We start from the raw sequence: 69897 nt of genomic DNA, 5'->3' as shown, positions 1-69897 counted from the left end.
CAGCAGCTTTTGCCGTTGGGCCGTCCACCTCAGAGGCGTACCGGATGCAAAAGGCACGTTCTGGCAGCGGTAACGGCCGGATGCTGAGGCGTGGCTTTGCGGGGTCTTGTTGACAAGGTTGGCGGTGATGACGACGAGACGGTGTCGTCTGCCGACGCCCATCGGATGTACCAGGATCGCGCTGATGTCGCCGCTTCCGCCCGTCACGGGCCTGAAAATGTAATGCTTGTCGAAGAGTTGAACAGGACGTGGGGATCGTTTTGCGCCCGGTGCCTGGTGGCAGTGCTCAGGATGTTTGGTCGTGTGAGTTCTGTCGTGGCCACGGAAGGTGTAAGGCTGCAATCGCTTAGTATCGCTGTCTGCCATTTAGCGCAAATTTTTGACGTTGTTGTGGGTGGCCTCGCCTCGGAACTCTTTGGCGGCGTCGTTCAGGTTGCCTTCGTCAAGACGGGACAGGAGTGGACTGACCGGCGGTGTCAGTGAGATTGTTTTCCTAGAGCGAGGCCCTGCCACGGAATGTGCGCAGTACTGAAGTGGCAGGAGCGAAACCACTTTTACCTGAGGTAGGCACATAGGCAAAGCGCAAGGTCCTTGTTTACTATCCGTACGGATCGGAACTGGCTTCAGACCATCGAAACCAGGCTCGCGATCTTGACGTACGAAAATACGTCGATCCGACCGTCAACCCAGCAGCTGATGCCCTTCCTGCCATGCCCGCGCGGCCCGAAGCGCCCACGCCGTCGCGCTTGCCAAACCGTACGGCGCCCTCCGGCCGTACAGGCGGAGTCACTGCGAGATTGATCCGCCGACAACCTCAAGATCTACACGCAGCTACGCGCCATCCACGCCACGGACCTCGCTGAATACAACCACGCTGCCAAAGGCCTTGAGGAGGTCCGCGAATATCCTGCGGGCTTCGTCTCCCAAGCCTACTTTGATGCGTACTTTCCGCGCGACTCCTTGGCGACCTGGCTCCCGCTCCAAAACAACCATGTCTCTCCCTCGAACTCCAAGATACGCCTCACCATCATCGAGAAGCTCGTCTCCCAGGCCAACGATGCCATTTGGGAGGACGTCCCCCAGCTTGGACAGCTTTTGGGGGAGTATGAACAGCTCTACCTCTCGTCGCTACGCGTGCCGGGCTGCGGGAAGTTCGTGGTAGCTCTCGCCCCAACTCGTGGATGACTGTGTGCTGACCCATGAAGCAGATACTAGCTGAAGCAAACTATCTTCACCCTTGCAACATCGTCGCCGAGATACACCGAGTCATACCCGACTATTCCAATCGATCCACAACCAGCATGAAGCGCAGACGAGTCGCGAGCGCTGAAGAAGAAGACGACTGGCCTCCTCAGTTTACGGTATGCGGTCGCCATCACGAGCTCGCTGAGTGCCAATACGTCTTGGGCGGCCCAGATGGATGGAAGGGAAACCGGGATGCGCATATCGAGCGCAAACGTACTACCGAATCCGACGTGGGTCGTGACATCGCCAAACTCTACGAGGAGAAGCCCGTTTGGCTTCGCTCTGCTTCGGCGAGAGTACGAGTACGGCTTCGAGTGGCTATGAGGGAGGGCCCCTTAGTCTCCTCGCCACAACACGGGGCAGAGTCGCTGGCCGCGCGGAAAGGTACGGGGCAGGCGCTGGCGATCGTGGAACTCTCGGGATACCGCACGAACGTCTCCATGAGGCTCTAAGAGTGGCGCGTCACTTTTCCATTCATGAGGAGGTCGTAATGAGGGCGATGGCGGTCTCCGACCGGCGTAAGGTCCACACGAGGAGCCCGAAGGAGTCCGTACGAAGAGCCCGAATCGGTGTTGCTGCTGGTTGTCCACCCCCTCAGCCGCTCTCCCTGGCTGCAATCAACACCCTGAGCCAGCTCCGCGAGCTACGTCTCCAGAATACCAAGGCGTCCGACAAGAAACGCGAGGGCCTAGAGGCGCAGGCTGCGTGGGACGCCCCAGAGGTGAGGTTGCCGGCGTACCGGAAACGCGTGGACCAGCTGCAGCCTCGTTGCAGCTGGAGTCATGGATCACCGAGAACGCCGGTCCCTGATCCACTCGTGGACAAGGTCGAGAACGTCTTGATGACTTTGCGGGACCATGAGGCATAGCTGGCGGTGGTGATCCCGGAAGCTATTGCGAGCGCTGCGGTGTTGAGGCAGCGCAGCTGGGAGCATCTTGTGCTGGCGAGTGGCACCGGCGAGAGGGACTGAGCGTGGCGCGGCTTGCGAGAGATCGGGATTAGAGTTGTCTTGGAGTACTTGCGGGAATGAATGCTATCTGACGCTTGTCACATACATGTCTGCCGGAACAACAGCTCCCTGTCAACCTTTGTCATGACATAAAGTAAACCTCTATCAGCCTGTTTGGAGACGTCTATACCCCTCCGCCATCTCCTCCTTTCCTGCGGCTTCAACTGCTCCGTGTACCTGCGGCGGTTAATGTCCTTGATGGCCTGGATGTCAACGGCGGGACCCGCGGCGGGTGCGGTACTTCAAGCCCCGGCGGCCGATGCGCAACCACCACCATCAAGCCCGGTCAGTTTCCTCCCGCCTTAACCATCAAGCCCGGTCTGTCGCCTTCCGCCTTCTTCATGATGACGAGCCCGTGCGTGGTATCCCGAGACGATGCCGGCATGGGTGCTCGGCGGCACGGTCGAAAATTCCAGCGCAGCGGTTACAGCGGCGGCGAGAGCAGACGAGAATGTCGGCTGGCGCGGTCCGGGCTGTAGAGGCAGAGGCGGAGGAACAGGAGGCTCGAGGATGTTTGTCTTTGTCTGATCGGGGAAATTCATCGTCGTCGCACGATCGGGGACCACGTCGTTGGCAGGTAGTTTGTCGACGGTGATATCAGTACGGACGGTATTTGACTCTGGAAACTAACTCGGGCTTTATCACCATTGCATTAAATGGAAGAATGTCTCTTAAAGAGGTCAACGTACGCTTCCTCTTCGCCTAGATCTCTCTCCACTACTTAAGGATCTTAGCCCAGTGATCCTTCGCCTTGGAGTGCGGCCACGATGTGAAGAATTCTATATGATCCTTCAACTGGAGCTTCTCCTCCGTATTCGAGAACAAGACGCTGTCGGTATTGTCGGCTCGTTGCTGGTCGCCGCTTTGTTAAATGGATCTACCCACTTCGCGTCGCCGAGATTGCCGGCGTTAAGTATTATGATAAGCGCTTAGTATGTCGTCTTGTTGGTGTCCTGGAGGTGCTCTAGATACATTGGACAGGGGCATCTGCGCGCATCCCAGTCGACGTGAGGAGCCATGGTGTGCGGTAGACCTTTGGGACAGGACACCTTATATGCAGCTGGCAGGAAGGAGATACTTGCAATGGGGATGGAAGACTGTCACGAGATTAGCGACAGAGATGGGTATCTGCATGACGGAGCGAGTTCTTTCCCTCCGATCACACATGCCACAAGAATGCCTGCTCCATGAAGGTATTCGACACGCATGACAGTCGTGGGGCTGGAATCTCCAAACATGCGATTAAGTGAATTGGAATACATGAACATGACCTATCCAGCAGCAGTTCCCCGCATTCCCAAGTTCGCCGGCACTCGAAAGCTGGCAGTTGCGTAAGGACCAGTCATGACGAGATGGTCCAATTGCTGCGTCACCATGTGAACATCCCCAGCGCCGCGCTTGACTACATCGCCATCAATGACGATAAGGGCATCCCATAACGCAACGAGGCCGCGCTGAGCCTCTCTGAGACGGTCCAATAGCTCCTGTCTGCCTAGTCTGTCCTCCCCTGTCTCCCCTGCCCTGGCTGCTGCACCTCACATGCCTGTTCCCAACAGAACGATTGCAGCTCCTGCCGAAGCGGTGGCACGCTGTGCATTCGACGGCCCGTAACGACGGCATTGTGTTGGATCGAATCGAGAACACTGATTCTGCCGGACTCGCGCTCCGGGATCAGGACCAACTGAACTTCCGTGACTCGAGCGACACAGCCATCCACTCGTTGAAATAAGCCGTTATCTTGTTGTCGGCACCAGGTGAATCGAGCGACACTGCCATCCAGTCGTTGAACTGGGCCTCGGTAGTCTTATTGCCGGCATCACTTGGCTTGTTTTGATTTTGTTGAGCACTAGGGAAATCGAGCGACATAGCTATCCACTCGTTAAACTAGGCCTCAGTAATCTTATTGCCGGCATCACTTGGCTTATTTTGATTTTGTTAAGCACCAGGGAAATCAAGCGACATAGCTATCCACTTGTTGAACTGGGCCTCAGTAGTCTTATTGCCGGCATCACTTGGCTTGTTTTGATTTTGTTGAGCACCAGGGAAATCGAGCGACACAGCCATCCACTCGTTGAACTGGGCCTCAGTAGTCTTATTGCCGGCATCACTTGGCTTATTTTGATTTTGTTAAGCACTAGGGAAATCAAGCAACATAGCTATCCACTTATTGAACTAGGCCTCAGTAATCTTATTGCCGGCATCACTTGGCTTGTTTTGATTTTGTTGAGCACCAGGGAAATCGAGCGATACAGCCATCCACTCGTTGAACTGGGCCTCGGTAATCTTGTTGCCGGTATCACTTGGCTTATTATAATGTTGTTGAGCATATTTGCCTCGAGCGGCAATCTTGTTGCCGGTATTGTTTGACTTGACAGCGGTGTCAAGACTCTCGCCGCTTACATCGAGCAGGTCAACATTAGCCATGTTTTCTTCCGCCTGGCGGGGGAGGCATCTTCGGCTGTGGGGTTTCTAGCGGAGAGAGAAGCGCGCCAACCGGCACAGCCTAAGAAGGAGTACGAAGCGGCGGCAAATCAGACCCGGTTGATGGCGGCGGTGGCGGTGGCGGTGGCGGCGGTGACTGCGGTCTTCCAGGAACCCGGGGAGACTGTTTGCCTGGTCATTGACCCATTCCACCGCAATCGCCAGTGTCGTAGGTCAGACGCCGGCGAGAGACATGAGCAACCCCCGCAGACTCTGACGTATGGACAGCCGACCGCCCATCATGAAGGTCGGGGGCCGGGTGAAAGCCAAAGGTAGCTTCACCAATACCACGCTTGTGAGGCTGGAGTTGCAGCGTTGGCCGAAAGGTAGACGTCGACATGCCACTCGAGGGGATGGATGGTCAGAAGGAGATAGGAGGCGTAGTGCTGGTGCAAAAATCCGTTGCGAACAGGCCACTGGACGGCGACCTCATAGACTCGTGCGGCTTGGCTGGTGCGGGCGTGGGTAGTATGCGAAGTGTCGGTTCAAAGGTTGGCGTGTAGACGCACCTGACGACCGGTTCGTTTCACTCGAGGGCTGCACCGGAGCAGGGCCTCGAACGGTCGGTCCAACGGTCGACGTAGACCAGTCGCTCGAGATAGGCAAGGCGCAAGGAGGTCTCTGGTACTGGGGAAGGCAAAAAGAGGTTCCCGTTAGTCCCCAGGACGGCACATCAGCCCTGTCATCTCCAGCTGCAAATAGCGCCTCGAGAACCTCTCGCCCTTCGCATTCTTCTGCTGTGACGAGTAACGGCGGTCGGATGTCTCCAGTCCATGACGGCATCGTCCAACCATACATCCACGGGAGGCACACAACAGTGCGCATTTCGCCTCGCTGGAGGGCGTCGTTCTTCACCGACTCGTCAATGAGGCTGCCGAGTTTGGGCACGATGCGGTGGTTCTCGAGGAATGGACAGTCGCTTTCTTCGTGGACGCAATCGAGCTTCGTCGGCAGGCTGTTGAGTTCGAGGTATTGATATGTGCGGGAGTCGAGCTTGTGGGTTGCCAAATGGGTGTCCATTGACCGGATGGCCCCGAGGCACCATGGGATCTTCTCATTATTGCTAGTACGGAAGTGGTCGAGGCTCATTTTCTCACGAACCTGTGATCACCCAGTCAGTACAAACGAAAAGCAGACCAGAGCACAAGTAGGGCGCAGCATTACCCTGGTGGTGTTGTCTCGACACATAATGTCGGCACAGAACGAGAGCAAAAGAGATTGGCAACTTCCGCGACGGGTTGTTGCCTTGCAACCTCACAGGCTCTGAAGGAGGGTTGTGAGAGGAGTTGCTGTGATTGGCCTGTAGGCAAGGTATGATGAAGTTGTGATCCAGAGGGTTGCTGCTGTTGGGCGAGAGGAAGCGGGGATGGCGGAAGAAAAGCCTTAGAGCGTGTCGACAAACGAGGGGAGAGCGTCGGCCAAGCCGTCTTCTGATTCGTGCCACGCCCTCAGCATGGAGCGAGCATAGAGCGAGTAAAGCGGTTCGTGAGATGTGAAGCATCACGGAAGGCTGCATAGACCTAGGCTCATGCAGGCCAACCGTCTGCTTGGTCCAGAAGAGCAGGCACCTGCGGAGCGGAGACCACCCCTCTAGACTGGAGTTGGGTTCGGCGAGGCGGAGAGGTGACGAGACTCCGGCGACGAGTTGCTTCCTCTGTCTCAGTTGATCGTCATGAGAGAGAGTGTCAGTGAGGTTTGGGAGGAAGGACGTAGATGTTAGAGACAGCTGGGCGGAGGATAGAGAGGACGTAAGGCGAATAGCATGCCGAGCAACCAGGAGAGAGGGCTTATAAGAGGCAGCCGTCAGTTAGGTTGCCCAACCCAGACGCCATACATTTTCGTTCGCTACTATCTGATTCTTGACAGATTCATCTTCTTATCCACAGAATTCTCAGGTTTACTGGAGGCGTAAACATCCATCTCTTCGCGTCGCTAGTCAGATGCCGGGGTTGGGGGAGGTGGGGGAGCAAGAAGCTCGCAGCGCAGCGCGGGCCCACCGGTACTACAGATTGAATTCAGCTCCAGTATTCATTCAAAATCGTTCGCTAGTCAGGGCCATGGCTGCGACGAGTCCCAGCACTGCAGAGCAAATTTGACGGTTGTATTTCTTCGATCGTCCGGTGTGAAGGGGGTAGCCGTGACAAGCCCGCCGCTTTGTCGAGCGCTCGCAAGGAAACTATATCGCGGGAGTCAGCAAGGAGAGATTGACTGGAGGTAATCGTCGAGGATCAGAGTAGTACTGACGTCTTCTAGGAGGTTGGTCGAGCGAGCTCAATCGTCGGCGAGCCTGGCTCCATGGTTCGTTGTTGATCTCCAGACGTAACGATGGGCTGCTTCGCCTCGCATGACGTTGTGTCTGTCCACATGCTTGAGGTTAGTGAAAGGTGCAGGGCAAGGTGATAGGAGATTCCTGGTTGGAGAATGACAACTGACTTGGTTGAATCGGTCAAGATGGCCTGGGCCGACCACGTCCCAACCGGCGGAAGAAGTAGCGTGTAGTGGCCGCAGCGTACCAAATCTCGGAGACTGTGACGACGAAAACCAAAAAGGCGACGATGACGAGGAAGAGCAGAATAGGTGTGTGGGGATAGGAAGGTCGTCTTGTGGCTGCCCACTACCAGATAATGATGCGCCGTTGTACAGTTGCTTTTTTCTCGTCCGGATTCCACAGTCTGGATGCTTCGCCGGTCATGGAAGTCCCGGGCCTCCTGCCTGCTGCACCAATTCACCAGATCACATGATAAGACGGACTAAGTTCTCTTCCGGCCACGGGTTTGACGCTCGTGCTGACGTAATCCATTCAGTGCACCCGCTACGCTCACTGGTGCCTTGGGCAGCGTTCAGGGCGTCCTTCAGCGCACAGGCCATCACTGTCACCCGAAGAGAGCCGGCTTCGCAAACGGGAGGTGGTTCGACCAAGCCGCTTGCCGCCACTGTCTTTGAGTGACCTTGCAGGTTAAGCAGTGGATACTGACAGCAGTCTGCCTACCTACACTTATCGGGGCAAGACTGCGGCGACTTCCTCGTTTTCCGTCAAGTATTGCTGGACCGTGAGCGAAGTGGGATTGGAGCTGGGCTGGTGCAGCTCGTGAAGGTGGAAGTAGCGTGCCTCGTCGCAGCGGTCCGGGATTGCTTTTGTGGACGGCAATGTCAAGTAGACCCTACCAGTCTCTCAGGTGGTCCAAAGAGGACGCCTGCAGACATTTTCACCCTGCGCTCAAGGTAGGCATCCAGTCAAGCTAGTCGAGTCTGGATAGTTCCTGTGAATTATGATGTCTGACTAGACACCTGCACCTCAGCGCGGACAATCCCATGCCTTTCCTTCCCCAGGTTGCAACATTTCTCTCCATTTCTAATGAATTCAAATCCTAAGAAGGCTGAATTTATCAGGCGCCCAAACCGAATGCAACTGCCAGCATGCTTGACCTTCCGCGCTCGACAAAAAGGCGAGAATACCGCAACTACCCAGAGGCCTTCGTGTAAATGAAAGGAAGGTCCTTTCCGTTCAGATGCGTCAACAACCTACGCACACCGCAGAAAGTGCTGGGCTCATCTCACTCAAAGTGTTGCAACCGACCTTAACTTCCAGATTTACGGTATACAGACCAGCTACAACGTCTTGGCCACACTTCTGACGTCTTTCTGTCTCCTCCTGTTCGCTCGGCAACATCTACGCGTCCAACATCCACGTCCAGACCGATTAATAAAGTAGCGAGAACCTAATCAGTCGAAGAGAACGCAGACGGCGACCTAAGTCCATACCCAACACCCAAGTGATTCATCGAAACACCTGCTTATCCCGACATGCGTTCCTACAAGTCCCGTCAGGACGCTATGGAGCAGTATCGCGAGTCGGTACATGAAGCAGTAGAGGCTTTCTCGCAGGCCCTCACGCTTGTACACACGGCGAACCAAGAGCCACACGTCGTCCTCGAGTTGCTTAACGAACTTGAGCGGACAGCAGAGGGCGCCTCCAACCCAATCGACATTTGCGACCTGCGACAGCTTCTGCCTCATTGGGCAGTATCCGCAGTCACGGAGGCACTTAGCGACCACCTCACGCTCCGAAACAAGCTTGGCGAAGGCTTCCTCCTCAGAGCCGCATGTTCTTGGGGCGTAACATCGCAAATCGTTCTTTTCCGGATGGGCTACGAAAAGACCCTCGACAACCACCACAGCATCTGGTTCTTTGCTGAGATGGAGGAACTTTCAAGAGATTGCAAAGACTGGAATAAGGCCATGGAAACACTCTGTGAATGCGCTCATCAGCGCCGTCTCTCTGCGGCATCTGGCCTGGGAGTCCCGGGCTTGAAAGCCAGTCACGCTGGCATCGTCCTGACGGACGTGCTTTCCGCCCGATCAATTGCTCAAGCCGCGCAGGCACAGGAAGCATAGAGAACGTGCGCGAAGAATGGGAAATACGAATGGAGACGACGTTTATCTCTTGATGTCGCCAAAGTCCGAAACAGAGTATCCCCAAAAACGCAACATCACGGATTAGTACGGGCGGACAACTTGGTATCCCCAGCCACCAGTCCAACAAAGGACGGCGAATACATGGAGAGAGATTGGGGCGTCGTTGTTGGAGGAAGAAGGCTGAGCTTCACAGTTATGGCATAAATCAAGGGACCTACCGCTAGTATGGAGTATCCTTCCCGGAGTTGTATGATAGCCCTGCACAATGCGCAGGGGACTGGTTGCTGTATCGAGGGTCGGGTGGAGGAGAAGAAGAAGCCCGCTATTGTATGACAGTCAGGTCTCGGGATTTTCATGTTACAGTTCGCGCTTCCATTGGTTTTGTATATATAGAGCGGCATCACGGCGTCTAGGTCGAATCCGCAAACCAGCAATTAATCAACCCCCATCATCCACAACTTGAGAACAAAGGTGATTGTATCACGTATATTACCAGGTACAAACAACACCCACAGATCTTATCAGGCTCTTATTATGTTGAGTGCTGGGTATGTGCACTTATATCGTGTTTTATGTGGAAAGTTATGCTCTAAGGTGTTGCTTGATACGAGTGTTTTCTTCTTTTCGTAGCTCGCGATATCCACAATTTTCCAGGTCCTTGGGTCATGCGTCAACATAACACGGGAAGACTGAAACAAACAGGAATGGCTAGAAAAAAGGCCATGGAAACAGGGTGCCCGGGCGACACGACCGGGGCGGTGGCGGCGGTAACCCGGCCTTTAGGTTTTCTCTCCAGGGGCTTCACCGACGGTTTCCGCATCCACAGTGTCGGGTAAGGTGATCGAGCAACGGATGTGACCGGACTCGGCCGTGCCTTTCAGGCGAAGCAACAGTCAAAGCTACGCGAGAGCCAGTCACTGACGTGTCTTTCGTGCGGGCACTTGGGAAGCTGGACATGACCCCGGCACCAAAGGCGGCCAGTCAGCAGCCATGGGCAATCCCAGTAAACCAACCAAGAAACGCGAGATATTACATTGTTGTACGTTGTTCGATGACACCACAGATTGTCAGATAGCAATACTAAAGAGAAGGTCTGACAATGGGAAAACCTGCCGGATATGATACCCGTCGTTTGCGTCAACGAGAGCTTTGGGCTACAAGGCAGCGAGCAAGAACTCAGCGGAGGGAGAAACACGCTGTGGGATCAACACGCTTTGTTTTCGTTGGCTCTTTTGGTCTGTGGCTACGACACTTCATTGCAGAAACGCGGGGGAACCAGGAAGATCGATCACTTGGTTCCTCTCTGATGCAACAGGGAGTACCCATTCTGAGCTTGGAGGACACGCTTGCCGATGGTAATTCCAGGCAAGTTCCCGCGCAGCACATTGGTTTTCGCCAACTCGACGGGTTCTGCCTGTGCAAGCAGGACTCCACTGGCAGTGTGCCCCCACAGCTTGGAGAGCACGCTGGCGATAACCTCTCCGGAAATTCATCACGCAGGTGGTAGACTGCGGCAGATGTTTCGCTTGACTCGGCAGTCCCATGTAGTATGCCTTGGCCAACGATCTCCATACCAGCCTCCTGTTGATGTCGAGATTGAGAAGCCGGTTGACAGAACGTCGAGGTACCATCGAATTCGAGGTTGTAGCCCAAGAGCCGTCGTACATTCGGAAGCCAACGAGGCCCGAAGTCTGGTACTGCATGCCGCAACCCAAATACGGACAGCCAGGACCAGCAGGGTTGTGGGTGCATGGGAGCTGGGCGTGGCTTGTTGTAGACGACACATTAGAAGTCGTCGTAGTCGTGGACCGCTTCGGCGAGGGCTTTGGTAGATGGCCAGCCCTTGAGCTCCAGCAGGGCGACGGTGCGGTCGTCGACTCCTTTTCGTTTGTAAGACGGTCGATCCAAATGACCTCAAAACTCCCTCGCATCCGGCGAAGGACCCGTTTTGTTGTCCGAGCCCCAGTGCCGCCGAACAATAGGCTGCTGTCCAACATGTCCTCCTCTCCATAGTTTTTTCCAATCGGCGCCTTGGTCGTCTTGGATCCCCAAGTCCCGCTCGTTGCGTCTCCCACACGCGCCCCGGTTGGTTCGGTCCTGGCTTGCTTTCCATAACACCTTGTTCCTTCGTGATCGGCGTGGTTGCCCTTTTTGCGGATGTAGTAATTGTCGGGGAGCTGAAGCGTTGGAAGGGAGAATTTCGCATATCGAAGTCCGTTCGCGGCGCGAGCGGGAAGACGCAGAGCGACAAGTCCTTTGCCCCGAAGAGCAGCGGAGCCGCCTTCATCCTGCCGCCGACGGCTGTCAAGCGACCATTGCTGGTCGAGGGCGGCGCTGAGCGAGGACTGGGTTGACTTTTGAAGACGGGGGCTGCGTGCGCGGCCGAGCGGGCGCGGCTTCGTGGAAGGTATCAACATCGAACTCGGGTCATGACTTGCTTCGTTTCTGCACGAGAACAGACGAGGTCAGCGAGAACAGGAAGTGAAGACTTTCATCGCTCGAGTGGGGATCTAGTGTGCCTGGCGACGGGTGTCTTGGTAGGCATGAATGTCGTCAAGATTGTCGAGAATAATTCGGACAGGTGGCTCGGGCGGGAGGTGGCAGCACCTTCCATATCGAGGTAGTTGGGTGCAGGGCGGCGAGAAAGAGATTGCGGGCGTGGGCTTTGGTGTCGCAGATGAGAGAAGTGATGCTGTTGTAGAATCTTGAACTTGGTGCCAAAGCCAAATGTCTGTCCCTTGTCACCCGTGCCATCCCAAAAGCGCTTTCGTTGCTGGAGTTGGAAATGGATCGAGAACAAGTTTATTGCACTCCCTTGCAGGATGTTTGTGAGTGATAGACGACCATGTTGATGGATTTTGTCATGGCCGGTGCGACATGACCGGTGCAGCTCGGTCATGATACCCCGGGTTGGGTCATGGCCTTGGAATGATGCACGGGATTACGTAATCACGCGGCCCCCTGCGCACGTCCCGACTTCCCCACGATGATTCGGGACATAACGTAAGCCCAGGGCACCACCGCCGTGGAACAAGCTGGAAATAGCGGGAGGGTAGGTGCCGCACCGCCCAAATTGTCAACCGCCACCATCGTCGCCATCAAAATTGTCCCAGACGCGATCCCGCCACGATGCAATCAACCGCCACTCCATCCACTTGGGATGTCATACGGCACCTTGTGGGACGTTGCACGCACGATGCGTAAGATTTCAAGGCTAACTTGAAGGCTTTTCCTGCAACATCTTGCTGTGCAGAACGATGCGGGTGCGATCAGTGGGATCGATGGGATCAGCACGAGTTTGGTTTTCCCGTCACTCGCGATGACCTCACTTTTTCGAGGGTCGCCATCGAGATCCAGCATGTCCAAAAAGCCCCCAATTGGCTCCTCTGCCTGCTGCCGCGCCAACGTTATGTGAAATAATAAGCTTTGGGTTGTTCTGTTCCTGGGTAGTTGGCATTATTGGTCCAATCTGCCGCAAACGGGCTCGGCGAGTCCGGGCCCAACAACCCGGACTTTGGCAGCGGACGTGGTCTCAGAACCCGCGGTGGCGGCCCCCGTCTCGAGTTCTTTGCGTCCACGACTTCAGAAATGCAAGGCGAGTCTTGGTCAATTGCAGTACCTGAGACACGAGCGACCGCGGCATCTGCGTTGACGAATCCCATCACCAGCACGCATCCTTTTTCGCGTCACGCGAGCAATCACGAGCAGTATGCCATGACCATGCGCATTGTACAGCGTCGGATCAATCTAACCTTCTGCCAATCTTGAGAAAACAAACCAGCGTTCAGCCTGGGACTGCGATTACCTCCCTGCCAGCAATGTGTCTGTTCGAATCGTAGGATGCATGCCAAAGACGCGCCGGTCCATCTCTCTACCTCTGCCGACACTCGAAGAACATGACCACCATTTCGTTATTTTCATGTGCCAGACAGGATCTGCACCCTGCGCGTGCAGCCTTCCAAACTTCCCATCGCTTTACTCGTCAACTCTGGAAAACTTGTGTGGTCCCGCTCCACGTTATCGCGACTCCTGAGGACATCATTGACCTCGGAGATTATCTCTTCGTTGCGATGAAACACCACACTCGTTGTCTCGTCAAGTCTGCTTCGTCGAGAGCGCTCGTATAAGGTGTCAGAAGTTCGAACCGCGGAATCAAGGTCGTAGAAAGGGCTTTGCAAACGCAATTTGCTTGCAATGAAATGCCCCCCTTCATGCCGAGCATACCTCCTGTCACAGCGTCGATTACCCTCAGCCAGACTCTCAGATGTCAGGTCGTCATCGCCTACTCGCTCGTTAAGATCCGGCGGCGGCTTTCCTACGCGTTCGCTAGAAATCAGCGAGTCCCACGTCGATTTCTTCTTGGCCACACCAAGATATGAGGACATGGTCCTCCACCAGAAAACGATTGGTATTTTGCGCAATGGGTCTTTAGGCGAGAACTTGCATGGCCCTGGCAAACAAGTAGACACCAGAATCTTTCGGGTCATCCATCCTCGGCGCGGCGCATGTCATTGCCCCTTTGCCTTCATAATGGGTATGTGAGTCAGGCAAGTAACGCTTTCTGACTTTGGCAAGCACCCCATCAGCAGAGAGGACTGCGGAGGTGGGCGAAGGATGATAATGCAAGGATCGGGATCTCAGAAAGCCCTCCCAATTCGATCGAGGGCACACAGTCCCTAGTCGTCACCCGACGCGAACGGGATCAAGATCTGAGTAGAAAGTCTGATTGGAGCAGAAACGCTGTTGGGGCCCTCGGACTGTTCTGGATGTCTAACGCGCCGAGCTTCCCAGAGTCGATTGGGTATATGGCAGATCCGCAGGCTAGACAGACGTGTCAAGGCAGGTATCTCTCCACCATTTCTGCACGGCATTGCCTGTAAGGATCTCCTCGGCGTATTCAACAACCTTCGTTGTCAGGCTGCCTGTTTGCTCGAGGCAAGAGGTCTTGGAAGCACTCCTTTCGAGGTGCTTGGCGCGAAGTAGATATGACTGGGACCGCAGGGGCAGCCATGTCTTGTTTACTTTCTCGTACGATCGCATGACCCTGGACCGAGTCGGACTCATTCAACAACTGCTCGCCGCCAAAGTCAAGGACGTGCTCGGAGTTGTTGAAGTCTTCCTGGCCGCTGTCGTCGTTGTTGTCTTGGGTGCCAGCGATGGCCCTTCCACCGTTGCTGTCACCGCGGATCATGTCGTTGTCCCAGCGGAAGCTCCCCTCATCAGACTGTTGATTCCCGCGGCCTGGCCAGAAATACTCGCCCGGTTTGAACTCGATGTTGGTGTTGTGGCTAAGTATTTGATGGTCTTGTCGGTCAGAAAGGATCCGTGGCCGGAACTAGCAGGGTCGAGGTAGGCCCTCAAGTTGTGAATGCTTTGTTCCTCTACCAGGGGTGAGGATGCTGCACAATGACCGGTCTCGAAATATCGGGGGAGCAAATGCAATACAACGCGCAATACAATGCAGCCACCCTTATAATCTGGTCATAGATATCTCCCTGACGATTTGGTGTGCGTTGTGTGTGTTTTGGGCATGGGTGATGCCGGTTCCTAGCAAGAAGCGTCCTCAAGGGGTGCTAGCTGTTCAGATGATGGTGGTGCTTTGGAAGAATTCGCCTGGGTGGCTGCTGATGATGCGGACGACCTTTGCGAGGGAGTTGGTGCCATTAAGACAATTGCTGACGGTGGGAGTGGAGAAGTGTCGTCGGACTGTCCACTATAGAACGTGCTTGCATTCCGGATGTTGCTGAGGGTGATGCCAGCTTTGCAACGGTTGATGTCCCTGGTGACGCGGCGATTGTTGGCAAAACTGCACAATGTGCTGGAAGCGGTCCTCTGGCCAGGGCAAGCTGAGGCAAACGCGACGAGTGCGGCAAAGGAAGCTTTTGCACCACCAGATTTATCTCGGTGGACCAGGTAGAGAAGGTGAAGCGGAGTGATCCCCCAAGTTTTGGCAGCCTTAGTTACCTCGGTAAGCGCTTGGGCATTGACGATGTTGGTACTGCAGTGGAAGTTTGCGAGACGAAAAGCCACAACTGGGTAAGGGAATTGCCGCCGTATGTCCGAAATGTCGAGAGTGTGCGGGCACTTTGTAAAGTCGAAGGAAGAAACATGTGACATTTCTTAGGATGATGTGAGATTGAGGGTTCGAACGGAAGACATCCACAGGTTGCGCGAGACGGCGGAAGATGTGGTAGACAAGCTGTCGCGGGACAGTCGCGTCTGGGGGCAGGACGATGCGGGTACTGTGTGAACGTTGCAAGTGGGTAGATGAGGTGAAGTCGGGAAGGTCGCAGTCTGGGCGATGTGGAAGTCGTCCTCACACTTGACGGTGATCATCAAGTGTGGGCGCAGGGGCAGCTTGACGATGCGGAAGGCAGGCGTTGATGACTTTCGATGGTCGGAAGCACTGGGAAGGTGCCCGGTTGTACCACGAAAAAGCCTGCCTGCCACGTCGACTGCCTCCTTTGGATGTGCAAGGGCAGACAACTTGGAATATTGTCGTACAGGGGAGGGCGCGTTCGCGTCAGTCTTCTGCCGTATTTATTGTCTCTGGTGACCGGGAAAATGGAGAGGGCGCAGACGCACCACGTCCTCTGTGTCGTCTCGGAAGTGGGGGGGCTAAATCGGCTTTGGAGGCCTCGAGGCATGGTGACCGGTACGACACGAACATTATTTCGACACTCGCGAAAGACGATGGACAACTGCAGCAGTGAGATTGATATCGAGACTGCTGCGCTTAAGGCCGCAGAAGTCGAAACCGAGATAATTTTTCGTGGTTGTCCTGCAGGACGCGGAACCAGGTTTGATCAATTAAGTCCTCGGATCAAGACACCACAACATTTCCGATATCTCACACGGGATCCTGGCGGCCCCGCGCAGAGAATAGCCAGTAAATCAACCTCGCCGGGCGTTCTGCGCGTCCTCAATCTGTGTCTGGGTTGCCGTTTCTCTCTCCCTCAATTGGATGCGCAGCCAAATCTTTCCTCTGCTCACCGCTAGGCGGCAGAAGATTGTGGCATGGGCGCGGTCTCAGTCGCGGTCGGTCCAGGTCACGAATTTCGTGAGGACTTGGAAATCTTTCACAGTTCCCGCCCGTTCCAAGCCGTCAAGGTAGTAGCTCACATAAGGCACATCTCGTGTGGACCTCACCAATTCACGTTCATTCTGTCGCGTGCGCAAAACCGCCACTTGCATCATGCGGACAAAAGCGGTAGGGTGGATCGTGGTCGCGGCCGTGGCCGTGGTGTGGGCGGTTTCGCCCGACCAGATCTTGTCGTGCATGCTTCAGTCAATTGATTCGTGCCGGTAGGCAATGAAGTTCTGGCGTATGGTGACCAGATGACGGGCTTTGCCGTGGGAGAGCTGACGGTGTTTTGGTGTTCGTGGTGACGGGACAGCCTTGGCTGGTACTTCCCGTCCCAGTGTCTGAAAACCGCCACTGCAGTGGGAGCTGTACGGACATGAGGGCGTACGGATATGGGGGCGTACGGACATGGCGGGCGCCATACGGACATAGTGGGCGCCATACGGATACAGTGAGCGCTATACGGATACGGTGGCACCTGTACCGATATGGTGCCGTACGGATACGGTGGGCGCCATACGGATACGGTGGGAAGTATACGGATTCCATCTCTCCACACGCCAACGTCGGGTCACAGTCGAGACCACCTCATCTCAACGGAAGCATCACCCAAACTGCCGGGACCTCATTCTGTCCAGTGTCGCTTCTTCTCTTTGTATGTCTCAAGCGAATGCCTCTCAATATTCTACCCACCTTATGGTTTTGGCAGTGGAATGTGTCTGAAGCTGCCAGATTCGCTCGACAAGCCCGACATTCTTCTGTCGCCCAATTGGCCTGACATGTCTACCGGGCAGGTGCGCACCATTTCACTCAACCTTCCAAGGAGTCACCCTCCTCGAAGACAAGGAAGAAGAACTTGTTTTGCCTGCATTTGCTCGCTCCCATCTCTTCTCTCCCGCGACCTCAGCACGCAAAATTGTTTTCCAAGTTCCTTTCTCTTCTCCCATTATCACAGTCGGAGCACCTCCATGATCCATTGTTCGAGGCTCGGCCCCGCGACCTCGACATTCAGGCAGCGTACCTGCCTTGCATCACCGCTTCCCCACGCACGCCTCAAAGACCTGATCGCGTCCCTCCGGCACATGCGCGCCCGACGCCACCTCTGGCCCTGTCGTTGGCATCGTGATCGACGTAAATGTTACCGGAGCAACCCCCGCTGCTTGAATCAATGCCTTGGATCTCCTGATCAAGAGCTCGGTCGCATATTCAACACCCCGCTGGACGAGCGCCGCGAAATCCCCCTGCCACGACGTCAGTACTGGCCTCCGCCCAGCGACAACCCTTTCTTTTGCCCTCCTATCCCGTTGGACATCAAAAGCTCAAGCTAATCTTTATCTTCCGTCCAGACTGTCGAATACATACGAAAGGACGAATGCCAATGTCCTCGGAACGATGGCCGCGCCCAGTTCCGGCTTCGGTAACCCGCCGCCCACGCCCAAGTCCCGCACGATTGGACGGAATGGATGACGAAAAGGTCTTCCGGTCCTAGGAAGACATCAAGAGCAAGGGAAGCACGCGACCAGAAATGCCGAACAACGTCGATAACCTTTTCTGCGTTTGGAGAATCGTCAACCACCGCCGAAATGCCGCCTCCCTGAGGCATGAATGTGGCGAGCTCAACGTACAGTCTGTTGGTCACGGGGAAGATGAGTCCGTCCAGGGAAAGGCCATCGCGGACTTCCTTGATGGCATTCCTGGCTCCATATCCAACAACCATCAAGTCTCCCACAACTCGACGCGCATGGTGCGAACAAGGAAGAAGGCTGGCAGAAAACCGAAGGCGGAGGCTTCCAACCGAGGCACCATCGTCAAACAGCAGCTTCGGCGAAGATACCAGCACGATACATCCTCCGTACTCTTAGTGGGAGAAAGCCCTTGGAAATCGAATGGCCCAGGACTACGTTACAACAGGGTGTCCGAACAGATCGAATACGTCGCCATGACGGCAGCCATGATCTTCCAGGCTGACGAGATCAGACTCGTCGATCAGCTCGACGACATGAGGCTGTCTCCCCAGAGTGCAATGGCAGAACAGTCCATTCGAGTCGGGATTCCTGGACGGGAGCTGAGAAGGCAGACGGCACGAAGCGCTGAGGAGCGCCAGCAGGCAACCAAACTTCGACGGAGTGTGAAAGTGGCCGAGAAGGCGATCATGAAGCAGTTGATCCAGCTGGAGAGGGCAAAGGGATGCATTACTGGCGTTGAGGGACAATCATGCTCCGTCGAAAGCTCCCGCGTGCGGGGGTCCAGGCAGACAAGTAGATGAATACCCAATGTTTTTGGAACATCTGTTGCAACTAGTGATTTGACAGCTATCGTCTGTTTGCTGCACCCTGACTGGGATGTCTGTTATCTGTGTTTGTGGTCGTAAGTGGAGGGATCAAATTCTCGCGTCTCCTACTTCAGGGACTTGCTGATGCCCGCACGTCCGCGAAGGGTCTGACACGGCCGGAGACGAGGGCTGCAGAGGACATGTGTAACTGATCATGTGACTCCCATCGTATATACATATGGCGCAGCGCATTTCGAAAGTAGCTGTTTCCATTCCTTGGGAATGCTTCCATACACAGTGGAGGATGTTCGTTGAGGTTGGTGAGAAAGAATTCTGGCGTGCATCCGCCAGCCGGGCGGTCACCCGACACCTTCCGTGACCATTTTCGGTGGTCACACTTGCTGTGACCATTTTCGGTGGTCACACTTGCTGTGACCATTTTCGGTGGTCACACTTGCTGTGACCATCTCTGGCGGTCACACCTGCAGTGACCGTTTCTAGTGCTCACATCTCCTGTGACCATTTTCCGAGGTCACACCTGCTGCAACCATTCTGAATATGGTTGAGCTGGAAGGTCCGACCCAGTGCGCTGTACTTACAGTGCCCAGAGAGAGGATGCATCGTTTTTAGGGCCTTAACCACTGTTCCCCGACGCACGGGCCAGGCCAGATCCCAAGAACGGTACGTGCCCCCGCCATGTGTTCCCCTAGGCACAATCGAATGTCTCGATTCGTAGCGGAGAAATGGGGACATTATTGAGGCGCACTTGAGAAGAGAATTGTTTAGGAGATATTGATTTTCTTTCTAGTACGCCGTAAGTTACTAGGGCCATCTGCCGATTCTGGCACGAGATGGAAATTAGCACTTGGCTATTGTAAATGGTGAGGTAGGCTCCCTCCCTACCACCTTTTAGGTTGGAGCTACTACCTCAGAGCTACTACCTCGGAGCTACCGCCTCGCACCTACCACCTCGCACCTACCACCTACCACCTACCACCTACCACCTACCACCTACCACCTACCACCTACCACCTACCACCTACCACCTACCATGGACCTCCCGCCTGCCACCTTTCCGGGCACGTTCCTCTATCGACCACGACCCGAACTGACAATCATTCTGTACCACACCACACCTTTTGGTTGATCTAGAACCATTGAAGTACAATTATTGCGAGCTCGACAACTCCAAGTAGCCGCATCCCGACGAAAGCTGGGCGACGCTGACATGTTGTAGCCAGAAGCCTACTTGCGCTTATGCACCTCGTCCGAAAAGAAAGCTCGAACCCCCAGCTAATCCTGGCTCCGAGTCCGATCACCCCACACCGAAAACGGCCACTTCAACCAGCCGAAGGATCAACTTGACGCCGCCAGACCCGATCACAAGACACGCCTAGCTTCTGGCAAAGGAGTTAGGGGCAGATGTCGTCCCTACGACACTCGTCAACAACATCAACTACCCGCCAAGCGCCAACACCTCTCCCAGCAGCAACAAACCCAAGGCTGGCTACCCGTCGGTCGGTCACCCGCCGTCGTCGAAAAGGACTTGATTCTGTTGTCAGCGAACCTTTTGCCTTCCACGGCGAGGACACCTCCAGGCCTCACATGCAAAGCGAACGTCGCCTAGACTCATGCAGATCGAGATGGGACCGTCCTTGGCTTCCCTGCCGGCCCCGAACATGCGGGAAGATTCCGAGGAACAGCATCATCGCCGAGACCCATTCCGTGATCACGGTCAAAACCACAGAGGGAGTTCGAAATTGAAGATCACGGTTCAATCCCTGGGTAACACTCTACTGTCTCTGCAAATCATGAGATCCGACGAACGATTCGGGCTGCCGTTGAGAATCAACTATGCTGTGGATATCGGTGCATTAGCCTTGGTCTCACAAAGACACCGCAGCCAGCCACGGGGGCTGCTACCATTCGATAAAGTGCGACTTGGATCCTTTGTTCCCGAGGGCAAGTGAAACGTTTCTGAAGACCCCCATGGGTCTCTCAAGGACCAGAGACGTCAAAAGGCCCTTGATCCTTTGGTATACTTGAAGAGCCTCATCAGCGGAGAAAAACACGCGGTCTGGTAGGCCTACACCGCTGGCTGCCGAACAACCTGACTGGCTGCGTTCCAAGCAGTACCTAACCCCATGGGCAGCCGTCCCCGTCACCAAACATTCCACTACGGGGCCTCGTCTGCGTTTCTGCTTGGGATTGCCTACAGTGGCGACAAGACTGCCTTGGCAAAAGCGGCTGGCCGGTTCGGGTTGGTCTGAAAGTCCAAGGGATACGGCTGAACTGGGAAAAACACGACTGATATGGTTCTGGAAGACATCGGTTGACGGAACGAAGGATTGAACCGACGATTTGGGGAGTATTGACTTCGTCAAGGGCGAAACCGCGACGACCAGCGAGTTTGGAAAGGATCGGAGCATTGGGCAAGCTTGGCCAAGGGAATAACGCGCCGCAGCCGGGCAACTCGACAGACTCTGCAGAGTGCACAGAACACAAACGGTTGATCATAACCTATGTGGCGTGCATGCATGTGCCTCTCTGGGAAGAGTTCGCATTCGTGCTGGGCCGGTTCATGAGTTATCATCCCCTTATCTCTACGTTTCCCAACTCGTGCGCCCTCATGAAACATGGTTGTTCGCCTGTGACGGCTGGTGTGCGAGGGGCTCTCTGGCCTCGGACTCCGGAAGAAGGAGGGGGGTTCGGCCGCCGGCGACGCATTCGAGTTGAAGAATCCCAAGCCGGTGCGCGGTCACGTGTCTTCCCTCTTCCATTCCCTCTCGCCTGTCAATCCAGCCATACCACAGCACGGGGCATAATTCCTTCACGTTCCCATAACAAACACCGCCGATGCAGCTGGTTTCAGCTAGACAAGACGTTCTGAAGACAAAGTTGTAATCCACAGCGGGAGGTTGGGTCGTCGAATGTTCTTTTCAGATAAATGCAGTAAACAGGTTCCTGTCTTTACCTATCTTTCGGGTGGAAGACGTCGCAGAAATTGTCCTCAGTCTTTTATCAAGCTTTCTCGTTGACTTACACAAATACCCGTGAGTGTGCGGAAGATTCTGCCTCATCACTACTCAACTGCACCACCAAACTCGAGATGCCGATTAACCGCACGTTCATCACTGCCTTCGCGCTCTGCCTGGTACCTCTCTTCGACTGGAGCTCCTCAACAACTAACCCAGCCTTGAGCAGTCCTCTCCCCACGGGTGTCTCCCCATACGATGAAATACTCGGTGGATATCGAGATCATGCATCCGCACAAGCGGAACGTTTCCTGCAGAAGGATATTCACACAGTTCACAATAAATATATGACTCTCCATGAGTTCCTGAACGTGTCCCCGTGTGCTGGCAAGTCGGAAATGGTGCAGACGCCTCGAAATGTACAGAAAAAGGGCAAGGCTGCCAGCAACACGTGCGCACCGGCTGCTTGCCTCTGCCCGGGGCACTACCGGGACCAACTCAAGAAGCTGGCCCTCACATACCGCATCATGTTATTTCTGCCGAGGCAGGGGAAAGGAGCAGATACGAAGCCGAGATCCATTTTGCCCTCGTGCACCTCGCCATTCTCGATGAGGGGAACTGGGCCAGAGGGATGAGAATGCCGGCGGTGATCAGGGCTGGAGAAACCCAACGCGGGGCTGGGTTATTGAGTCTGAGACCGACAAGAAGCATCGGATCAGTAGAAACAAGGCTGCGAAGACGACTGAAACGCAAGATGAGGCTGGTCAGAGCCTTAGACTGCTATGCGTCGACTGGATTGTATTCGACTGAGGCGGTTGGTGGTAGATGGCCGTGAGCGAAGATGTCGTAGGGAGACTGGCATGGTTCTTGCATTGGGTGGACGGTTTGGGTAGACATGGCGCCTCACATTCGAGAAGCCATTATCAAACACTTGAAATTGCTCTTGAACTTGGCAGGAGACGGCCACATGTCGCCTCTGATTGACCCCGAGATGCCTCCGACCGATCAAGATATTGCAGCACAGGTGTGGATCTGATAAACACGCCCATCAACCCCCGAGAACAATTCGACTCCCGCGTGGCGACACAAGTTTGAACCTAGCACGATGAACATCGATCCAAACATCGCAAAACAGAAGAAGACTCCAAAAACAGGCCGAACGACTCCGTCAACTTCTTCAACTCCCACGTACCCATTCAAGTCCGCCCACCAGACATCAACCGAGAGTTTCGCCACGAGATCATAGCTACTCGCCACCGCGACGTATGGTTTGTTGACACGGAGCAGAAAGCTCGAGAGGATGAAGACACATAATAGCAGTGTTCACCGCAAGGGGGCGAATCGCTATCGCCTGGCCAACGTCGGCACAACGTTGTTGCGGCGGAAACGAGCATGACCGGGACTCCAGCCGCGGTCATGGGCCGCATCATATCGTCCAAGCCGCTTGAACACCAGCAACTTCGCCGCATCGCTCCGCCAAATCAGGTTTCCAGTAGGGTTTTGTCTTCCCATAATCTCTTCGAGGACACGTCGATGATGTTGACCAGAATGATAAGGGTGGCTGTATTGTATTGCGGGGCATGTTGCATTTATCCTCAAGGTCCCTTGCAGCAAAGAGCTCAGGCTTTCGACTTGCTGTAAGAGCACGCGAACGAACTGAAGCTCCATGTCAATAAGACTGTGTATATCAACGCCCAAACGTAGCAGTTGAGACTTGGGGTCGTGTTTGATTAGAGCGTAACAGACGAAAGTATTTATGGATACCAGGAGAACCAGGCCTGTATGTCGACAGTGCGCACGCGGTGAGAGTCAAGCTTCGAGACGATGATGGGACACGTTTCTTGCGGTGACGGACTCGAACCTTTGGGATCCTTCCTTGAGGCTTTATAACCCTTACTTTCCTCAATAGGATGGAACCAAATACATTTGCGTCGATCCCAATTGAGCACATCAATCCCTGCATACACCCAACCTGGCAAACTCACGTAGACATCCCATATTACCAGCATTCTATATACCTAAATATTTTCCACAATCAATATTTGATTTGGGCACATACTGCGCAAATAGTGAGGGCTCAATGCCAAGCAGCTCAAGAGTCTCTGTGCCTCCGACTTCAGCACGGCAAGCATATAAGAGACGTCTTCCGATCAAGCATTGTCATCGGACGACAACCAAACATCGTCATCACATAAGAAACCATTCAACATGTCCACCAAGCTTTCCTCTTAAGCCCTAAGCCCTGCGGACCGTGACAGGATTTCATCCTGGATTTAAGCTACGTTTGCCGTCTTGCACTGTTCATTGCAAGGGGTCAACGTCCCAGCCCCGGTTCTCCTGAGACTGAAAGTCAAAACGTTTTTTGTGGAAGCGCGACATGCCAAGTGGCTGGGACTCCGTGGAACAGTCATTCCGACAGCCGGACATAAGGGCGAAGCAAAAGCGTTGAGAGACAAGTACTCGAATCATTAAAAGACTTAGGGCAGCTTTGGAGCGTTGGGCGACTTTTTCAAGGCCTGCGGAGATCGCGGATCCCCCATAAAACGGTGTATCCGGGACCACTTCCAAGAGATAACTAGAACCGGCGAATTTACTAGCTCCAGGGACGGTCTGTCTTCTATGATGTTGGGTGTGTTACTAGCAGGTTTGCCGTTGCGATAACAAGAGTAGCAAATCGTAAATAACAGGCAGGGTGAGCGGACGCGAGCGCTAGTAAGCAGGTTCTTTTCGAGGTTTAAATCCCTCAACAATTGAGTTGTCCGAATGTCAAATCCTTCGAAGGCTGAGTTGTCTAAATGTCGAATCCTTCCAAAGTAGACTTCTTCAAACGTTAAATTCAAAGCTTAACTATTTCAAATGTCAAATAAAAAGCTCAAATGCTTCAAACGTCAAACTCGAGTGTTGAATTTCTTGAATGTTAAATTCATCGAGCTTTGTACCAGTCATGGTCACTGGTTTCCGTGTGAGATGCCCTCCTTGGTGTTACTTACAACTGTGAGTTGCTTCAGGCAGCTACTTGTGACCTCTCCATTTGGGCAGTCTAATAATTACCTTTGTTTCAGTTCGTAGAGACGAACTCTTTGGAAACATTTTATTCCTGCAGATGACGCTTCTTGAGAAAGGGAACGAGCAAGAGACGCTCCGCCCCGCCCTTAAACAAATGCCGCTGTTTCAAGTTAAACGCGTTTCGATTTGCGGCAACGAAACGATAACAATAAATCCCTATTGCTCGGTGACCAGAAAGAATAACCGGTGGTTGGGTCCAACAATGCTCCCAGGGTGGCCACGAGGCTTGGCCACGAGGTTCTAGGCTAAGTATGACGCTGAGTCTTCTTCTAGGGCATGTTAAATTTTGCTCTCACCTCAAGTCTGCATGTTTCGAAGTACAACTCGAAAGAATTAACATATCACATGCCCATCAGTCACCAAAACATCGTCACTTAAGCTAGCATTTAGATTTACTACTTTTAAAAGCGGACATAAGCCATTAAAATGAATAGCGTTCTTTCAAGCCCTCTACACGGAGCGATCATCCGCTTCCATAGCTCTAGCATTCTCGACCTCACACTTAGTATAATTATTCCCACACACTCAAACTGTTTATAGTATACATCGTTTCAAACCGGACAGCAAATATAAGCGGAGAGCCTTCGATAAAATTCTACAAAGAGGGAGAAGATATAGAGCTGATATTAAGAGACCATCGTCACCAACAGAAAGCCAACAGGTAACACCTTTAGTAGTACACATATAAACACACCACAAAGCCAAGTACTCAACACACTTCAACTACAAGAAGGCAAAAAGCAGCAAGTCCCCGATCATCAAGACTTAAATCAACAGAAAGGAGTTCAGTAGACCTCCACCGCGGACATCATATGCCCTACAAGACACCATTCTGATAATAAGATCAGCTACAGGACTAGTAATAATTGCCGGGTTCGGAAGTTTATACAGCACGTTACTCTTCACACAACAAATCTTTTAGACGACCAGCAGACAAGACCAAGCTCTCCTTCAAAGATGCCATGTTCTTCAGCAGCGCGGCCACCATAAGATATAATCAAGATAAGAAGTACAAATCCACATTATACCTAAGTCTCACCGCTTCTCACCGCTTCTCCTCAGGCACAAGTGCTTCTTTCCAACCCAAGTTTACGCCACAGACGTCTAGCATATAATGAAAACTTTACCATCTTCATTAGGCTTGCGATTGCATTGGGGATATATGTTCGTGCGGAGAGTTTCCATCATCTCGCTGATTATCAAGGTGCGGGGAGCTTCGCGCCAAGTTTCGATCCCAATCTAAGCGCCAGTAGAGGATTCCACAGCAGTCACATACCCCTCCCCGTCATCAGCACTCACAGTATGCCCCAGTTTTAACAATCTAAAGGTCGTCTTTAGCGTCGCAGAGCGTACCAACTATCATAGTCTCACATTATCTATAATCTAACCAAACGTGCCGACCAATATACAGGTTTCAGCCGCTGTCAAACACCTCAACAAAACATATTGATCTGCCAAGTCGACTGCAAAAGACAGTTTCGGAGGAACACTAGATACTAAATAAGTTCGTCATAAAGCTTCAAAATATAACTAAGGTTTAACCATATGCCTTTGATACGGAACACTGTCAAAGCCTGTGGGACCTTTTAGGATGAGGATGAGAAGGCGGATAAGCTTAGTTTAACATCAAAGTCGGTTCGGGAGGGAATGCTCATGAAACAGATAACCGCACCGACATCGCAAGGTGTTCGGAACGACGAATGTGGGCTGAGAGATGATATGAACGAGATGAACGTGAGCATCAGAACTGAAAACGACTGTTTAAAGATGGATCAAGTCGTGCTAGACCGTCTGGGCAGATACGTAGCGGTTCCGAGTTTAACATACAGAATGCCTATAAGGTCGCCAAGAATACATACTCCCACTTCTCTTAAGCATGCGTCGGATTTCAAAAGATATACACATAGGGACGTTCGCTCATGTGACGGATTAGACGATCTTAGTAAAGCGTGCGATTGAAAGAACAATCAAGGATCTACAAAAGCTCCTAATGAGGTTGCTTCTAGGTGAGACCCTTGGACATACATATTGGCAACTGGGCTGCAAGCTTCCTTTCTGGGTACTCAAATAAAGAGCTACAGAGGAGTACCCAGTAGAGTTGCACAAATATAGACAGGCATAAAACGAAGATCGTTACATGTTGACTCGGCGCCATTTTCGTTGATCTTGATCTGTCGCTTTCACCAGACTTCAATTTGCCTTCCATCAACGTGCATCCAGATCTTAGGTATTCATTTCACTATCCGGACAGGTCCCTGGGAAGGAGGGTTGTCTCTTTAGATCCCCTCAGAACACTCACTGTCGGGCACACTTGGCAGAAACCATCATGGTCGTCGTCCCTTTCTGACGACGATTCGTGACATGGCTGGCGAACACCATATTCGAATTCTGTCGTCACTTCAGCAAAAGGTTAGTCTACATCAAAGTCTTTTCCTCTAGAAATTAGGAGAGCTATACACGTAGTCATAAGGTCCAGGGCCAAAGTCAACGGCATCATGTTCAATACACGCGTTGTTTCAGGCGTGAGGAAATTAGCGGCAGCTTGCATCAACCCCGGAACCAGTGTGAAGAGCTTTGCATACAGTCTTTGTTTGCCAAAAGCCTGGAGCTTCCCACTTGCACTTCACTGAATTAGACTTGACTTTGTGACATATTCGAATGAAGCGTCCAACAAGCTAGGATAATCATTACCCCAACTTCATATATAAGTAAAGAGCACCTAAGTGTCCTATTTTCACTTATAAATATAATAGACTAACCTTAAAACTAAAGCTGTTTTCACTTTCAAAGTTAGGCCTAGTAACATATAGTGGATTCGTCATAGGAATCGCCATATCAATGCTTCCAAGTGTTAGGAATTCCCTTGAAAAGGCAGGCAGGCCTAGGTTTAATAGAGAAACCCTAACCCTTAATAGAAAAATGTTTCTATCTGCATCACTATCTAGTGCTAGAAATAGTCTAAGGTATATAAGTAAAGCGCATTTATATACTATATAACTAGTATTCTAACCTAATATAGTAATAAAATTAGTATTATAATTAATACTATATATAAATAGGTTACTTTTTAATTTAACCTAAAAGTAAATTATTAAAATTTAAATTTTAAATATATAATTTACCTAAAAAGTAGTTAGAAATAGCTTTATTTATTTAGGTTTTTATACTCTATTTAATAGAGTTATAAGGTAGTAGAGCCTAATTAAATTCTTTCTCTTTTATCCCTCTTCCTTAAGCTTCTTTACCTATTACCTCCTCTAAGATAGCATCTATCACCTTAAGAATAGGAGATTCCCATTAATCAACATTAAGAAATCAGAAGCGGGTATAAGGGATAAACGCTAATAACCACAAGGGCAAAGAAAGACTAATAGTTCTAGCCTATTTAAATAAGTATATTCCCTAAAGCTGATTCCTCAAAGTAATAAACACACCCTATATCGATTAAATAGACGTGCACGTGTTGAAAAAAGAGAATTTCCAAGTGAGAACCTCCCGGGGCAGGTTCCATGATTAGAATGCGCTGAACAAATATTACTGGTATAAAGATTTCACTCCTTAGATCCAACTTAGGCGTAGTAGAAACAATATGTTCGGGAACTCGAATTTACCAGACTTCCTGCGCTTCAGAACTGTAGATCTCACCATAATCCTAAAGTGAAGAGAGGAAATTTCACCTCAACGCCATATTGAATGTCAATGTGCATGTTTAAAGGCTTTAAATTCTGTGATCAGACTCGAGCTTAACGTACATAACGTGACGATGATTTCATCTCCACAATGCCCATACTCCGCTACATTACCAGCCAGGGCCGCACCTACTAAAGCCAGCCGCATGCCCACACCATCGCCAGCCTCGCGGACTGATCGTCACAGAAGAGGCGCGTTATTGAGTACGTACAGGCAGAATTACACAACATAGACCGCATCAGCCGCAAGTCGGCAATACCAGGCCGCCGTGTACTACGAATAGGTAATGAAACCTGAGCTCGCAGCTGAACCGGTCGTCACGAAGCTACTTGGGTGCTAGGCATGCGGGGTTGGGGGCGGGGGGTCCGAGGTCCAGCCGCCGGCTACTCACAAGCATCCACACTTCTGATCCATGACGATGCGAGTGACAAACCTTCGTCATGGGAATGATTTTATTCTCTTGAGTCCTTCTCTAAGGTCACAATAGGTCGTGACCGGGAAGGCGCTTCAGCTGGACCTATGACGGGGCCTCGTCATCAACATCTTAGGACAGGTGTTGAACGAGGTTACAAGTCGACAAGTCCGACCTCCAGACCCTGTATCGTAAGCGGGAGTATACGATATTAGTGGTGGTGCTCGTAGTGCAGAGCGATTGATTGGCAGTTGCTTAAGCTGCATAAGTTGGACTTGGATCGTGTCGTTAACCCGGAGTAATAGAGGCCTTGGACGCTGTAGGGTCGTCGAGGTGATATGTATGAACAGGAACGGCGTCATGAACGCGGTGTTTATCTGTGAGAGATAGAGCTTAAGGATAGGAATAAGCTAGCAATATAGAACAACCTCCAACTCATAGTTCATTTCACAAGGCTATAAAATAATAACGCTGAAGGACACGCAGATAGGCGAGCACTTTATATTGAACATAATCGCGTCCATAATAAACTCAGCGGCATAATTATATCTACTTTAACCACACATTACGAGATCTAGTTGCAGGTCATAAAGATGAACTCCTTTGCGTCCTACTTCGATAGAAACTTATGATTTAGACTTTAGAAGAAGCTCTGGTTCTTAGACATAATCGCGCCCAAACCTAAGCTAATTCATAAAACCACGCGATTTCCCAAATAATTTAATTAATATCTTTAATAACTCTAAAGAATATAAACGCAGGTGGTCTCTAAGGCCGGGCTATTATCAATAGTAGGGCATAACCTCGAGCTCAAAAGAATGCTTGTGAATCTCAGAATTCTCTCGAACGTCACGATTTGCTCTGACTGCAAGGCGTTCAACATCTCTTGGAACTGTCCGGTAGCAGATCCAAACCCCACTGTCGTGTTGGTCAAGTACCGGACTATATAGCATAATGCATTCAGTCTTGCTGTGAAGATTAATAATAACAATAAGGGGCCGATAACGGCGAGGCTTTCGAAGAAGTAAAAGACCTAGATCAACATCCCGGCCCGCTCCATCTCCCTGTCGGTGTTTCCTGGTATTCAGAAAACTGGTGGCAATTCTCAAACTCGAATTTATTTAGTGTGCATGAGCGGCTCCTCTCCTATAGACTCATAGAACTTAATATCTCATGTCGCCTGGCTTATCCTTCGGGCTTCAGAGTGACATGGCGGTCGGTTTATTGCTGATCGTCAACTCGTGGATCACGTCGTATCTGAACCCACAGCCGTAGACCGGGGCGTAATCCCTCATGAGCGTGCCAACGTCCACCTAGAAGTAGTACACACTAAATGAGAATGCCACCGAGACTTTCAGGGTTTACTGGTGGATCCTGGATTCTATTATATCACCGGAGTGGCTAGAGAATGGCTCTCATTCTATGGTTTTGAGGTGCTATCTTGATTTCCTCTCGCCAGACCGAGTTGTCGGCATCGCCGAAGGCTTTTTCAAACCTATTCATGGAGATCATCTTCAATTCAAGATTGAGATAGGAAGCGAATATATTATCATCATCCACGGGACCGAGAGCCTGGATTACATGGCCTCGAGGGACCCAGTCAGCCCGGTGGCTTCATTGCGTCTCCGCCACATGTGACGGGTCCTGGTCTTACTGGACCCCTTCCCAGAAGCTTTCTCAAGCAGAAGTCGCTTCTCTCGTCTTACAATGTGGCGAAACGAGGCATGACTCAGGAACTTATCGCGCTCGCTCGTGTGCTAGGCCAAGGGGCCGTCCGCCGAGATGTAGCGGCCTTACTACGAGAAGAAACAAAGATGACACCTCGCAGCGGAACTCATACCATACTAGTAATGGTATTCTGATTAGCTTGAATGAGTCGCGAAACTGTCCAACAGCCTGAGAAACACCGCGACAGGGGTGGAAGCTTGATTGGCTGGCAACATGTGAGAGAGTCAACGACCACCCGGCATAATGCATGATCTGGAATAATTGTCAAAGACCACTGATAAGAGACAGACTTGAAGGTACATTGCTGTCTGAACCAGCAGTTTAAATTCATAAGGACTCGATCAAGTGCCGACAGAGTTAGTATTTTGGCGTACTCATTTCGTAGGAGGAGGGTGGTTGCAAAAGCTCCCACAAGAGTGGGAGCTTTCTTGCGGTTGGGAAATGAGTCAGTCCGAGTCTTCCGTAGGGAATAACGTTTCTCCAACCATCAGCAAGAGGTTTTCAGGTCTTGGAAGTGTAGAAATCGTTCCCCCTCAAGTGGGAGTTTTCCACGGGAAAAAGCTCCCACAAGAGTGGGAGCTTTCTACCCAGACAGCCGAGGATCACTACCACCCAACTTCAAGTTCTCAAGTTCAGGCTTGGAGCAGATTCAGGGTCTCAAAGCACTTAGATTGTACGTTCTAAAGCTACAATGCGCCATAGATACTATTTTCCCACAGCGGGGGATATCACTCAGACACTTGCCCGGAATTATTTACACATAGGCGCGTGTCTTCACTACTTTCTTTGGCCAAACTACATGTACGCTGCCTTAGAAGCAGGTGGATCGTCCATCAAAGTCTTTCACTACAACAAATAGAGCCATCAATTTGCTTGTCATCCGGAGATAGTGGCATTCTAAGTCCAAGACGGCAATTCTCGCCAGCCAGTCCCCAGAAAAACACTCTCGCCGGTACAATCTAGCCCAAGCAGGCGATACGTAAACAGAGGCGACTTACTATCCCCGTTTCCTTCGCATTCTGCAAATGTCTGCATGCATTTGTAATGACCGGCAATTGGTTACTCAAGCACTAAGACCTTGACCTCTATAGCTTCGTAGCAGAAGGTAGACCACGAAGCAATGCCGCTGTGCTTTATTTGCTTCCCCATGGTCTTCATCTTCATGGTTTTCGTTTGAAAGTATTTGACATGCCAATAGTCCCAGCGTTACCCGAAAAAACCTCATCGATGATGGCGTCACTTCCTTCCGTCGCCGCCGTCAGGAAGCTCAACGCTCACGGCGGCCAAAGGCAGGGCATCTGGAGACTCAGGGTGGTCTGGAAAGCGAGAAAACATCTGCGGGGCAGCGGGATTGCCTCCAGTCAGCCCCAAACTTGCATCTCCAGTTGCCCTCTCAACTACGAAGACCTGTTCCCATTATGTAGGACGAGGACGAACTGAGGCGCCAACTGCTCTGAAGCCCAGTTTATTCAATTTGAATTGAGCAACCAATCCCTCATCACATAAGATCTGTAGCTATTCTTCGAAACTGAGACTCCAGTCCAGAGGGCTCAGCTCAAATTTCACTCTTGGTACAAGGCTGACCTTCGCTTCGTTATTTACACTCAATGACAGAGTATCATGTGATGAAACCTGATACTTCCAAGATTCACACACACACACGACCGAAAACATAGACCTCAAGCCGGTAAATCACGGATTCCGGCTCACCGAGGCCACGTCCGCCAAATCCCGGTTAACGGCCAAGTAATAGCGTTTGTCTTCATTTCTCTATTGCTGGGAAACCCAATGGAAGACAACACGGTCGTGGTCATTAGTATATTTGGTGACAAATGTATAGCCCGTAAAGGTAATAGTTGTTAGATTTGAGTTGATCCTGAAAGAATGGTGTCCGGAATCAAAATTGAGACGCCGATTGAAGCTGAGAACAAAAGCGCAGCAGCGAGCTTTCACTTACATTGTTGGCGGCCGGATTGGCTTTTCAGGTGTTGACGGAGCTCTCTAAGCCTGTGAAAGCCACGGGCATGACATGGGTCGTACGACAGGTGAGAGTCAAATTCAAAACATCAAGCCAAACTGGTTGGTCGAGGGGGCGTTTAGGAAAGGTCTTTTGACAAGACAGATCATAATGCGCAGTCATATCCCTGCCGCCGTCCAAAGGGCATCGCCCAGAGCGTTTTCACGTCGCAGAAATCTCTTAATTACATATCTACACTTACAGTCAAGATAAACAGTTTCCCAGAAGACTAGCTGTATCAAAAAAGAGTGAAAGATGAGTGCTGTAAATTAACTCTAATAACAGTTTGACCCAATGTACCAAGATACTCCAAATCGGAAAGGTGAAGGCGGCTCCTCGAGATGTGTCGCCCCAGGTAGGCAACTTCATCGACAGGGTTGTGCAAAGGGAGGCAATCACGCATATTCTCAAATATCGTCAGCTGCCTCAAAGGTGCAGTAGCAGTTCTTCACTACGAGACTACAACAGCGGCAGCCCTCGATCCTCGGAAGAGCCAATCCCACGTCGCTGTGGAAGGTCACCACACCAACTCTCAAATATCCAACTCCCGCCGAAGCAGGGAGCTGCGGGAATACTCAAACTACCTCAGCATATCTCGTGCTGACAATATCTCTTCAACGAGCATCGCGCGAGCCATATTCCTCTATCCTCACCTTAAAAACCCCAACTTACGCCTCATGCTGTTCGACTGGCGTCGACGCGGCTGGCGATTACACTCTGTGCCTTCCTCTCCGGAGGCGCTAGGCAAGCTAATCTCCCCTCACTTTCTGCGCAGCGCTGACAATCTTGCCTGGAAGGCGGCTTTTCGGTGACAACAATAGCCCACTCGTGCAATCTTCGTTCTCAGACTGCTGCTTCTAAAACGAATCTCATTTCCGAACACTTTGCCCATGGTTACATGAACTCTACAATCAACAGCAGGCAAGCAACCAAGTTGATAATCGCCTGCAAGACGTACAAACTCCAGCAGCTTCCTTGCATAGTATTTCTTAGATGATGCGAGTGTCAACATACATACCACATAAAGGTCGTGCACACAGCGCCATCCCCGCGCCGCCAGATCGGGCTGTTTTGACGCCTGCCCATACCAAGCGTTCAAAGAAGCAAATCCCTTAGAACTTACCGTCAATTTCGAGGTTCAGAGTTAAGAAACTTTGCCGCCAGGAACTCCGTTCGTATGTGGTTGGTTAAAACACTGCAGACCCAACGAAAATTCTTATTGCTGCTACAAGCCTCTCTAAAGCCTTTAACTATCGCAGTAGCAGTGTAAATCTCAACTTTACACGTTCCCTAGGGAAACCAATTTCAAGACTATTTGCCAGGTAATAAAGCTTCCTTCATGTCCGGGTATCTCCCGAGATGCGCCGGCGCCATCAATGCCTAGGAATTGTGAACCACGGCCACCAAGCATAGGGCGCGCTCTGATGTCCTCGCCCGGCGCTTCGTCTTGGTGATAATAGGAAGAGCGCTTACCGGAAAGAACTCAAAGCAGGACAGAGTGAGTGAGCGCATACATCTACCAGCCTCCAGGCCTAGCTCTAGAAGCTGCTACTACTGTGGGAGTGTCTAAACTCAGAGTCAACAAGCGAAGCCCTACTTAGAGAAAGGTTCTCCATTAACAAAGCGCCTCTTTACTCCGAACCTCCCACTTCCATTGCTAAAGGACTAAAACAGCCTCAACTAAAAATGCTCGTCTCCCCCTCCCAGTTCGAGTTATGCTTGAGTATTACTTCAGCTGAGGCAGAACCATCCCAGCAAAGTGCGTATCTGTGGATGTGCTGCCGCAGTCGCCGCGATAGAGACCGCTAAGTCTGGGTGATTATGGCATCGAACAAAGGTCAGTGGTGTCGATCGCGCTGACTTGCTGCCCTTGTACAGCAGACACAAGAAAGACCCATCTTCTGAGCTGACACTTGAGATCGGCCTGTCACAGAAGCAGAAGACTATCAATGAACACGTTGCATCCTCCGAACTTTCAGGTCCGCCGAGGTCTCTGGGGCGACGTCTCCCGCGCAGTACATGTACCATGCCGCAGGTCTGATCTCTCTAGTTAATGATTCGTTTGGAATGTCTGCGACCCTAGAGACTGTTCCAGAGATAGAGACAACGTTAACATTAGGCTCAGCTTGCTAAAGGTTGGGAATCGTTCATCACAAGTGACAGCCAGCAATATTGAAAAGCAGCACAGTTATATATCATGTTTTATATTAGATCAAAGCCACAGAATCATACGAGAACTCTATCACCTACATGTTTACTTCCAGAAAAGAACTTTTCTTCAGTACACTTAAAGAGCTTCAGCCTAGACCTTGAAACCCAAGGGCAAAAATTTTGTCGAGGCGGAACCTCTTGACTCGCATATATGTCGCTACCCGCGCTTGCAGAACGTCTTAAGGCAGACTCAAGACTTTCGGCGCGACTAATAGCAGTGAGAAGAGGTCCGCCAGCAATGTCATGAATCTGAGATGGTCTATTAACGAGCGCCATTAACAACTCCAAGGGCATATTAGGATGATAAGGTTTATAATATAGGATATATCCAACCGGCTGGTGAATACTTAGGGTTCTAGAGATATTACCAGGGGACCCAACCTTCTCTCCCGTAATAACTAGTAAAGCAGCACCAACGAAGATGGAAAACAGGACATACGGGCTATTGACTCGTTTATAACGTAGAACCTTAGTTCCTCGTCTTAAAGCGCAAGATATTAAGAAGTCTAAATGGGAAATAAGTTATAAATCTTATATATAGGTATAGTAAAAGGGCAGAACACAGGAATCAAGAGGTCAATACTAGTATAAAGATAAGAACAAGCCATCAGGGCTCGGTACAAACATAGTTAATCTAAGGCAAAAGACTGAAAAGCGCTAAACCGCAATTTAGAACTCAAATTCTATCAAATTCAACTCAATCTCAATTTCATCAATTTCGAATCGTTCTAGATTTCATTGACTTCATTGTAATCTAAGATTTATCCACTTCAACTCAATTTAAATATCCAAGACATCTGTCACCAGAAGTATTAAATTGGGAGGTAATCAAATACTATCGGCAAGAGAACGACGCTTTAAAGGTTAGAAGCAGATGTGGTCGTTAATTAATAGGCCCCTAGGTTTAGAACGGTAAACTAAGGTTAGAACCATCAAGAGAACAGATAGGCTGAGAACCACAGAATCACAGTTATACGTATAGTAAATTTGATTACTATTAGACTAGAGAGGACCGAGAATAAACTAACGGCCTATAAGCTCCAGGTTCTTGGCTGGTTTCCAAAGCACTAACAACTACATATCCAAAGATCGAATATCCTGCAACTCTACAATTGCCCGACCGAAGACTACCTCATATATCTTGAAGCATTTGATTCGGTTTCCACGACAACCGTCGTCGGTAAGTGGAAATGTAAGCCTGCATTTCTGGCTGTGAATACAGCAATGGCAACGAAGCCGTCAAAAGCACAATAACCTTTGAGGCTTACCTTAAATCTTTTATATCAATTATAAGATATAAGTGAATCCGTTCAATCTTAGTCCCATATCAACTAGACAACGGCACATACTGTTTCTAAGATTTACCATCGCACTTGCAAACTTTGCCTTGACCTCTTAGATATTGTCGGACAGCCAACATTGACCGTCGAATCGAAGAGGTTGGGCCCGGCAACTCCAGAATGGCCAAGAACCCGGCCCCGGTACCGTTCTTGAATGATATGAATAGATCGAATGATGAAATCTCTGAAACTTATTGCTCCTGTCGACAAGCCTTTTCGCACGATCCCCCAAGCCTCCTGCCTCCGACTTTTGCGGCAGCGGCGACAGAAGTTCGGAGTTCAAACTTGCGATCACCTGAAGCGTCGCTCCATTGCCGGTCATGCGTCTGGATGTGATTTGAGTCTAAGGGCCTCGACGCTTGAATCGAGGCCCATGGACCTGCATCGTGGAGCATACACTAATCTGGATATCTTCGCAGGGCGTCTTTTCACTCAAACGTCGCCTTCACGAACCACTTTGTATTTAAGGAGAGATGAGGAGAAAACGCTTTGCTTCGCGTATAAAGTACGCTAACGATATAGCTGTTGTTAACATTCATAATGGGGTGATACGAGTTAGATGCTCTTGGCTCTTATATGGAGCCATTAGCACACGGGAGACCGCCGAGGAGATATTCATTAACGAAAGGTAATAGTCAAACGGCAGCAGTAGGGTCAGCAACAACGTCTGGAATTACGCAGTGAAACATCAGGCTCAAAGTTATTACGAGGTCTAGCAGTCGTTTTTAGACGAATGAGACGGGGTTCCCAATGCTCATAGCGATGTGAGGTTCTTTCAGATGATGTTCCCGAGGCCGAGGCGCCCACGATTTCATCTCTGGTGAAATACGGGACTGGATATGCATGATCACATAACTGCTTGTATTCCCAGGCAATTTTGTTTTTAAGAAGCCAGAATGGCAGAACTTTATCCCCACATACGTTCCAAAGACCGGTCTCATTTTCAATCGAAGGTATAATACCGATGTCTCCTCTCACACATCCGCACAACAGCCATACCACAACAACTCTACTAACCTGATAATCGGAAGGTTCTGGAAATTTTGTGGACGGTGCTTCCTGGCATATGATGCTGCATGGCGCTGTGATACGCCGTTGGACATGAGACGCCTGACTGAGGGGTTCCCCGAGAAAATGAGCTGTGAGTACATACTTCATGAGAGTGTTTGTGACTCACAGACTGGGGCGTCGTATGAGATTCAACAAGGAAGCCCTGAACCAGTTCGTAATGACTCTTCAACATGCATCGAAACATGTATTTTGTAACGAGATCCCACATACCAGCGACCGCCATGATTCTAGACTTTCGAAAGCCCCCGTGAAGACCCTGCCATGAATCATCCCAGGGCGAATCGAATTCGATACAACAGTGATGGATGACAGGCCACGGCATCGATCCAGTCTTGGAAGATGCTGCCGTCGCCGTGCCAGATCAACCAGGAAACATACGGAAGACCGCCGGGAAGAAGAGTTCCAAAGCTGAATGTCTTAAGTATGTCTGGCTGTGTTTTTGTCGTCTCGCGTTTTTGTTATTTCTGTCCATGGGTAGGTGTTCCACGAGAGCGTTTTGGCAATGATTGCAAGATCATTGCAACTGTTCATGATGGTCATGGAAGCAACAGGGTGTTGACTTACCGAAATGTCCCGGCACCATGGCTAGCTAGGGCGGCTGTGGTGGCCACGCCCGCCCGCTCGAGATAGGACTGGATGTTGACGCGAGGCTTCCACCGTAGATGAACGTTCCTGGCTCTGAGGTGTTTCATCGAGGTCTGCGCGTCATTCTCCGCAGCGCCTAGCCGGTGAAGGAGATGACCGGAACACCGGAGGTTCCGATGCGCGAAGACGACGGCGACGCAGTTTTATCTCGTCATGTCAGATCTCATCCGTGCAACAAAATGGTTTTGTCCCGGCAGTCCTCTGAATGAAGACGGAGAGAAAGAATTGTTATCATACTTGTTGAGGTGCCGATGTCGTTGGTGATAGTGACATAGAGGTGAACAGTTGAAGTCCATCGGCAAAGGAGGACGGGACAGGAATAGGATCAGCAGAGCTATAGGAGGAAGTCTCCCCTCTTCAGGAAGCTTCACAGCAGAAGAGATACCAACAGTTCTATAGTCTTGCTTACAGGGCCGCTGAGCAGATTCTCTCACTAGGTGACTATTCACCATCATTTGCTTCACTCAGCATCCAGTTTAGATCTAATGATAAGCGATTCCGGCCACAGCGTAGATATCATAAACGGAGCTTTAACATTATCTAGCAAAAAGGAGGAGTTTTAATTCATGTGCGGGGAGATACTAAATCAGGTGGTGATCAGAAAATATCGACTCAACTGCAATGAGTCACAAGATATCATCTTCTCTAGCCTCTTGCTATTTAGCAATGTCCACAGTGAAGCACGCCTAAACAAGGGAATAATTAGATAGCCTGTAATTCTTTATTAGTTGAGACTTTACTAAACACCTATCGCCTTTATCCGAAAAGCCCTGATGATTGCAAACGTACACAATTCATAACCTTAATGTGACCGATTGCGTGCCGCGAGACCCCCTCAGATATAGAGACTCCGAGCGTCGTGTCAATAAAGACAGTGGGACTTTGTTTAATTCTTCAAGATCTGTGGACAACTTGATGTTGAACGACAGCTGTCATAGCTTATTGCTATCCATATCTTAACAAAATGCCTTTGACTCCAGAGTCCCATATTAATTTTCCGGATTTCTTCGCTCTACCGCGGGGAATCTCTATCACCCTGCGTTCTCTGTTGATCCTAATGCCTACGGCTGGTAGGTTAGGAGTTATTACTTGGATGATGCTTTTCGTTTGAACGGCTGCTTAGAAAAGTTCCCCGGATGGTATCGTACTTAGCGGGCTAGACATCTTTCCAACTCAACAGAAAGTCTTCAATAAGAATGCATTTCATCCGAGTTCTAGGCAAGTTTAAAGATCCGGCATTCCGTGTGCGTCGCAGGATTTCACTCAACTCGACCGCATGGAAGACCTGAGGGGTAGAAATGATGTCAAGCTGCTGCTGCAGAACGTGGGGGCTCCAAGACGCCATCAGGAACGCAGTTGGGGTTGGGTGCAATGACCAAGTGTGAGATTAAGATAGGATTCGGTTGAACAAGGAAGAACGGCCGAGACATAGAGATTATCTACATTACGTTGTGCGTACGCGAGCCCATCTTCAAATACTTACACTCCACACCTCACCATCCGTTAACAAACGTAAATCTCGAAGCCACCCAGGGTTTCTAAATGTGGAAACGTTATATAAAGGCAGTTAGTGAACTCTCGCGTAGCCATCGCAGAAAAGAGTGCGTGAGATGCAACACGGTGTAGTCGCAGAGGTTGCACCGATGGGATCTCAACAATTGATTTAGGATTGAGTTAAATAGCGAGAAGTGTAGAGACTTTATTGAGGATATCAAAAGCGATAAAGCAACGGCCACGGCAGCTACAACAGATAAAGTCGAGGTCTTAGGCCTTTAAAACCCGTGCCATATCTAGGCTGGGCCACGATACGGTCTTAAGTTGATAAAGATATATAACTGAAGGTTAACGGTCATGCTATTATGATTGATTTGCTGCTTGAGACCTAGACCAAACCACGGTACGGTCATAAAAGGTTAAAGGCTCATAACCGCAAGATGCCGGTCATAATATTATGATTGATTTGCTACTTGAGATCTGGACTAGGCTACGATATGGTATTGAGGTCAAAGGTTCATGACTGAAAGACGACGGTCATGCCGTTCTGATTCATTGTGGCTCAAGAGAGTCAATGACAAAAGACAATCTTCCCAAAAAAAAAAAAAACCGTCTATGTAACTCAGAGTTCCAAAGCAGAAGACATGCGTACCAGAGACTGCAGACGCTGAAAGCCTTCCGCGAAACTACTGGAGCGGCTCCGCACGTACGGCAAGGGCCATCCGTACCCCCACTTAGGACTTTTTGACCAATGACCGAAGTGCATTTCTTAGCGTTCCCTCGGCGAGCCAATAGTAGAATGGGCCCCTCAGCGTACGGACCGTGCACGTCCGTACGCTTGGCGATTTAATCCGTACGGACAACTCTCGCTCTGGATACATAGCTTTCCAGGTATTTAGACATTTGTGAGGTGTTGGTAGACACTGGTTATGTGTTATTATGTGTTATTGAAGTGTATTACCCCCTACGTACGTAAGTGGCTGGGTCATCAAGGCAGAAAGGAAACTACGGGTGACACGGAGCCGGCGTTCAACACTGTCCGACTGCCGAGACAGCGTGGTGAGCCTCGAACACAAACACAGTTGTCCCATTGAATACTGGGTATCGCATCATTAATATGGTGTTATGCGAAATTTAGTTTTTCAAGGTGTTGCATGATACGGGTTTTTAGTTTCGTAAGTCGTCTCACTTCTTTTGGTGTTGCATGATACGAGTTTTTTTTTCTCAACTCGCGATGACCTCACTTTTTTTCCAATCAAGGCCGAGAATCTTCCCAGAGCCAGCGGGGTCAGTGTCATCTGGTGGCCAGTGCTTCGGGGCACAGGTGATCCAATGGTTCCAGCGGGGCTGTGAACAGTCCCGTCGCGGGCACTGTAATTACAGCGCTCCCTTGGGGGATCCACAGTACACCTGAGCACAGTGCCCAGCCGGCTGATGCACGCCCAGCGCCCGGGAAAAATTCCAGTGCTGTGCAGCCGGCCGCCACAGTGCAGGCCAGCCTCGTCCGACAAAACCTTGGAAATGCACTTCCCAACCTTCAAACTCAGCCTCGTCTGATATGGGCTGTGCAATTCCTTCCCAAGGTATCATCAAGTCCATCAACGCAGCTATTACCTCGAACCCAATCATTGCCGACCTCTCCAGATATGGTTGTGTATGCCGACGGTCATCGTGTGACATCGGTCTTAACACACATAAACAGCAGAATTGATTTCGTCATGACAACTTGCTGAGCCGAATTCACCAGATTCGACCAGTTTTTGACCTTGCTTCTCCAGAATCAATATTGTGCGGGGTTGTGCGCCGTGGTGACGTGACAAGAAGACGACCGTAGAGTACATGAGATGTGACGACCGCCAAGCTGCGGTCCCAGCGGCTCCCTCTCCATCACCATACAGCAGTAGACATGTTCAGATGTAGGCCAGACCACGAAACAATGGCAAGAGAGGGGGGAGTTTGCCACGAATTCATGCTTAAATGGGTGTCCTTGCTCATAAGTAATCATCATTCCCATCCCGGCCTATTTGCTCCCAAACCCATCACCCGTTGCCTTTGCCAGGCTCGCCACGAACACCTTTCCTGCACCCAAGCAAATGATAACAGGATGCACCCTGATCTGACAGGATCAACATCTTTGCATTCAGTTGCGACTCGGCCGGGCCGTCATATTCTGTCCTTCCAGCCGTCGTTCTATTTCCTGGGCCTTATGTCTTACATATCTCGGGTAAGCAGTTCGATGGCCTCTGCCGTTGTGTACAAGGTTGCGAATAGAGAGTCGAGGGTCTGAATCGAAGCGTCGTTTGGGTATGCGGCTCGATCGGTTGCTGTGGCGGGTCCGTTTGCGGCGAGGACCCTGCACACAGAGATGAGGTAGCGGCGCTGCGCTTCGGGGTTCAGGTCGCTGAAGTCAACCGGGAAGGGCGGGAATGGGGACAGTTGAGACGGTTGATGCTGCTCGGAGCTTCGTTGGAGGGTCATGGGTGACGACTCGCTGGGGGTGGCGAGGAGGTTGTTTGCCACGAGGGTGGTGGCCAAGAGGTTATAGTCGATCGCGGACGACGAGGATTCTTCAGTATCGACAGCGATGGAGCTTCCAAGGTGTTCTGTAATATTTGATGTTAACGACGGTGTGTTTGGTCGTGAACGGATAGTTGTGGATATATGGTTGCGATGGAAGGGTGATGGCATCGTACCTGGCTCTTCGCGGCGCCGTTTCTGGCCGCCTGATGGTGTTGACGATGACATCTTGCCTCGTCGGGAGGGACGCACGGATATGGACCAAGCCGTGTACAATTGAGCGATAACCAGCGTGTGTATATCAGTCCGGCAGCTTTGCGAGAACCGGGACTGGTTGCGCGAATGTTGTTTGGTGAAGTTTGATAGTGGGCGCGAAGGTGGAGGTATAGGTGAAGTTGGCGAGTTGGATGGGGCGAGTTGGATGGCAGGGGCGCAGATCACATTGATGTCTTGAGCAGGAAGAAGAAGCGAGGGAAAGAAGCACATGTGAAGGGGTCTTTCTAAATTTGAATGGGTGCAGCCGTGATTATGACGTCTCCGTGAAGTGGCGGAGGGCACAGGTGCGGTACCGACACAACAGGGGAAAGCGCCATATACCGCTCGTACATTCCCTCGGGCCACTTCATCTGTTGCGGCAGGAAGGAATTGGAAATGACTGCTTGCTGATGTTTGACTCGGACAGGCACTCTATCTCTCCTGCCTTCGCAATCACCGCCACCGCTACATGACACCTCACGATGCACCGGTCGCCCCGTCAACTTCATCCATCCCCAAACAACACCACGCCCACAGCCATCACCAGATGAATTCCTCACAGTTCGTAACAGCCCGCACATTTGCAGGTGACATTGCCTTACACCTTTCGACATTACATTGGCAGCACGGGTGGGCCAATCTCGTCGCACCCGCCGTCAGCTCAATTGGTGGGCTCCTCACAGAAGTTGATGTTCGGCACTGCGACGCAACCGTACCGCATGCATCACGGGAAACCCAAGCCAGACCCAGTCGCTGGGTTTCTGCTGGGTTTTCTCACTTAGCCCGTGCCTGGCAATGACGCGATGTTGAATTCTTCTTTCCTCGTGTGCACAAGTCTGAGCCCGTGATTCTTTCCACCTTCCCTGCGACGCCATTAGCTGGCTCCCCGCTGCAGGTGCAGTCATCAGTGCAGACCTTGGCCTTTATATGCAGACCACGATGCAGGCGCTTGCTCATCCTTCTTGCTCCTCTTCCTACCTCAGTGTGCAGGTACCGGGTAGTTCCTGGGTTGATTCTGGGTAGTTGTTGGGTAGGTCCTGGCTATTGATCGAACTCCCATGATAGACGTTGTGAAGTAGTGTGTCTCGGTTCTCCCCTGCGGGCATGCTTTTGATCCATGTCGTCAGCAAACTGGTACCAACGTCTTCGCTCGGTCTGCTGCGCGGTGCTTGAATTTGTCGTCGGTCCTTGAACCAGTCTTCTTCTTTCGGTTGTCCGTTCTCTCCCCCACTATCCAGTACAATGGCCTCCTCTTCCTTTCATTCCGCGCGAGGCTCCCCGGAGGCTATCGAGGATCCTCGAGTCACCCTCCGCCGCAAGCCCGAGATCGACTCAAAGCTTCGTATAATAGCCCAGGCCCTAGACAACAATGAAGCCTCGGCTACCACGGTCAGACAGGTATGGGACCAGCTTCATGATAGCTGGTGGAAGGTTGCGAGCGACATCAACCGCCGAGGATTTCACCAAGGCCGACGATACCACATTCTCGATTTCCCCTCCTTCATCACTGAGGCTGTGCCTCACGACCGCCTTGATATCCTCCTCCGACTTGTCTTCGCCGCCGACTTCAACACCGCTAAGCTGAAGCCCGAAGGGGCTAATCGCCTGAAGAATGCCGCCCTCGCTCTCGAGCTCGTCGACCCCATCTTCCTGTTTCTCTGGTTGGGCCCGGCTATCTGCGCTGCCACCAACTCTCTCAAGGCGATTTCCAGCCTCAAGAAGTCCCGGTCTCACGAGCCCGTTGACGCTGCTGCCATCACCGATGCCATCCGCCAACAGATGGTCGGCCGCCACATGCTTTCTGCTTCACCAGAGGATATGGCTCCCATGCCCTCTGTCGCCGACGTCACCAACGCTGTAGACCGTAAGTGCGAAGTCGATATAGCCTGTGGTTTACTTATTTTCCTTGGTCGTATGTAACTAACATTCTCGTGATTAGAGCTCCGAAAAGCCGCACCAGCCAAGGCCGTCAGGCCAGCTGCTCAAGCTTCTCGGGCTGGAAGGAAGCGGAAGGCTGATGACGAAGAGGACGATGAATCCGTCGCGTCCGTCCGCCGACAGTCCAAACGACGCCGGGTCTCTTCCGAAGAGCTGAGCGAGCTCGCCCGCGACGCCTACGACGAGCAAATGGCTGACAAAGAGCCAAGCTTCCTATCTTCGTTCATGACTAGTGGCTTTGTTGCCCCTGACCGCCCAGGCGGCGACAACCTTGGGAGCCCACCCCCTTTAAGGAATGATGACGAGACCGCCTTGGCCAACGACGACAACCTGCAGCAGCTGCTCAATCTGTGTGCCATGCTTGTTTCGGCCCCCCTCCTCACCGCTGAGTCTGGTCTTCCGCTGAGCATGAGATTGATGCTGGAGAATACGAAGAACGCCGCTCGAAGCGCGCTTCTGCTTGCCCGCGATGAGAATGTTGTTGAGGAGATGGAAGAGAGGATGAAGAGCCGTGAGTCTCTTGGTGTGGAGTCGGAGAGTGATGACGTCTGAATGGGTAGTTGATTGTTTGCGGGCCTTTTGTTTCGAGTTATGGTAGCATATGGGGTGTTTTACGGAGCCTGGAGCTCCTCTACCTTCGAGAGCCTCTTAGTGTTGAAACGTGAGCGGCACCATTGTGCTTGAATGCTTCTCCTCAATGCGTAGTGACCGGATTGCAAAACGAACAGCTGGATTATCAATACCCCTCTGCCGACAATGACAGTTGTTTTGTACTCAGAAAACCATCACATTCAAACACAGCTGAGAAGCGTTGCAGTAAAGACTACAAGAAGGTGTCACGACATCGATGTGAACTGTTCCCAGTGAGTACCGCTTGAAAGGAGACGGGATCCGAGAAGAAGTAGACTTACATGGTATTCAAAGTAAGCCTTTCGTAAGACGTGAATCAACCACGGAAGGCATTTAGGTCTCCCCTCATCCTCACCCGTCAACATATTGATGACTGTGGGCGTTTTCTGACATCCTAGCAGAATAGTGACGTCTTACACTCTGTGCTGACAACTCTGTTGGTAATAGGGTTGGGAGAACGGTTCTTGAGATTGATCACCACCCTCGCCGAACCGTATCGTGCACCTATTCCAGATAATTATTACAAGATCAACAATACTGGAAACTATTACGTCAGAAACCAGTCAGCTCTAGAAGCAAGGTCCCTATTCTCATCCTCGCTAAGCTAATTGTGGTATATTATATCTATCTCCCTGCGCGTCCAGCCCAACCCACATCACAAAGCACTCAAGTCCGAGAATGCGAGCACGGCGTGGGGATTGCAGTGATGGCAACCATAAATCCTGTTTCTCAGAAACTAAATTATAGAAGGGGGTCTGCAACATTTCACAAGGGGTTATATCTTTTAAGAGGCCAGCTGAGAATTCAAGGGGAAGGCTACATTTTAAAAATTGCAAATCTTGTTTTAGTGCAGAGAATATCACGTCCAACAGACTTTAAGTCCCAGACTTCTAGCAGCCAATCTTGTTTGCTAGTTGGTCCTTATTCATCTTACCAGAAGGCTTATTTCAGTACGAAACGTAGATGCGTTTAACTAAAACCGGTTTAGCTACAGGATCATCATTTATTTCAGTGCCAACACGACTTAATGTCAGATAGTGAAGCGTCCTTAGTCCTTCAGACATCAATAAAGGCAAACACAGTTCGATAAGCTCACTGAAGGTCATTGGTCCGGCATCAGCAACAGGAAGTGTTCTCACGTATCTATACAAAGACAACACCACAAGATCGCCTTTCTTTGGTGTAAAACGGTGTTCGATTCCCCATGGCATACCTGCAGCCCATAGATGCAGTATAGGATTTCTGCGAGGAACCTCTGGCCGGTGGATTTCATTGACTACATTGCAGCCCACGAATCGCTTCTTGAGGATGCTGCTTATCCTAGGCGGCGACACCAGAGCAGGCCTCTTGTTTCCAGCTTCTGCCACATTGTCACCAATTATAGGAGGTATTCAGATGTACCGGGCGGGCTATTGAAAACCCGACTGTTTCTATCAGCCGCCGTTAGGTTGTGCACCGCACTTTGGAGTCGATGTCGGCGCTCATCTTGCCCCTGACATCATCTCGGCCGTTTGTACAACTCTGTCAGCTATACCTCACCGGATGGAATTCACTTTACCATCTTCAAGCGCGACACGGCTTGGGACTCCTCCTAGCCCAGCGGTTTTGCAATGGTGTTGGACATTCCAGCGACCTTGAATTTAATCCCACTAGCACCCTGGCTTCCCTCAACGAGTACTACCATCAGCAAAAGAATAATGGTCTATAAGACGAAGAGAGTGCCTTTGAAATCGATGCGTTTGTCTCTTCTTCTGACCTGCTGGGAATATATTGGGAACATAATCTCAGTGTAGAGTCGTGACGTTTGCCTTGGAGGGTGGAAGCAGTGACATCTGCTATTAATATAACACTACTTATCTTCTTAATTATTATCCCACTATATTAGACGTCCTTATGGATTTATGTCAGTTATGTCTTGCCGGACTTGGACTTACAAACTGGTAAACTTGTTTTGGCGGCCTCATTTGAGGCTCTTATACGCTGAGTCCTAGAACGCTGCTGCTTGATATTCTGTCTGTGGCGGTTCGGTCCTCGTTCTTGACATAAGGCACCTCTGGGCTTGATATCTCCTTTCGTTGTGAATGATTAAGACCGGTGAGCGGAGGTATATTTGCTTTGTTGGACGCTGAATGTGTTGGAACGCTCTGGAGAACTCTTGCAGCATTATAGCTTTACTGAAATGGTTACTCTCTCATTTTAGTCAGTGAGACGTCTTGACTTAGGTCTTAGAGAGGGGTTGATGCGTCCGTGGGGTAGGATGAGGTGAGGATTTCTGCTTTTTAGACCACGTCTGGATTTGAGATTGTCGACGTATATGTTAGTTCACCTTCTGCAACGTATAAGATAACGGTCTCTAGCACAGTGACTCTAATAAATGCAATACGCCGCGCAATATAATATAGCTACCTTATAATCTAGTTATAGATATCTTATTATACCTAATAAGTATATATTTAATATTTAATATTCTAAAAGAATAAAACTCTATCTTAATAAGCTTTATAATATATATAATAATATATAAATAGCTTTACTCTTAAGGTTAAAGGGAGTAAGACCTTAATAAGGAATACTAATTTATAAGAGACTATCCCTTTTATTAAGATTATATTATAACCTTTATCTTTTTATTCCCTCTTTTATTTATTTAAAATATCTTTTTCTTATATCCTTAGCTTTATATTAATTAATATTAATATCTTTATTAATATAATTATAAACTCTAATTATTATTTTTAACCCCTTAATAATATTAAGAATAACTATTTTTTTTATTTAAAGTATATTAAAAGACTTTTAAAATATATTATATTAAAAATATTATAATAAATATTATTCTATTAAATAAATAAATAATTTAGAAATATTATATTATTTATATAATACTATAAGGGTATTTAGACTAACTTATAGCTTAAGTAGTATTTAAAATAGAGAATAAGCTATTAATAATACTCTATATATTATAATATAGTAAGCTATATAATAACTTTAGGCTTAGTAGAGTAGCCTTATAGCTTAAGGGGTATTAAGTTAGGGGTAATAATAAGGTAAGGAGTATAAGCTTAGACTAATAAGAGAGTATATATAGGGTAGCGCTTAATTATAAAGTATATTAAATTATATACTAAATATATAGACGCCCTATAGGGTATAAAACTTCTCTTATAAAAAGCTTTAATATATTAATAGAATGCTTTAATACCCTATAGGGTAAAAGAAACTTTTATTACTTATAAAATACTTTAAATTACCTATTAATAAATATATAAATACCTTATAGGGTATAATAAGTTCTCTTATAAAAAGCTTTAATATATTTATAATATACTTTAATACCCTATAGAGTAAAAGAAACTTCTATTACTTATAGAAAGCTTTAAAGTACTTAATATATATATTATTACTTTATAAAGTATAAAAACTTCTTTTATAAAAAGCTTTAATATACTTATATATATTAATACTCTATAGGGTATAAAAAACTTTACTTATTTATAGAATACTTTATAGTACTTATAAAATACTTTAAATTACTTATAATATACTTTAAATAGCTTAATAAATATATAGATACCCTATAGGGTATAGAAACCTTAAAACTTATAAGGTATTTTAAAGCTTATAAGGGACTCTAAAATCTATAAAAATAGTAGATACCCTATAGGTTATAAAAAACTTTAATTACTTATAGAATACTTTAAATTACTAGTTAAATATTAAAAACCTTAAATAGCTTATAAAGTACTTTAAGTTAACTAATAAATATATAGTTAATATAAATAAACTAACGTAGTTGATAAGCGAGTGGATTAGATAAGCGAGTGGATTAGCCGACTGCGTGAAACTATCTTCTAACTTCTATATTACGTTACACTATAACTAAATATATTATTATAGAGTAATAAAGGTTAGATAAACTTAGCAATCTAAGCTATTAAAAAGATACTAACTCTTAGTATTTAAGCTATATCTTATATCTACTTAGTACCCTTTTTAACCTTACGCTATTATTTAGAGGGAAAGGGATTATAACGTAATACTATACCTAAGTTATAAAATTTAACTATACTTAAAGAAGAGAAGCTAGTTAAATATATTCTTAACTTAGATTCCTAATTATTTCCTCTCTATATTAATAGTATAGAAGATATAGCTAATTAACTACTTACTAACTATAATATACCCCCTATTAGGAAGCGTTAGGGTTTAAACTTTATTAAGTAATAACTATAGCTCTAGATACGCTTTTTTTATAAGTATAACTATAAGAGGGCTTAATATAAAGACCTAAATATAATAAATATATAGTTTTAGCTTATAGTAAATATAATTATAAAATATAGCATTATAGACTTAGATATCTATAACTTTAATAAGATTAGGTTTATAATAGGCTAGATTATATTTAGAATAGTTATAATAAGCGCTAAGAGGCGTTTAAATATAAAAATAATATAGCTTAGTAATTATAAATAGGTTATAGTTATTTAGGCTATTAGTTTATTAAGCTATAGCGTTCTACTATATATTATTATTTTAGGGTAATATTACCTCTCTACTTAGTATATAGAAATAGGTCTCCTATATAACTAGGTTATTATAACGTCTTAAAATGGATAGATAATAAATAAAAGAGGCTTAAATTAGCTCTAGTACTTTAATTAGTATATAAAACTATATATAAGTAGTAGATATTGCCTCCTTATTATTAATAAGTATAAAAGTTACTATACTACTAACTTTAAGATATATTATAAGGAAAATAATATTATTATACTTTATATATTAGCCTATTCCTCTTATTTACTTTAGCCCTTAAATATTAGGTATTTTAGACTACTAAAGAAGGTATATAGTTAATAAATTGAGGATAAGATATACTAGGGTAATACCTATATTATAAAGGAAGACTTCTTCCCTACGTTTTATAAGGCTTTTATATAAGCCCTTATAGTTAAAAATATTTAGGGAGGTTTTAGAGGGGCTAGGCTTATCCCTCTTAGTATAAAAAGTATACTATTAAAGCTTAATATTAAGTTATATACTTTAATACCTCTAGGGTCCCTCTTAATAATACCCCCTATATAGACTTCTTAGACGCTAAATAACCTAATAGAAGTATCTTCTTAGTCTAAACTTATTAAGAGGAGAATTTCCTATTATTAAAATAGCTTACTAACTTTAATTATTAAAGCTATAGAGTATCTATTAAAGGGGGTATATAGATTTATATACTAGATTGCTTTATTAAGGTCTAAGGTCTAGATCCTTTAAGAGGAGAATAACCTACTTAGTAGACGCTAGAGGGCTAAGAAAATATATTTTAGATAAGGAGGAAGTCTCACTATAGCTAAGGTAGAGGACCTTTAATTATAGAGAGAGGCTATAGCTTAGATTGAGGAGGAAACGCATTAGAGTAGTAGTTGCTAACTAAGGATAGAGATAGGCTAATAGCGATATAGCGTCTATAGGAATACTAGTTATAATATATAAATATATTAATTTGCTAAAGAAATATCTAAAGAAGAAGATCTTAACTAGTTTATATTAAATTAATTTGTTTAATATTAGTTATTAGTTATAAATTTACTATAGTTGCTATTAGCTAATCTACTTACTTATCTAATCTACTTACTTATTAACTATGTTACCCTTTTAGCTTATTTAGTATCTAATAATTAATAAAGATTAATATAGAATACTCTAATCTACTAGCTAAATATATAAATATTCTATAGGGTATAAAAACTTTAAATTACTTATAAAGTACTCTATATTAGCTAATAAATATATAAGCTATATAAAGGAATTAACTCTTTTAGATTATTTAATACTTAATAATCTATAAAGAATAATATAAATTAGAAATTAAGTATTATATAGTAATATTAATAACCTTTAGTTTACTTTTATTATTAGTAAAGCTTAATAATATTAATATCTACCTCTATAGTATATACTACTTAGCTAAATAGACTAAAGATTATAATATTAATAAAAATATATAAAGTAATTAAATATAAATGATATTAATTATAACTTTAACTAATTCATATATTAATCTAAAGAACTTTAATATACTATAAATTATATTAGTATTAGTAATATATAGGCTAAATATATTATATAGATATCTAAGTTAATATAGCTTTCTATATAATCCTACTAATAGATCTTAAACTATATATAACGTAGTTAATAAGCGAGGCGATCAGACAAGCGAGGCAATCACCCAACCATAACCACAGCATATTTCCAACTAATATATAATACCTATAAAGTTAATTAAATTAAAACTAATTGAGGTCCTCTTCTTTAGATATTTCTTTAGCAAATTGATATATTTGTGTATTATGATTGCTGTTCCTATAGACGCTATATTGCTATTGGCCTATCTCTATCCTTAGTTGGTGACTACTACTCTAGCGTGTTTCCTCCTCAATCTGAGCTGTAGCCTCTCTCTATGATTGAAGATCCTCTACCTTAGCTATAGTAAGACTTCCTCTTTATTTAAGGTGTGTTTTCTTAGCCCTCTAGCATCTACTAAGTAGGTTATTCTCCTCTTAAAGGATTTAGACCTTAGACCTTAATAAAGTAATCTAGTATATAAATCTATATGCCCCCTTTAATAGATACTCTATAGCTTTAATAATTAAAGTTAGTAAGCTATTTTAATAGTGGGAGATTCTCCTCTTAATAAGTTTAGATTGAGAAGATGCTTTTATTAGGTTATTTAGCGTCTAAGAAGTCTATATAGGGGGTATTATTAGGAGGGACCCTAGAGGTATTAAAGTATATAACTTAATATTAAGCTTTAATAGTATACTTTCTATATTAAGAGGGATAAGTCTAGCCCCTCTAAAACCTCCCTAGATGTTTTTAACTATAAGGGCTTATATAAAAGCCTTATAAAATATAGAGAAAAAGTCTTCCTTTATAATATAGGTATTACCCTAGTATATCTTATCTTTAATTTATTAACTATATGCCTTCTTTAGTAGTCTAAAATACTTAACGTCTAAGGGCTAAAGTAAGTAAGAGGAATAGGCTAGTATATAAAGTGTAATAATATTATTTTCCTTATAATATATCTTAAAGTTAGTAGTATAGTAACTTTTATACTTATTAATAATAAGGAGGTAATATCTACTACTTATATATAGTTTTATATACTAATTAAAGTACTAGAGCTAATTTAGGCCTCTTTTATTTATTATCTATCTGTTTTTAGATATTATGATAACCTAGTTGTGTGGGAGACCTGTTTCTGTATACCAGGTGGAGAGTGTTACGGCCAGCTAACTGATAGTGGGTTTATATTAGCAGTAAGTTAGGGATTAAGAACTATAAATAGTATTAAGTCGTTCTATAGGGCTATTTAAGTAATTATAGGTCTTTAAAGGTCTTAGTAATTAGTTAAGGCCTTAATAAGAGTTATAGAGTAGTTATTACTTAGGTATAGCTAAAAGTACTAGTAAGGGTAGTTATAAAGTTAATTACTAAAGAGCTATAGAAGTCTATCCTTAAGCTAGACTTAAGTCTATCCTATATATAAGTCCTAGATACTTCTCTTCCTATATAGACCGCAATCTAAGAGTTGGTCCTCCTTAAGGACCGCCCTTAGTATATCGGTCCTAATCCTTATCCTAGTCCTAGGACTACTTATTAAAAGTTAGTCCTACTTATTATTACGTGACTTATACTATAGTTCTTCTATTCCGGGCGAGCCCCTTATATTCCCGTGATCCTATATATAAAGGTAACGTTCTAACTGCCTAGTATCCTTATGGGGCGTTCTTTATTAGTTATACCTAATAGGTTATAATATTTATTAATAGTAATAAGGCTATAATATATATAGAGAGATAAGTTATAAAATTATAAAAAGGGTAATAATTATAATATAATTATTACTATAGAATAAATAGGTAAAAAGGGAATAATTCTAGCTATTTAGGCTAATTATTATATTATTTAAAAAAGAGATAATTTTAGCTACTTTAGCTAGTTATTATATTATTTAAAAAAGAGATAATTTTAGCTACTTTAGCTAGTTATTATATTATTTAAAAAAGAGATAATTTTAGCTACTTTAGCTAGTTATTATATTATTTATATATTATATATTTTAGCCCCTTTTTAGCCCTTTTAGTACTAAAAAGAAAAGACTACTAGTATAGGTTTAGCTAGTAGAATTAAGTAGTATAAGTAGGTAGTATAAGGCCTAGCCTCTACCCCTACTATACTACTGCTATTATGCGTATGCCTACTAGGCTAAAACTTCTCTTCCTATATACTTAGTATCTTATTACTAATAAAGCCCTACGTTACGTATATATAACCCCTTGTGATACTAATAGATAGTTATAATAAGCAAAAGTTTGCAATGCTCTATTGAACGGGAGTTTCTGCTGATGGAATGCATGTTTGAGCTTCCGAGTGAACGGCTGGAATCCCGGCCCCACATCGGCGCCGATCCGGTAGTCCCATTGCCCAATGCTATAATAGTCACGGTCAAACCTACTGCTGATTAATTACCGCTCAGCTAATCAGGGATATCATCGGGTTTTACAATGTACAAAGGGCAAACGCTCGTTGGGATCCGACTTGCCTGTTTCGTGCAGCATTATCAGATGTGATTGGTCCAGACCAGGGCCGGGGTCTTTCACAGCGGAAGACCATTTGAAGTCGGACCCCTTTGCCTCCCATGAGTCTATGACACGAGATGATGCTTCCAAACAACGACAGTTTTGATCTGGACACATGGTGTGGTTGCTGTTCATGGCCAACACGACTCTGACAACTCTGAAGAGCGGAGGAGAGACCTCCGCATGACAAGGAATGCGCCATCGACTCTCCTAGACCAGCGTGCGAGCACGAGGATCGTGCGCCATCACTGTTTCTACGAGTCAACCAACGCGAACTCCCACCAGTGGTACAGTCAGAAATCCAGCCAAAACTTCTAGCCGTTTACCAAGCGTTGGATCCCGTTCGGGAAATTCTGTTGCCTAATCGAGGCTGTTGATGCTAAACGTTTTTTGAGAAGCTTGTCATGCTTTGGACGCTAGCTAGGGCGGCTCTAGGGAATGGCCGCTGCGCCTTTTCTCAACGTTTATCATCGATATTCGGCAGTTGCATGGCATCGTACCTTATGAGAGTTGGATGAAATGATAGGATGTGGCGTTACGTGAGCCTGATAGATTACTTCAACGAACTTGATTCTTGAGACAAAATCGGATAAATGCTATGTGCTGAGCGCCGTGCTACGGACTACCCCCTGCTCGTAACGCCGTCAGGTAATGCCAGCCATGATTGTCTAATATGCCATCTGATTTCCCTTTCCAAACGCCCAAGTTGTGATTATGATGCAGAGAGGTTCCACCTGTCCAAATGGGGAATCAAGTATCCGTAATTTCACCTCTTGAAGTAGTAAAACATGTCGTCAACATCGCCACCAACCGCGGCTTCAGAACGCATGTCAGAAGAACTTGTGGGCCACTCCCAATGAGGTCCCAAGTTTGCGCCTCCTATGTTCGAATCTCCCATATCGAGATCTACAAACATCTGCCTGTTATCCGTAAACCAGCCCCCAGGGGCCGTGTTGTTGAAGTTCATCATATCCGCCAACGCAAGATCGGCAGCAGGTGCGCCGAAGACGGCGGGGGCGGGATCCATGGTGCTGGAGAACATCGTGCTCGACGAATTCCACTCGTGTGCTCTCTCGTCAGGGCTGCTGTATGCCGGAAAGGGCATGGTGTGGGTGTCGTCCGACGAAGAGGAGAGCGAAGGAAGCATCGGCGTGGGCATCGGGCTGATGAAGGAGGACCGCGCGGAGTTTACGGCCGTCGGGGCTCCGGAGAGGTACTCCGCAGGGGGACTGTGTGACAAGAATGAGTTGCGGCGCGAGATGGAGTGTGTTGTCGAGGAGGCGGAGGAGCGCGGCCGGGGAGGCATTGGGCTGAGGCTGAGGAGCCGATTGCCGCTACCGGAAATGCTCGTGGTGCCACCGAAAGCTCGCATGACTGCTTTGAGGTGCTTCTTGATGATACGGATCTGGCTTCCAGCTGGCGTGAAGTCTGAGGCGGCGATGTCCACCAGACGAGAAGCCAGGGCTTCGAGCTGACCTTCGTGATGAGAAACTGATTGGCCAGCTTGCTTCAGTGAGTAAATGAAGGAAAGACCACGTGCGCAGGTGTCTAATGAAAAACAGAAGACATCGGGGACGGGGTTTTGATGCTGCGTCGGCGTGTTTTGCTCGCCAACTTGAAGCATGATGGCGATGAGGTTCTGGGCGGAAGCCATAAAGCGTTCAAGGGTCTCGTCGGTCATGATCATCAGCTCCGGGAATGGTGAGGCATCAGCTATTGGTGGAGGGAAAGTGAGGTGAATGGCCATGGCATGGTAGACAGCGAGGACCAAGGAACGCGAAGGAACTGGCGCAAAGTTGTGGTTCAGCACGTGGATGCTCTCCATCAACACTTGGTAGAGCTCGTGGCGAGCTCCTCCTGAATCTGCAGGACAGCCACCCTGAAGAGACAAGGTTGACGTCTCCCATAAGCTAGTGCTCGACTCTTTCGAATCAGAATCGAAGGGGTGCAAGGCGACGATGTATGCTGTGATGGAGGCTATGTGAGCCAGAGGCCACATGTCCTTGATCATCCTCTTCTGTTTCTGCAACGTCGAGAAGTTGTCTGAAACCTCATCGAGGCGCATCAAGGCCGAAGTGGTTTCGTCAGTCGGGAGGAAGATGGAAGTCGGGCTTGCAGGTAGTGATTGTGAGAAACAAACGCCAGTCTGGAGAGAGGTCCATAATGTAAGCGAGTATGTGGTCCAGTAAAGATACGCTGCGATTTCCTTTTCTACCTCGCAGACGTCAATGCCATTAATACGGCTCGTCGCCAGAGGTGCGTCCGACGTCTCGACGAAGTCCTTGATCTCGGTTGATATACGGCTGCAGAGGCTGATGTAACAAGTCGCACGACGGATTTCTCTTTGACTCAGAGCGTTCCATCCCAGGAGCATGAGGATCTGCGCTGTTGATATACCGGGAAGAGAGATGCCATCCCCGGGCATGCCTGGTTGAGAAGTGGCGTTCGGCGACGGGCGATGGCAGAGTTGGGAAGCCGCCCAGGCCATGAGGACGCGCGCCCTGGCCACGGAAGCATCGTCTCCTAGGTATGAAGAGGCATCGGCAAGAATGACTGCTAGCAGGATCTCGTCGTGCGTTCCATCTCTGAGCTCTCGTAGGAGCAACGTCTTCGAGACAAGGAACGACAGCGGATGGATGCTGTACCAGACATCTACCAGCTGTCCGATTTGCCGCGTTCCGTATTCTGTCAGAGGACTTGTTTCGGCCGGTACGGTGTCGAACATTGTTGTTGTGTTTTCGCTTGCCAGCCCACTCGAGAAGAAGCTATCACTGCGTTGCTCCATATATGTCGAGCCTAGGCTACCAAACCTGTCTGCAACAAGGCCGACTAAGTCATGAGTAACAAGATGAAGTATACTCGTGTGCTGTTGGTGGACACTTGTTAGTTTACACGGTTCAAAAAGTACTCAGACAGCTTACCATAAGGCCATGATGGCCGGGCCTGGAGCTGGTACCCTCAACGCGGTCTTGAACACTGGATCTTGAACGAGGCTTTGAGACCTCTCCCAAAGTCTTTTGAAATATCTCGTTCAGCTCAGTAGCGACATCCTTCAGATCCATCATGGCGACGGGCGCATGCCCATCTGTGAAGGCGTACTCCTCTGGGAACGGTGTTGAACGCGACGAGCCACCGGTTGAAGATCGCTGCCGCTGCATGATTGGTATGGCGATGTTTCCGTCAGCAGTGCTGTTTCTCCGGCTGACATCCTGTGAGTTCGTGCGGGACTTGGACGGACGGGAGTCCCAGTCGTAGACGCAGTCGACGTTTTGCTTGCGACAGGCGTCACAGATGGTCCCGTTGGAGCATTTGATCTTTCGGGCTCGGCAGAAGGCGCAGCTCTTTCGGAGCGGGTGTCGAGAAGGGAGAGACATGGTAGGATTCGTCTGACGTGGTTTGGTTCTGAGTAGGATGTGTTATTTGCTCTTCGGCTGGCGCATGTAACGGTGTAAGTCGACGTCCTGAGATGGACAGGCAAAGTGTGCGCATGTAATACGATGAGAGGGCAATCATGAAGTAGATTTACGTTTTCGTCTGATTATAATGACAGATGAAGTTTGGTGATCCCAAAAACGCTTGTGTTGCTGGTGATTATGGAAATATTATATCTCACTCGAGCAAGTGAAGAAGAACTAACCCATCGTGGTGAACTCAGTCCGAAGTCATCACACTGTGCCCAAGAGGCTCTAGCGGCTCTAGTGATAGGGAGTAGGGGCGTGGCTGCATCTCAGGAATCAAGCGTGTATAACGAAATATCGCGTCAGCAGCCCATCAGACTGATGCAAATGGTGTGCCTATTCCGTGCATCTCATCCGTCTTGATCTAGGGGGGCTGGCCGGCAGCACTATCCGACATGCGATACAAACGCGCGCCTGCGCCGCCTTCGAGTTATGCTAAGCTGAGCGTCTAATCGTGTTTGCATGGTTACAGGAAGATACGTCAGCCCTAGATGGAAGACATGACTTCTTTGAAGCAGCGTGTATCTCACGGTACATTGGCGGCCGCTAGCGCAGCTTAAGCGGTTAGGAATCCCGTTTTCCCCACGCGGAAGACGAGAAAAGATCAGTGATGAGACGGGCCGAGGCTGTGTCAAACGACTTGGCCAGGCACCCGTTTAACGATTAGGAGTGGACCGGCAATTGATCGCTGCCGAAGTTGTGAATGGACAGACGGTCTGTGTCTTCCGTAGCAATGAGATCCGGCAAGTCAAATCAGCTGCTTGAATGACACAGCCCAATCAAGTCGGCTTCGTTTTCAATTCAATTGCTCGCGAACGCCTTTTGATAGTGTCTAAGTAGCTTCATCATGGACAAATCGAATCTTGTGTTGATCCGGGGATGCAGCCTAGATGTGGATATACGGGCCGCGACACGGCGCCGATGGGCCCGCTTCACCGGCCGGGAGTGCTCCGGACCTCAACGTAGTGTCACGGGCGTTCCACGACTGCCTCCCGAGTACCTCGTGAGTAAGACGAGTAAAATTGATCTTCATTCGTATGAATTGAAGCTATAGTCTTGTCTTCTTAGCACCCTCCCGTCAACTCCGGCCAAGCTCGTCTCGAAATTTTGACCTTTAAGCCGTCCTATGTCCGTTAGCAACGCCTTACGAGAAGCGAAAAGAGAACCGTAAAGAGTGAGGCAAAAGGGAAAATATCTTACCTCAGGGCAGACTAATCCAAAATGTTGAAGACGAAGGCTGTCAGCGTTGATCTTCTGAGGCTGTTCGAGAGACGTCCAAGAGATATCGTAGCACCGGAACAGTGTCATCAATGCATTCGTCGTCACGGCCATCTCCATCTTCTCCCAATGGATCTTAGACTCGTTCGCAAAGAAGTCAGTGTTCCTCCCACCAACGTCGACGAGCTTGTTTTCGGCATTGAGCCACCTCCCCGGCATCCAGGAGTCAGAAGGCGGGTACTTCTGGAATCGGCACTGGAGTTCAGGCATGCTGGATACCATGGATCTGATGCCTTGGATGTTCCCCTGACAACTCTGAAAGTTCGTAAAGTACCGCCGTGTCTCCTTGATACAAGCCTGCAGAAGAGTCGAGTCGCTCTGGCCGCTTCGAGCGTCTCTCTTGACGGCGTTCATCATGTCCGGGTTCCGCAGGAGCTGTACGATGACCCAGGATATTGTGGCAGTCACAGAACTCTGAGCAGCGAGCATGATATCCGCGTTATGAGATGGAAAATAGTGCTTCAGAGAAGCCGTGCTCTCATCGTTCAGTAGATGGGTGACGTAGTCCGGCAAGTCGGTCTGCAGAGGACCGCCAGCGACGGCAGCAGCATCCCTGCGCATGAGCTTCTCGGTGAAGATGCATTGCAAGCGCTCCCGCGCCAGACGCGCCCTTCTTGCTTTGTTGTCCCAGTGGAAAAGGCAGAGGGCGGGATGCCACGGGTTGGCGCTTTCCGAATCGATCGTATGCAGGAGACGGCGGAGTTCGTCGCTGAGCTGGTAAAAGTCGTCGCCCAGAAGAGCTCTGACAGAAGCCTTGTGCACCAGTTCGGAGATTCCCTCGAACAGCTCGACGTCCTTCTGGGTGGTCCACTCCAGCGCGCATCGATGTGTTTCCTCCACGGCGCACTGAGCCGCGTGGTCTCTCGTAGAGGCGAGGTTGATGTACCTTCTGAGAGGTGCGATGAAGATGTCCTCGTTTTCAGTCCAGTTGTGGTCGGAGGTCTTGTTGAAGAAGCCGGTCTGGTGAGTATTCACAACAAGTCAGATCCGTTCCAGAGTGTCTCAAACTAGGTTGAGGTGGCTTTCAGGGGCAACTCACCATTCCACGCCCAAAAGATAACGCTGTCTCGGACATGTCTGGGAAAGTCTTGTTGAGGAAACTGCTTTGAATCAAAACATTGTCGATTGTTTGGGCCGGGGAGGTGAAGATCTCCCGGCATTGCTCTCGCACCTTGCGGACGAGAGAGGCAGCGGTATGATCGCGGTCGTCGGTGGAGAAGCCCTTTCCAATAGGTTTCTGCGCCGGGACCCGGTCGTAGTATAACCTTAGCAGCAGAAGAACTGCCACGATGAGGAAAAGAATTATCATCATGGTTCTCGCTCGGTCATAAGATGAGAATAAAGCTTGCAAACGATAGAGTCTGGCCGGCGACGGAGAAGTGAGTAAGGGTTGATATTATCCAGCGGGCTCTTTGGACATTTATAATAGAGCCTCAGACATGAGATACTAGAAGCGGAAGTCCGAGAACGCTGATTGAGATAGTTGTGTCTTGGCAATGTTGAGAATTATTTCAGGAAGAATCGGTATGTGAGCCAAAACATCATCCTCCGGGTAGATGTTGGTAGATGTGGGGAACTTCTGAGACTTTGAAGGGGAAACAAACAAATGCCTGCAAAAACTCCGATTGCTTGACCCCCATGGAGACCATGCTACACGTGATCGAAAACTTGGAATGCGGTGGCGTGAGGGTGTTGGGGCAAAGGGAGGCCTCGACCTCTTTGATCTGGGGAAGATAACCAAAATAGTTTGTTCATACATGCCGCGCACATTTATACTCTTAAGTCGAAAAACAGAACGTGGAAGGCGTTTCTAGGTCTCATGTTGGGCTGTGATGTTTTTATTCTGTCAGCGGCATAATCTGAAGTCAGACTTGGGTTCTGAGGGCGATTTTCCCGCCAAGCGGAAAGTTAGAAGGCGTGGTTAATTCCACGAGAAACAAGAGAAATCCGTGCTACTGAATAACAGCCTTCAACTTCGGATGCTAATGATATCCCCTCACATGACTTGGGTTGAGATCAGACGGAAGAAACTTCCGCCTCGTTTTTGCGCGGGGTTAGGCGAAGACACGACATCATGACCACTTCAGACTGAAATTTCATCGTCATATTTCCCTCTTCAATTCGTTTTAATTTGTATGTGCGTGTCCTGAGAATAGTTACAGCAGCAGGAGGCACTCGAACATACCCCTTTCTTACTCTACTCCGCTCAATATGGCTGGCATTCTCGACCGATCGGCTCCCAGGCCAGATGAACTAGATGGCATGGGGAGTCTTCTGAAGTAAGTGGAATATCCAAGCCAAGGGAAAATTCAATTGCTTCTCGCTTGGGTTGAGCGGGTTCCTGGGTTCAGCAGCTATGCTATTATGGCAGGGAGATTGGCCAATGGCTCAATTTGATGGTGAACGATCCAATCGCGAAGTCCTCATCACTTACTACCATAGCCAATGAGCCTTGATGAGACGTAGATGCGTGGTATCACTCATGTCCTCTCTGATATAACCGCAAAGCAAAGCGCTCAAAAGACCCTTACGCAGTCCAAGCCGTCAAGATGCCCAAGACCCCCAGACCCAGCTCGACGGAACGCGCATCACTAACCGTCGCACAGACAACCCCAGACCATAATCTGGCTCAAGTCCTCCACGCAGTCCTTCGCGATCCACAAGTCCCTCCTCCTCGAGTCCTCAAAGTACTTCCGGCGCTGCCTCGAGGGCCCCTACGCCGAGTCCGCCTCCAACACGATCGACCTCGACGACGTCGGCCCCGCGACCCTCGGCACCTACGTCAAGCTCTGCTACTTCACCCGCCTGACCGCCCAGCGCGTCAAGCGCCGCGCCGCCGACACCGAGGACTTCTACGAGGTCTCCCCCTTCAGCATCAAGCCCTGCGACATGAACACTCCCTACGACCTCACGGAGCTCGTCGGCATGTGGGCCCTGACCGACCGCCTCTTCGACGACCTGCTGCGCGGCAAGGTCGAGACGGCCATCCGGGAGGCGCTGGACGTCGGGTCCAGGAAGCTCGCCGACCCGCACTGCGCGGAGTGGTGGGTCCTCAACTTCGCCGACGGGTACGTCGCGCTCGACGGGCTGCCGAGGCGGGACGAGGACGTCGGGGCGCTGGTGGCGAGGCTCCGGGACGCGTTCGTCGAGAACTGCTCGGCGGCCATGTGGATGCGGCTCGCGGAGTCGCTGCCGGGGGAGTTCGTGGTGTTCATCTCGATCGCGTTCCAGGCCAAGATGGCGGCGTTGGTGGCGAACGAGGCGGCGATCGCGAGGGTCAACCAGGCGAGTTTGTGTTATGAGTGTAAGACGAGGGTCCAGGCGGCGTTGAAGCGGTAGACGGGCGTTTTGCGAGATGTGCCGGTGCAAGTGGATTGATCTTCGTGAACTTCATTACTCTATTTTGACTCGTGTACCAAGTTACACAGATGTACAACGCCTTCTCATGTATAGTCTTTCGCAGAGATTCGGTCTTCCTCTTCCTCCTCATGCCTTCTCGTCAACCTTGGCCCGGCTGACGTCCGGGTACACGTCGAACCGCCTCTGCGTGTTGATCGGGATATTCCTCCTCGCCTCCTCGATCTTGGCACCGTCCAGCTGCACCGTGACCGTCGTCTCCTTCTCCTCCGCCTCGACCATCACGTTGGCCATCGGGTCGATCACCAAGCTGTGTCCCCACGCGTGGTAGGTCGCCTTCGTGTCCCTCGCCGGGCTGCACATGGCGACGTAGATCTGGTTGTCCACGGCGCGGCCCTGGCCCAGCAGCCGCCAGTGCATCGGCCCCGTCGTGAGGTTGAAGGCGCCGGGGTACACGAGCGCGAAGCAGCCCCTGCGCGCGGCGATCATGGCGAGCTCCGGGAAGCGGATGTCGTAGCAGATGGCGACGGAGATGCGGCCGTACTCGGGCAGGTCGACGACGGTGACGGCGTCGCCGGGGCTGAGGACCTCGGACTCGCGGAAGGTGATCTTGCCGGGGATGTCGATGTCGAAGAGGTGGACCTTGCGGTGGCTCGCGAGGAGGTCGCCCTTGGGGGAGAAGACGAGGCTCGTGTTGTAGAACTTGCCCGTGTCGGCGTCGAGCTCCGGGATGGAGCCGCCGACGAGGTAGGCGCCGCTCTCGGAGGCCATGGCCGACAGCGCGTGGTAGGAGGGGGACTGGTCCCTGGTCGGGGGCGAGGGGAGGAGGGTCTCGGCGTACTTTGGGAAGTAGTCGCATCCGTAGGGGGAGTTGAAGCACTCGGGGAGGACGACGATTTTCGCGCCGGCGTTGGCGGCCTCGAGGACCTTGGTGCGCGCGTTGGCGAGGTTCGCGGTCTTGTCGGCGCCCGAGGCGAGCTGGATGCAGGCCAGCTTGACGGGCTGCTTGAGCACCGGGGAGGATGCGGCGGCGGAGGTGGCCATTTTGCGGAAGGGAACGAAGCGCTGGGAGGAGGGTTTGAAGGCGGTTGTTGTTAAGGTGCGGAGGGTTCGGAGGGCGAGGCGCATTGTTAAGAGGACGCGACGCCGGGTGGACGGAGGAGTGACGTTGGGAGGGGACACGGCGGGATTGGGGGATGGTGGGGGGATTGGGGGGGACGAGTGGTGGGGCGATAACGGCGGGGTAGCTACGGTGCGGCGTCGGCATCGGAGCTCATCCCTGCGGAGGCGGGCCGGTGCAGCACCGTGCGAAGACTGTTGTGTTGGTGGGGTTTGTATGGGGAATCCTACAGTGTGAATTGGACGAGACAATTGTCCGATGCGTCGGGAAATGCTGTGATCGGGACGGCTCCGATGTATCGGCCTTTGCAGTCCCGGCCGACGATAACATGTCCGAAGCTTTCCGTGGATATGGTACAGGGCGCGAACTACATATTGGACTTCTTCCCCGGCCGCAATTCATCGAGAGACCCAGGACGCCGACGATCTGATCACTACAAAGTCAGGTCGTTTCTGGCCTTTTACTAACCAAATAGCGGACACTGGCATCATTCAAAACCCGCCGGTGGTATGAGCATCACCATACTGACAATTAGAAGGGAAGTATGGCTTCATCAGTGCCGTTCTTCTCATCAATGCCACCTTATACAAACCGTCCCTCCAGGAACATGGCAAAAGCAAGGCGAGCACATCCGATAAAAACGTAGTCACGCGACCAAGACCACCACCACCCACCATCTTATTCCCGCAACTCAATCGCAACATCGCTCACCCACCAGGCTTTACGGTGGTAAGACGTTTATGCCGGACGCACTCAGCCGCTTCATGCGACGTTGCGTCGCCCGGCGGCAGGGAGCCGAACGCATCAACTCGCTCGAAATCCGGGCTGGGCCTCCCCCCCCCCCCTCCTTCGGCAAAATTACCGACAGGCAAGTGACCCCCTCCAAGGCGCGTCTATTCATGTTCGTCCCGTTGAGGGAGCGGACGGTGAAACGTTCGTGTAAGCTTATATACTTGGATACACCGTATCCGAAACCATGACAACTCTGCATTGATACCACGTTCGCCGTCGGGGAGCAGCATCGAAATCATGGAGCAACCCCGCCCCTCCCCGGGGAATATTATTAATACTAGGTTATTTGGAGAGAGATGACATAGACAGGCAGGCCGTGTGGTCCCGTCTCGTCGGGTCGTGGAGCACACTTTTAAACATCGTAAAGTTAGCCTGATGGTGGTGTCAATGCAAAGCCACAACACATGAGACACGCCATGGCACACACGCGGGAGAGAGAAAAGACTCTGGTCGCCAAGGCAAACTGGCTTGTAAATGCTTTTTTGAAATGTTTTGTCCAAATTTCCTTTCGAGTTTAGATGCTTGCTTCGTACGTAGTCTTGCCGTTTCTTCCCCCTCGGCATTGTAGTCCACACACACATCTCTTTTTTTCTTGTTCCAAACATCAGGACAAAGCTTGAAACAGGGCATTAGGTATCAATCCATCGCACGCAAAACAGAATCAGCTCAACCTCTCCCATGCTTTCGTTTCGTCTCATATGAACCACCCTTCGCAACCTGCTCCATCTTTCTGCCGCGCCTCATCCGCCGTCGACCCTCAAAGCAAGGGCCGTATCCAGACCCCGACTCTCTATCCGCCTCGGCCGCGCGCCATCAGGCAGATTGGTACTGATATTCAAGAAGAAGCTGAATGACCACCAGCCGTAATTTGCGAGACTCTGTTCGGACAAACGCCTGCATATGAACAATAGATAACCAGAAAATAGACAAAGGAAGCGGAAGTAATATACATCCAATTCGGTGGTTGGAGTCTCGTGCGGACTCGTTCAGAGCCTGTGACGCTGTAACTGGGCGGTACGCTCGCAATGGTTTGAGTAAATATGCCGAATGTCGTCAGTGGACGGCGCCGCCGCGCGGACTGGGGCGGGATTGAGGCCAGAGAGGCCGCGGGTATCGATTAGAATAGGCATTGTCCGATGCCAATTGATTTAGAGTTGTTGTGGAGTGGGGCCAGTTAAAGGCCAAATTATTGCAGTTCCGACCTTATAGTATCAGCTGCTTGAGGTTGCGTTGGATGATCATATCCTGGACGGAGCCCATGGTGATCTTCAGCAAATTCGTGTCGGTCGCGTTCGTAAAGTGGCCATAGATTTCCTTCTCGGTGTTTCGGTTCAACGCGCGGAACTTGTCCAAAAAGTACTTGCTGGCGGCTTTCCAGTCGTCGGCAGGCCCATGGTAATCGGTGAAGCCGTGTGATGTGATGGGGTTGTTGGGGAGTTTCTCCTTGAAAAGATCCATCTTGTTGAGGAACAGAATCAAAGCCGATTTGGTGAACCAGTGCGAGTTGGCGATTGACTCCCACAGCATGAGAGCCTCGTTCATTTGGTTCTGGCAGGTTTAGTTAGCAAATCTTCAAGGCTGCGCATCCAGGGCACACATACGCCATCCTTGTCTTCAACCAAGCACTGGTCGTATCCAGAAATGGCGACGAGGAAGAGCAGGCAGTTCACGTTCTCGAAGCAGTGAATCCACTTCTTTCGTTCTGAGCGCTGACCGCCAACGTCAAACATGCGGTATGTCAGTTGGCCAAGGTCGAAAACAGTTTCGGTGATACCCGTCGTTCGCAACCTCGAGCGCAGCAAATCCTGGTCTGTCGGTACGTAGGAGTCGCTCCAGATGCGGTCCAAATCATCGCAAAAGCTGGCGCGGTCAGCAACGGGCTGCGGCAGAAGTCAAAGGCGCGGGTATCTTACTATGCCAAGTTGTCGTGGAGGGCAAACTCATTGCCCTTGGCAATGGCTTGCTTAACGCCGCCATCGACCCAAAGCTCCTTGACTGGTTGCAGGTAATCACGCGGCATAGGATCGGAAGCGTTGATTTCGTGTTCCACAAGGATGTGCGCCATGTGTTTCTGTTAGAGACAAGATGTGTTAGCCGGAGCGTTTCCACGTCACATGCGACCGTCGGTGCGGCATATGCGAAGTGCAATGCGCGCAATTGACGTCGGGGTATTGCTTGCCTCGTTTTCGGGGTTGCTGAACTCGATCTGCATCTCGGTCATGGCATCTTGGATCAGGCGGAAGGATTGTACGATGTTGTTGAAGACGACGGGCTTCCACTCGAGCTTTTCGTTTTTGCTGAAACCTTGGGCGTAGATCAACTTCATCTGCTTGAGGACGGTCGACTTTCCAGATTCTCCGGCACCTGTCGAGCGGAGACGAGTCAGTGGACTGAGGGTGAGGGCATCACGGGTTCGGCAGAGGCGGCGACATACCCAGCAACAGAAGCTTGACCTCTTTGGACATGCGCTTCTCGTCCTGACGGATCAGGCGGTCCAGGTCGCGCGAGCGGGCAGCGCTGCCATCGTCCTTCGATCGACCCCCGAAACACATCGTGTACCAATTCGACTCAATTTTGGCGAGACGACGGAGCGGAAGTCGGCGGATTGGAGTAATCGAGGAACTAGAAGGAATGCCGGCCTTCTAGTACAAAGAAAAGTCGAAAAGGGACGCGCGAATCAGTCGAAACGGACCAGTAAGGATACGTGGGTTGATTGCCGAGGGCGGAATCGAGGTAGAGAAGGACTGTGGGCGACAGTCGGAGAAGATATGGGCTGGGGATATTCGCGTCGGAGAGCAGAGGTTTTGTTGTGTCCGAGGACGGTCGTTGTCAGGAAGATCAGACGAGGAGAAGCAAACCCAAGGTTGGCCGGGCCAGGCACAGGCTTGAGGGTGGTTGGACGACTCGACTCAACTCGACTCGCAAGAAGAGGTTTGTTGGATGTAGGCTCTGGGTTGAAATGGCGGTAGTCACTTGGAGGAGGGCGAAACCAAGGTTGACTTGACTTGACTTGACTGCGGGTGCAGATGCAGGTGTGTGCGAGAAGCCCAGCGTCGGGGGTGGGCGAGGAATGGGCGGGCGAAGCTTTTGGAGGTTTTAGAAGTCCCACGGCCAGTTTAGAAAAAGACGCTAAAAGTCTTTGGGGTTGTTGGTAGTGGACGCCCTGTGGGCTGCGGGTTCAGGTTGGCTAATGTTAATCCTGCAGCAGGACCAGCAGCAGCTCGCTGGACTTGATTTTTTTTTTCCTTCCTTCTGTTCTGTTTCTGCGCTGCCGGGCGAGGCCAATGGCGTGTCAGAGGAAACGCTAAAAGTGCTAGCGTGAGCGAGTGAGAAAGGAAAAAGCTAGAAGGTAATGATGAGGTGAGGACTATGGAGCAACAAGAAGAGACTGAAGAACAGACGGACGAGACGGGACGCTCGACTCGAAATGGCAGGATAGAGAACTTTGTGAGGGTTGGACGGGGGTGAAAAAGAGTCCAAGAGGGAAAAAAAGGGACGGGAGAGAAAACGTGAGAGAGAGAGAGAGAGAGAGAGGCAGAGGAGGATGAGAGTATTCAAACCATGACAGGCACGAGGGAAACCTCGGCGGATGTACGTACCGCCTTTGGATAAAGACTCACTTATGGTAGGTTGAGATGCTGTACAGAGTACTCGGTACTGCGCGAGGTAATGGATAATGGCAAAATGGAAAGCAAACAAGGTGCAAGAACGGGTGCCTTCCCTACCTTGCCCGTCCAAGCTACAGCAGCTTGACTCCTGGTGATAAAAAGGAGCAGGGTATGTTATGAAATGGAATAGTAAGGATACGCTGGCCAGGTACAAAAATCCCAGGTTCTCACCGGAAAACAACAACAGCAGTGCCGTGAGCCCACAGCGCTGTGGATGTGGACATGGACAGCTTCGATGGAACATCAGCACAGCAGAAGAGGTACGTACCGTCAGTCTCCTGGCTCGCAGAAGACAGAAGGCAGGAGCACTGGGCCAAAAGTCAACATTGCACCTGCTTCAGCACCCACAGTGGGAGTGGGGCCGCCCCTGACGTACCCGGGTCGTACCGATTTCTGATTCGCCGCTCTACCCCGGCCTGCATGTGCCGCAGAAATGCACCGCAGAGGACTTGGCAGGTACTTTCTACTGCAGTGGTGGACACCAAGGTTTCTCTGCGACTTCCTTGCACTTGCATTAGCAAACAAGCCACTTCCACTTCCCCGTCCTCCTCACCACCACCACCGTCGCCTACCGCAGCGCACCGCACTACACCCTCAATCCCATTCTGTTGTTTGCTACCCATTCGAGAGAGAGAACAATCAATATTCCTTCCAAATCACGTCCCATCTTGGGTCATCAAGATACTCGAATCGCAATAGATACCGATCTGTCACATTGTCTCAGCACCTACCTTCCTTACCTTACCTTACACAATCTGATGTATGCCTACCTAGGTACAGAGTCAGACGTCACAGAAACTGATATGCCGCCTCAGTCGCCCGTCGACCAAGCCAACCAACAAAGACAAACATTCCAGCTATCAATGCGACCCTGGCAAACCTGACCTGCCATTCTGCCATTGAGTCGTCTCCTTACTGGATTGGGTACTATTACCTCACGACGGAAGAAAGAAAGGGGGCAACAACTACGGATGGGATGGGATGCAGATGCTTCCTCTCGTTTCCAGACTGGTCAACAGCTTGCTTCTACGTTGGAAACGTGCTTTGCAGAAAGCCCACTCCAACATCGTTCGACGCACATTCTCCTATATGCGCTGTGCTGGGCCCGAGTACCAGCAAAGGGGTTGCGACCTGCAAACTGCCATGCCACATGGAGAACCGTCAGCGTGGCATGCCGCATGCCGAACAAGCAAGCAAGCAAGCAACCAGCCATCTACGACGCAGTAATACGCAGTACGCAGTACGCAATACGCACTCAAAAAGCAAAAGCAAGAGCAGCCCAGCAAACCAGACGGCACGCCCATGGTTACAGCGACCAATCTCGACTCAGTCAGATCAAACCCGTCCAATCCGCCGCCGCGTCCTGTCTCATGAACTTCAACTTACCTCGACATGCTTCAAACTCTAAAGATTAAAAGTCTTCAGCCTTCGCTCGAAAACACAACCACTTCCCGCCCTCAACCACGGCTTCCCGTCATGTCCACCGTCTGTCGAATTGTCCAACGACGCCCGTCGCGGACAATTTCGGTACTGTTATGCACTCTGTGTGCCGCGTCGACTGCTTCCAAAGGACCGACAACAATTCTGTCACTATATCACAGGCGCGGGAGCCACTCCGATGGACCCTTGCGTGACACAAGATCGCTGCCAGACAACCCCAATCGGGCCCGTACGCCGGAAACGCCTCGTGCCCTTTTCTTGGCCACAGCTCCTCAGCACCCGCAGTCTAGCACTCTAGCTCGCCTCCCATTCTGCGCCCATATCGCTTGCGGAACGATACGCTGGTCGACGACTACGCTTCTTCGTTGTTTCTAGCCTAGTGCTGAACGCCCAGCAGCCACCGAGTATCGAGCTGCTTCGTCTGCCCTACGCCCCCAACAGCTTCGTCAGCTTCTTTCCGCTTTCGTTTTCTGCTGTTTGCTCGATGCAGTGGCAGCCATGCAAAAAGAAAGACTACCATCCCATATGCAATGCACAACCATGATGCTGGTTTTCGTTTCGACCAGCGGGGACCCTGGCCGAACGCGTCCGCCCTCGGGAAGGCATGTCGCCCCTGATTCATGCAATTGCAACGGCGACAACAAAGCACGACTCTGCCGCCGGATGGAAAGCTACCCAACATTCATTCAGATCATCATCGTGCAGAGGATAATAAATGCTGAAATTGCGGGCCACCCAGGGCGCCTGCAGCATCGGCGGATGAGTCCCGCAGAAACGAGCACTCTGGCAAGCCGGGGTCACCCCATAAGTTCTTTACCATCGGGGCATGGCCCGGCAGGGGGGGCAAGAGTCGTGGCTCGCCTGGTTCGACAGGGGACCCGTTTGTGGACGGGACTGCACAACTCGTGGCATTTTGGGCGAGGATCCGCGGGCGGGCATCGACGGCCTAGATCAGCGCACGTTTCCAGAACGACGACAGCTTGCTCAAAAAGTCTTCATTGGGCAACGCGCCGATGTTGACCTTCCGGAGAGCCAGCTGGACCTGCCTGAGATGGAGGGGACGTCCCAGGTCACCACCACCAGTCGGGGACTTTTTTCAAGCAACCGCCCGCGCCCGAGCCTCAACTCAACGGCGGCCGCAATGGTGGACATTGAACATTCGATTATTCGAGACCGGGCGTTCTGGAGAAGCTTTTGGAGCGTCGCTCGGACCGTGTGGCCAGGCCAAGCGACCTGGGGAAGAAAAAACAGGCGAGGTCTTACTTGTCTTTTCCAGTCTTCAAAGGCAGAAGTATCGTCAGTGACAAAGATTTCAGCCCGTGTCGCCCGGAGATTCATCCCGACCAGCGATTACTAAGACGATGGGCCCATCGCACTGGTTGGGCGGCTCTGTTGAAGAATGAGTCCCGCCATCTGCCGCCGGATGCGGCTCGAGATATCTGGACCAAAACGGTGGAAGGGAAATCGGGCTCTGGAGCCCAGAAACATTGATGAGAAACCAACAAAGGACCCACGCAGGCGGAGCGGCTGAGGAAGCGGATGATATGGGAAACAGTGGAAATGGTCTTCAGCTTGGTCCAACATCAGCCTAGATCCGGCGGTGTGGTATGATGACGATGGCAAACCGCAAGATGATA

The 69897-nt window shown here is 49.7% G+C and overlaps 13 protein-coding genes across 13 annotated transcripts in view; 5 read left to right on the top strand and 8 right to left on the bottom strand.

Moving 5' to 3' along the window:
- Positions 1 to 480, bottom strand: part of CkaCkLH20_01994 (uncharacterized protein) — a gene marked incomplete at both ends in the record, with an annotated part of 2559 nt that extends 2079 nt beyond the window's left edge. The window contains 2 exons of the mRNA XM_038884713.1: positions 58 to 336; positions 385 to 480. Coding sequence (XP_038750413.1) covers positions 58 to 336; positions 385 to 480 — 375 coding nt within the window. The remainder of the gene's footprint in view (positions 1 to 57; positions 337 to 384) is intronic.
- A 216-nt stretch (positions 481 to 696) lies between these two features.
- On the top strand, positions 697 to 2113 carry CkaCkLH20_01993 (uncharacterized protein; the record flags this gene model as incomplete). The annotated part of the gene is made up of 4 exons (XM_038884712.1): positions 697 to 756; positions 820 to 1155; positions 1209 to 1629; positions 1701 to 2113. The coding sequence occupies 4 exons, from the start codon at positions 697 to 699 to the stop codon at positions 2111 to 2113; spliced, it is 1230 nt and encodes a 409-aa protein (XP_038750412.1).
- A 2313-nt stretch (positions 2114 to 4426) lies between these two features.
- Positions 4427 to 5824, bottom strand: CkaCkLH20_01992 (uncharacterized protein; the record flags this gene model as incomplete). The annotated part of the gene is made up of 3 exons (XM_038884711.1): positions 4427 to 4723; positions 4792 to 4859; positions 5245 to 5824. The coding sequence occupies 3 exons, from the start codon at positions 5822 to 5824 to the stop codon at positions 4427 to 4429; spliced, it is 945 nt and encodes a 314-aa protein (XP_038750411.1).
- Positions 5825 to 8539: 2715 nt separating this feature from the next.
- CkaCkLH20_01991 (uncharacterized protein) lies at positions 8540 to 9130 on the top strand (the record flags this gene model as incomplete). Its single annotated transcript, XM_038884710.1, has 1 exon — positions 8540 to 9130. One exon carries the CDS (start codon positions 8540 to 8542, stop codon positions 9128 to 9130), a length of 591 nt encoding a protein of 196 aa, XP_038750410.1.
- Positions 9131 to 10936: 1806 nt separating this feature from the next.
- CkaCkLH20_01990 (uncharacterized protein) lies at positions 10937 to 14342 on the bottom strand (the record flags this gene model as incomplete). The annotated part of the gene is made up of 3 exons (XM_038884709.1): positions 10937 to 11031; positions 11073 to 11547; positions 14184 to 14342. The coding sequence occupies 3 exons, from the start codon at positions 14340 to 14342 to the stop codon at positions 10937 to 10939; spliced, it is 729 nt and encodes a 242-aa protein (XP_038750409.1).
- Positions 14343 to 17760: 3418 nt separating this feature from the next.
- On the top strand, positions 17761 to 18501 carry CkaCkLH20_01989 (uncharacterized protein; the record flags this gene model as incomplete). The annotated part of the gene is made up of 1 exon (XM_038884708.1): positions 17761 to 18501. The coding sequence occupies one exon, from the start codon at positions 17761 to 17763 to the stop codon at positions 18499 to 18501; it is 741 nt and encodes a 246-aa protein (XP_038750408.1).
- A 22866-nt stretch (positions 18502 to 41367) lies between these two features.
- CkaCkLH20_01988 (uncharacterized protein) lies at positions 41368 to 41901 on the bottom strand (the record flags this gene model as incomplete). The annotated part of the gene is made up of 2 exons (XM_038884707.1): positions 41368 to 41759; positions 41850 to 41901. The coding sequence occupies 2 exons, from the start codon at positions 41899 to 41901 to the stop codon at positions 41368 to 41370; spliced, it is 444 nt and encodes a 147-aa protein (XP_038750407.1).
- Positions 41902 to 43170: 1269 nt separating this feature from the next.
- On the top strand, positions 43171 to 44418 carry CkaCkLH20_01987 (uncharacterized protein; the record flags this gene model as incomplete). The annotated part of the gene is made up of 2 exons (XM_038884706.1): positions 43171 to 43792; positions 43868 to 44418. The coding sequence occupies 2 exons, from the start codon at positions 43171 to 43173 to the stop codon at positions 44416 to 44418; spliced, it is 1173 nt and encodes a 390-aa protein (XP_038750406.1).
- A 9495-nt stretch (positions 44419 to 53913) lies between these two features.
- CkaCkLH20_01986 (uncharacterized protein) lies at positions 53914 to 59195 on the bottom strand (the record flags this gene model as incomplete). Its single annotated transcript, XM_038884705.1, has 4 exons — positions 53914 to 56013; positions 56069 to 56488; positions 57806 to 58843; positions 58923 to 59195. 4 exons carry the CDS (start codon positions 59193 to 59195, stop codon positions 53914 to 53916), a joined length of 3831 nt encoding a protein of 1276 aa, XP_038750405.1.
- Positions 59196 to 60094: 899 nt separating this feature from the next.
- On the top strand, positions 60095 to 61222 carry CkaCkLH20_01985 (uncharacterized protein; the record flags this gene model as incomplete). Its single annotated transcript, XM_038884704.1, has 2 exons — positions 60095 to 60162; positions 60490 to 61222. The coding sequence occupies 2 exons, from the start codon at positions 60095 to 60097 to the stop codon at positions 61220 to 61222; spliced, it is 801 nt and encodes a 266-aa protein (XP_038750404.1).
- A 147-nt stretch (positions 61223 to 61369) lies between these two features.
- Positions 61370 to 62368, bottom strand: CkaCkLH20_01984 (nitrilase family protein; the record flags this gene model as incomplete). The annotated part of the gene is made up of 1 exon (XM_038884703.1): positions 61370 to 62368. One exon carries the CDS (start codon positions 62366 to 62368, stop codon positions 61370 to 61372), a length of 999 nt encoding a protein of 332 aa, XP_038750403.1.
- Positions 62369 to 64355: 1987 nt separating this feature from the next.
- On the bottom strand, positions 64356 to 65217 carry CkaCkLH20_01983 (g protein alpha subunit; the record flags this gene model as incomplete). Its single annotated transcript, XM_038884702.1, has 3 exons — positions 64356 to 64700; positions 64754 to 65012; positions 65066 to 65217. 3 exons carry the CDS (start codon positions 65215 to 65217, stop codon positions 64356 to 64358), a joined length of 756 nt encoding a protein of 251 aa, XP_038750402.1.
- Positions 65218 to 65262: 45 nt separating this feature from the next.
- Positions 65263 to 65704, bottom strand: CkaCkLH20_01982 (G-protein alpha subunit; the record flags this gene model as incomplete). The annotated part of the gene is made up of 2 exons (XM_038884701.1): positions 65263 to 65516; positions 65587 to 65704. 2 exons carry the CDS (start codon positions 65702 to 65704, stop codon positions 65263 to 65265), a joined length of 372 nt encoding a protein of 123 aa, XP_038750401.1.
- Between the last annotated feature and the right edge of the window lie 4193 nt (positions 65705 to 69897).

The sequence above is a fragment of the Colletotrichum karsti genome (assembly GCF_011947395.1).
Source record: "Colletotrichum karsti strain CkLH20 chromosome Unknown Scaffold4, whole genome shotgun sequence".
NCBI lineage: Eukaryota > Fungi > Ascomycota > Sordariomycetes > Glomerellales > Glomerellaceae > Colletotrichum > Colletotrichum karsti.
This window is presented reverse-complemented; position numbering and strand designations above follow the sequence as displayed.